The sequence below is a fragment of the Arachis stenosperma genome, chromosome 3 (genome assembly GCF_014773155.1).
Source record: "Arachis stenosperma cultivar V10309 chromosome 3, arast.V10309.gnm1.PFL2, whole genome shotgun sequence".
Classification (NCBI taxonomy): Eukaryota; Viridiplantae; Streptophyta; class Magnoliopsida; order Fabales; family Fabaceae; genus Arachis; species Arachis stenosperma.
In genome coordinates this window covers 42,022,806-42,094,894 of record NC_080379.1, presented here as the reverse complement: position 1 = coordinate 42,094,894, position 72,089 = coordinate 42,022,806, and the positions used below count along the sequence as shown (strand labels likewise).

Genomic DNA, 72,089 nt, shown 5'->3' with positions numbered 1-72,089 from the left:
CTTTTTTTTTTCTTTTTATTTTAGTTTTTATTTTATTTTATTTTATTATTTCGAAACCTCCTCTATAATAATAAAATAAATTCACATCATCTCCCTTTCTCCATTATGGACTTAAGTGGAAATGAACAGTCCAAAAGGACTCTGGGGTCATATGCTAACCCCACTACTGCTTCATATAGGAGTAGTATCTGTATATCCTCCATCGGAGTCAGTAGCTTTGAGTTGAACCCTCAGCTCATTATCATGGTGCAGCAAAGTTGCCAGTATTCCGGTCTTCCACAGGAAGAACCTACAGAGTTTCTGGCACAATTTTTACAAATTGCTGACACATTACATGATAAGAAAGTAGATCAGGATGTCTATAGATTGTTACTGTTTCCATTTGCTGTAAAAGACCAAGATAAGAGGTGGTTAAATAACCAACCTAAGAACAGCATAAAGACATGGAAACAGCTGTCAGAAAAATTTCTGAATCACTATTTTCCTCCAAAACGGATGACACAGCTAAGGCTGAGCATCCAATGCTTCAAACAAGGAGATAATGAATTCCTTTATGATGCCTGGGAGAGATACAGAGAGATGCTAAGAAAATGCCCCTCTGAAATGTTTTTCAGAGTGGGTACAGTTAGACATCTTCTATTATGGGCTTACAAAGAAAGCTCAGATTTCTCTAGACCACTCATCTGGTGGATCTATACACATGAGAAAGACAATTGAAGAAGCTCAAGAGCTCATTGATACAGTTGCCAAAAATCAGCATATGTACCTGAGCAGTGAACCTTCCATCAATGAAGAGGCTAAAACAGTAATTGTTGAACTCAGTCCTACAGAACAAGTTACTGAATTCAATCGGCAACTGGATTTTCTAACAATCAGCTAGCTGAATTCAAGGAGATACTACAAGAAACAAGAATGGCTAATATGAATATGAAAATATAGTTTAAGCAAACAGAACAGCAGTTATGAAAACAAATAACAGAAGAGTGCCAAACAGTTCAATTAAGAAGTGGGAAAACATTAAATACCTCACTTCAAGGCAGCAGAAAGCCAAGAAATGAAAAGAATGCTACTTAAAATCCCTCTGAGGACAGTCAGAGCCCAGAGAGGAATAATTCTAGCGCTCAAACGCCAGAAAATGGGTGGGAAGCTGGCGTTGAATGCCCAACCCATGCTCAGTCCTGGCGTTCAACGCCAGAAACAAGTAAGGAATTGGTGTTGAACGCCCAAAGGAAGCACAGTTCAGGCGTTCAGACACCAGAAACAGGTAAGGAGTTGGCGTCTAACGCCACTCCAACTTCCACCCCTGGCATTCAAACGCCAGTGGGAGATCAGACACATACAAGTGCTGATAGCAACCCCTCTAAAAAGGCTTCTCAACCCACATCTGTAGGCAATAAACCTACAGCAACTAAGGTTGAGGAATACAAAGCCAAAATGCCTTATCCTCAGAAATTTTGCCAAGCAGAATAGGATAAGCAATTTGCCCGCTTTGCAAACTATCTCAAGACTCTTGAAATAAAGATTCTGTTTGTAGAGGCACTTGAGCAAATACCTTCTTATGCTAAGTTCATGAAAGAGATCTTAAGTCATAAGAAGGATTGGAGGGAAACTGAAAACGTTTACCTCACTAAAGAATGCAGTGCAGTCATTCTAAAAAGCTTAGCTGAGAAGCTTAAAGATCCCGGAAGCTTTATGATACCATGCACATTAGAAGGTACTTGTACCAAGCAAGCTCTATGTGATCTTAGGGAAAGTATCAACCTAATACCTGCATCTACTATCAAAAAGCTTGGGTTGACTGATAAAGTCAAACCAACCCGGATATGTCTCCAACTTGCTGATGGTTCCATTAAACACCCATCATGCGTGATTGAAGACATGATTGTCAAGGTTGGGCTATTTGCCTTTCCCACTGACTTTGTGGTGCTGGAAATGGAGGAGCACAAGAGTGCAACTCTCATTCTAGGAAGACCTTTCCTAGCAACTGGCCGAACCCTTATTGACATCCAAAAAGGGAAAGTAACCGTGAGAGTCAATGAGGATGAGTTTAAGTTGAATGTTATCAAAGCTATGCAGCATCCAGACACCCCAAATGACTGAATGAGCATTGATATTATTGACTCTCTGGTAAAAGAGGTCAATATGACTGAGAGTCTCGAATCAGAGCTAGAGGATATCTTTAAAGATGTTCAGCCTGATCTGGAGGAACCAGAGAGAATAATAGAAACTCTGAAAATCCCTCAGGAAGGGGAAAAACCTCCCAAACCCGAGCTCAAACCATTACCACCATCCCTGAAATATGCATTTCTGGGAGAAGGTGATACCTTTCCTGTAATCATAAGCTCTACCTTAGAGCCACAGGAAGAGGAAGCACTAATTCAAGTGCTAAGGACACACAAGACAGCTCTTGGGTGGTCCATCAATGATCTTAAGGGCATTAGCCCAGCCAGATGCATGCACAAGATCCTATTGGAAGGTGACGCTAAGCTAGTGGTTCAACCACAGAGGCGGCTGAATCTAGCCATGAAGGAGTTGGTGCAGAAGGAGGTCACTAAATTACTAGAGGCTGGGATTATCTATCCTATTTCTGATAGACCCTGGGTAAGCCTTGTCCAAGTCGTCCGTAAGAAGGGTGGCATGACAATGGTTCATAATGAAAAAATGAACTGGTTCCTACAAGAACAGTTATAGAGTGGCGTATGTGTATTGATTACAGAAGGCTCAATACAGCTACGAGAAAGGATCATTTTCCTTTACCATTCATAGACCAGATGCTAGAAAAACTAGCAGGTCATGAATACTATTGCTTCCTGGATGGATATTCAGGTTATAATCAAATTGCAGTAGATCCCCAGGATCAAGAGAAAACAGCATTCACATGTCCATCTGGAGTATTTGCATACAGAAGAATGCCATTTGGTCTGTGTAATGCACCTGCAACCTTTCAAAGGTGCATGCTCTCTATTTTCTCTGATATGGTGTAAAAATTTCTGGAAGTCTTCATGGATGACTTTTCAGTGTTTGGAGACTCATTCAGCTCCTGTCTTGACCATCTAGCACTTGTTCTAAAGAGATGCCAAGAGACTAACTTGGTTTTAAACTGGGAGAAATGTCACTTTATGGTGACTGAAGGAATTGTCCTTGGACACAAAATTTCGAACAAGGGAATAGAGGTGGATCAAGCTAAGGTGGAGGTAGTTGAAAAATTACCACCACCTGCTAATGTTAAGGCAATCAGAAGCTTTCTAGGGCATGTAGGATTCTATAGGAGGTTTATAAAAGATTTTTCAAAAATACCAAACCTTTGAGTAATCTGCTAGCTGCTGACACGCCATTTATCTTTGATAAAGAGTGTCTGCAGGCGTTTGAGACTCTGAAAGCTAAGCTGGTCACAGCACCAGTCATCTCTGCACTAGACTGGACATTACCATTTGAACTGATGTGTGATGCCAATGACCATGCCATTGGTGCAGTGTTGGGACAAAGGCATGACAAGCTTTTGCACGTCATTTACTATGCCAGTCATGTTTTAAATGACGCACAGAAGAACTACAAAATCACAGAAAAAGAGTTACTTGTAGTGGTTTACGCCATTGATAAGTTCAGATCTTATTTAGTAGGATCAAAAGTGATTGTGTACACTGACCATGCTGCTCTTAAATATTTACTCACAAAGCAGGATTCAAAACCAAGACTCATCAGATGGGTGTTGCTTCTGCAGGAGTTTGATATAGAAATAAGAGACAGAAAAGGGACAGAGAACCAAGTAGCAGATCACCTGTCCCGAATAGAACCAGTAGAAGGGACGTCCCTCCCTCTTACTGAGATCTCTGAAACCTTTTCGGATGAGCAACGTTTTACCATTCAGGAAGCACCATGGTTTGCAGACATTACAAACTACAAGGCAGTGAGATTCATACCCAAAGAGTACAGTAGGCAGCAAACAAAAAAATTGATCACGGATGCAAAGTACTATCTTTGGGATGAACCATATCTCTTCAAGAGATGTACAGACAGAGTAATCCGTAGATGTGTGCCTAAAGAAGAAGCACAGAAGATCCTCTGGCACTGCCATGGATCACAGTATGGAGGATATTTTGGAAGTGAGCAAACAGCCACAAGAGTCCTCCAATGTGGCTTTTACTGGCCTACTTTCTATAAAGACTCCTGAGTATTTGTACTTAATTGTGACAGTTGCCAAAGATCTGGCAATCTACCTCATAGTTATGCCATGCCTCAACAAGGGATCTTGGAGATTGAGTTGTTTGATGTATAGGGTATTGACTTCATGGGGCCTTTCCCACCATCATACTCAAACACTTATATTCTGGTGGCAGTGGATTATGTATCCAAATGGGTGGAAGCTATTGCAACACCCACTAACGATACTAAGACAGTACTGAAATTCCTCCAGAAACACATCTTCAGCAGATTTGGTATCCATAAAGTACTAATCAGTGATCGGAACACTCATTTCTGCAATAAACAGCTTTACTCTGCTTTGGTTCGATATAGAGTTAGCCACAGGGTAGTTACTCCATATCATCCACAGACAAATTGGCAAGCTGAAGTCTCTAATAAAGAACTTAAAAGAATCCTGGAATGGACTGTGATTAACCATAGAAGGGATTGGGCAAGAAGCTTGGATGATGCTCTATGGGCATACAGAACAGCATTCAAGACACCTATAGTAACTTCTCTATACCATCTTGTGTATGGAAAAGCCTGTCACTTGCTAGTGGAATTGGAACATAAGGCCTATTGGGCAACCAGATTCCTAAACTTTGATGCCAAGTTAGCTGGAGAAAAATGATTGCTCCAGTTAAATGAGCTAGAGGAATTCAGACTCAATGCTTTCGAAAATGCAAAATTTTACAAAGAGATGGCAAAAAGATGGCATGATAAGAAACGGTCATCCAGAGTCTTTGAGCCAGGGTAGAAAGTTCTGCTGTTTAATTCTAGGATCAGATTATTCCCCGAAAAATTGAAATCCCGGTGGAGAGGTCCATATGTGATTACAAGTGTATCACCATATAGATACGTGGAGCTTCAGGATAATGATTCTAACAAAAAAGTTCATTGTTAATGGACAGAGAGTTAAACATTATCTTGAAAGCAATTTTGAGCAAGAATGCTCAAAACTGAGACTTGATTAAAGCTCAGTAATAGTCCAGCTAAAGACAATAAAGAAGCGCTTGCTGGGAAACAACCTAGCCATTTACAAAGCTTATTTGTTAATTAATTAATTTTTACAGGTTTATGTCAATTATCTTTAAGGTAAAATAGCAATTGCTTGAGTTCACAAAAGTTACAGAAGGATTCGCAGGATAAAAGAGCAAAAACAAAGCTCACTGGTGTGAAAAAGCCAGTAAGAGCTGTTTTGGGCATTGAACGCCCAAAAGAAGCATCTACTGGGCGTTGAACGCCAGAAAGAAGCACCTTCTGGGCGTTTAACGCCAGATTTACAGTGTCCTGGGCGTTCAGAAAAACACCCAATGACAAAGGAGTTCCTGGAGTTCAACGCCAGCTAAAAGCAACCGCTGGCCATTGATCGCCCAGGAGAAGCTGCAAATGGGCGTTAAATACCCAAAATATGCAGCGTTTGGGCGTTTAACGCCAGGATTGTGGGGAGGAGGTAAATTCGTTTTTACTTCACAATTTTTTCAGTTTTCATATTTCAATTCATGATTTCTTGCATAAACATGTTACAAACTCTCATTCTTCAATTCCAAAAATTTTAATCCTAATTTCTAAAATCCCTTTTTCAAAAATATCAAATGTATCTTAATTCATAAACACAAAACCTTTTTCAAATCCCATCCAACTTCTTTTCAAATTTTTTTTTCAAAACTCAATTATCTTTTCAAATTAATCCCAAATCTTTTTTCTAAAATTCAGATTTATCTTTTTCAAATATCTTCTATATCTTTTCAATTTTCAATTATATCTTTTTTCTATCATATTTATCTTTTACAAATCATATCTTCTATCTTATCTTTCTTCAAAATTTTTGAAAACCCACCCTCTCCCTTTAAATCCACATTCGGCCTCTCTCCTCTCCCCAACAATTCGAAAACTAGTTCTCCTTCTATCCCTCTCCTTTCTTTTCTTTTGCTTGAGGACAAGCAAACCTCTAAGTTTGGTGTGTTTATCCATGATCATTAAACCACACCCACTAAGATCATGGCTCCTAAAGGAAAATAACCCCCTCCAAGAGGCAAGAAAGAGAGTATTCCAAAACCACTTTGGAATCAAGGGAAGTTCTTAACCAAAGAACATTCAGATCATTACTACAAAATAATGGGTCTAAGGTTAGTGATCCCGGAAGTTAAATTCGATCTGAAAGAAGATGAATATCCGGAGATCCAAGAGCAAATTCAAAACAGGAGCTGGAAAATCCTAGCTAATCCTGAAACAAAGGTGGGAAGAAACATGGTTCAGGAATTCTACGCTAATCTGTGGCAAACAGACAGGAAGAGAATATCTGGAACTGCCCTCTATGACTATCGGACCTTGGTCAGAGGAAAGATTATTCACATCCACTCTGACAAAATCAGGGAGATCTTTAAGCTACCTCAGCTGAAAGATGACCCAGACTCCTTTAATAGGAGAATGATGAGAACAAATAAGGGCTTGGACAAGATTCTAGAGGACATATGCATCCCTGGAACCAGGTGGACCACCAACACCAAGGGCATCCCAAATCAACTCAAGAGAGAAGATCTCAAACCAGTTGACAGAGGCTGGCTGGAAGAGAAGTGGAAGTTCATCAGTTGATTTCGTGTGAACTTTACATAATTGCAAACAAGAACTCCAAAGATGCCAAATTGGCTTATCCTAGCTTAATATCTATGCTATGTAAAGATGCTGGAGTAAAGATGGGAATAACTGAGTATATCTCAGTTGAGCGACCAATCACCAAAATATCAATGGAAAAACAACAAGTGCAGGATGACCCACCCCATCAAGAGGAGAGCACAGGAATTCCTCCAAGAAATCCCTCAATTTGAATACTGGGAGCATCTTGAAGCATCGGTTGCTAAGTTGCAAGAAGCTATGAACCAAATAAAGGAAGAACAGAATAATCAAAATAGCATGCTTTACAAACTACTTGGGGAACAAGAAGAGCAAGGGCGTGACTTGAAGGAACTGAAGCGTCAGAGATTATCTCTTGAAGGACCAAGCACCCCACAGACTAAAGGAACATCCACTTCCCAAAATAAAGGTTGTTGAGTCCTAATCTTAGCTTTACTTTTGTGATAGTTGTTCTTATAGGAATTTACCTTAGAATTTATATAGGAGTAGTAGTAATTAAGTATATCTATTTTGATTTTATTTCCAATTAAGCTATAAGTTATTTTTCTCATCATCATCAAACATGAATAAAATAGTAGATTTTTAGAATAAAGAGGCAATATTTTTTTACGAGTTCTTAATAAGGAAAATTCTAATAATTTATATGTGGTGGCAATACTTTTTGTCTTCTGAATGAATGCTTGAACAGTGCATAATTTTGATATTGAATTTTATAAATGTTAAAATTGTTGGCTCCTGAAAGAATGATGAACAAGAGAAATATTATTGCTGATCTGAAAAATCATAAAACTGATTCTTGAAGCAAGAAAAAGCAGTGAAAAAAAAAGCAAAAGAGGTAGAAAAAGCCAATAGCCCTTTAAACCAAAAGGCAAGGGTGAAAAGGATCCAAGGCTTTGAGCATCAATGGATAGGAGGACCCAAGGAAATATATCCAAGCCTAAGCGGCTAAATCAAGCTGTCCCTAACCATGTGCTTGTGGCATGCAGGTCCAAGTGAAAGGCTTGAGACTGAGTGGTTAAAGTCGTGATCCAAGGCAAAGGAGTGTGCTTAAGAACTCTGGACACCTCTAATTGGGGACTTTAGCAAAGCTAAGTCACAATCTGAAAAGGTTCACCCGGTTATGTGTCTGTGGCATTTATGTATCCGGTGGTAATACTGGAAAACAAAGTGCTTAAGGCCACGGCCAAGACTCATAAAGTAACTGTGTTCAAGAATCAACATACTAAACTAGAAAAATAAATAATATTATCTGAATTCTGAGTTCCTATGGATGCCAATCATTCTGAATTTCAAAGGATAAAGTGAGATGCCAAAATTGTTCGGAAGCAAAAAGCTACTAGTCCCGCTCATCTAATTAGAATCTGAGCTTCACTTGAAACTCTGAGATATTATTTCTTCTTAATTTCTTTTTATCCTATTTTATTTATCTAGTTGCTTGGGGGCAAGCAACAGTTTAAGTTTGGTGTTGTGATGAGCGGATATTTTATACGCTTTTTGGGGGTAATTTCATGTAGATTTTAGTATGTTTTAGTTAGTTTTTAATAGATTTTTATTAGTTTTTAGGCAAAAGTCATATTTCTGGACTTTACTATGAGTTTGTGTGCTTTTCTATAATTTCAGGTATTTTTCTGGCTGAAATTGAGGGAGCTGAACAAAAATCTGATTTAGCCTGAAAAAGAACTGCTGATGCTGTTGGATTCTGACCTCCCTGCACTCGGAATGGATTCTTTTGCGCTACAGGAGTCCAATTGGCACGCTCTCAATTGGGTTGGAAATTAGACATCCAGGGCTTTCCAGCAATATATAATAGTTGATACTTTGCGTGAAGATAGATGACGTAAATTGGTGTTCAACGCCAGTTCCATGTTGTAGTCTGGCGTTCAGCGCCAGAAACAGGTTGCAATTTAGAGTTCAACGCCAGAAACAGGTTACAACCTGGTGTTCAACTCCAGAAACAGCCCAGGCATGTGAGAAGCTTAAGTCTCAGTCCCAGCACACACCATGTGGGCCCCAAAAGTCGATTTCTGCCCTATCCATCTTAGTTTACTCATTTTCTGTAAACCTAGGTTACTAGTTTAGTATAAAAACAACTTTTAGAGACTTATTTTGGATCTCATGACATTTTTAGATCTGAATTATATATCTTGTGATGGCATGAGTCTCTAAACTCCATTGTTGGGGGTGAGGAGCTCTGCAACGTCTCGATGAATTAATGCAATTATTTCTGTTTTCCATTCAAACACGCTTGCTCCTATCTAAGATGTTCATTCGCGCTTCACTATGAAGAAGGTGATGATCCGTGACACTCATTACCTTCCTCAATCCATGAACGTGTGCCTGACAACCACCTCCGTTCTACATTAGATTGAATGAGTATCTCTTAGATTCCTTAATCAGAATTTTTGTGGTATAAGCTAGAACATTTTGGCGGCTACTCTTGAGGATCCAGAAAGTCTAAACCTTATCTGTGGTATTCCGAGTAGGATTCAAGGATTGAATGGCTGTGACGAGCTTCAAACTCGCGATTGCTGGGCGTGATGACAAACGCAAAAGAATCAATGGATTCTATTCCGACATGATCGAGAACCAACAGATGATTAGTCGTGCTATGACAGAGCATTTGGACCATTTTCACTGAGAGGATGGGAAGTAGCCATTGACAAGGTGATGCCCTACATACAACTTGCCATGGAAGGAGCCTTGCATTTATGAAAGTGAGAAAGCATTATGTTGCAGGAATTCAGAGGACAAAGCCTCTCCAAAACTCCAACATATTCTTCATTACTGCATAATAAGTATTTATTTTATGCTCTTTTACTTTTTACAATTAAAACTAAAAATTATTATTGGTATTATATCCTGACTAAGAATAATAAGATAACCATAGCTTGTTTCAAGCCAACAATCTCCGTGGGATTCGACCCTTACTCACTTAAGGTATTACTTGGACGACCCAGTACACTTGCTGGTTAGTTGTGCGAAGCTGTGAGAAATAGTCCATTAATATTGGCATACACAATTTCGTGCACTAATTCATATAACACATTGGGAAGCTAATAGAGTTGTATGTAAATGACATGTTGGTAGAAACACAAAGTGAGGAATCATTACTGTCCGACCTCACCAAAGTGTTTGACACCATAAGAAAGCATGGTATGCGACTTAATCCTGCAAAATGCACCATTGCAGTAGAGGCTGCCAAATTCTTAGGCTTCATGCTCACACAAAGATGAATTGAGGCAAATCCGGAAAAGTGTCAGGCTATACTTAACATGAAAAGCCCGACCTGCGTCAAGGAGGTCCAACAGCTCAACGGAAGACTAGCCGCCCTGTCCAGATTTCTAGCCGGGTTTTCCATAAGATCTCTCCCCTGCTACGCCACGTTAAGGAAGGAAAAGAGGTTTGAATAGACCACAGAATATGAACAAGCCTTTCAAGATTTCAAAAAATTCTTGGGGCAACCACCTATCCTTACCCGACCGCGGGAAGGAGAAACACTCATATTATACCTTGCAGTGGGAAGTTGGGCAATAGCTTCAGCGCTAGTCAGAGAGGACAAGCATGGGCAACAACCCATCTACTTCATCAGCAAAGCTCTACACGAGGCCGAACTAAACTATCAAAAGATAGAAAAGTTCACTTACGCCCTCATTTTAATCTCTTGACACCTTCGCCCATATTTTCAAGCTCACACCATCAAGATTTGGACAAACTAGCCCATGAAGGGCATTCTACAGAAGACCGAGTTAGCCGGAAGAATCCTACAGTGGGTAGTCAAAGTGTCAAACTATCTGACTTCGATCTTCAATATGAAGCTCAGATAGCCATCAAATCAAAGTATCTGGCGGACTTCATTGTCGAGTATACTGACACCTCGGGAACTCCTACGAAATAGAACCTCTACGTAGACGGCTCTTCAAACAATACCGGGAGTGGCGTAGGGGTAATACTAGAAAGCCATCAGGGAACCCAAATCAAACTCTCCTTGAAATTCGAGTTCCCTGCTTCAAATAATCAGGCTGAATATAAGGCATTACTAGCTGGTTTGAGGCTGGCTAAGGAGGTTGGAGTTCAAAAGCTTATCATCTTCAGCGATTCACAAGTAGTCACCTCACAAATAGGGGGAGTTACCAAGCTAAAGACCTTACCATGAAAAAGTACCTGGACAAAACCAGAGAACAGCTCGGACAACTCAGGGAATACGAGGTCCACCATATACCTCGGGAACAGAATGCTTGAGCTGATACACTCTCAAAACTAGCCAGCACCAAACCAGGGGGCAATAAAAGAAGCCTCATCCAGGAAATACTGCAAAGCCCATCAATCGTGGATGAAGAAAAGATCCTAGCCATATCAGGTCAGGATCAAGGGTGGATGACCCACATAATCAACTACCTCCAGTCAGAGGCGCTCCCCACGGATAAGAAGGAGGCAAAGAGGCTAAAGCGAGAAGCACAATACTACACCATAATGTGCGATATCTTATATAGGAGAGGGATCTCAACTCCCCTCCTAAAATGTATACCAACTTCCAAACAAGGGAAGTCCAGGAAGAAGTATACAGCGGCATGTATACCAACTCCTCACCATGTCAAAAGCATGCTAACTTCTACATCGCTCCACCCAAAGAACTCATTGGTGTAACGTCGCCCTGGCCATTTGCAAAATGGGGGCTCGACCTTCTCGGACCCTTCTCCCAGGGGTCGGGACAAGTCAAATTCCTCATTGTAGGAGTAGACTATTTCACAAAATGGATTGAGGCAGAACCCCTAGCCAATGCCAATGCCCAAAGAGTCAGAAATTCTTATACAGAAACATCGTTACGAGGTTTGGAATTCCTCACTCCATCACTATAGACAATGGTACTCAATTCACCGACACAGGTTTTAGAAAATTGGTAGCTGACTTGAAAGTAAAGCACCAATTCACATCTGTAGAACACCCACAAGCCAATAGACAGGCAGAAGCCGCCAACAAAGTTATACTGGCCGGGTTAAAATGGAGACTACAGGACGCAAAGGGAACTTGGGCTGAAGAGCTCCCACAAGTCCTATGGGCATATCAAACAACTCCACACTCCACCACAGAAGAATCACATTTCCGATTATCTTACGGAATGGAGGCAATGATCCCAGTAGAGATCGAAGAAGGATCTCCTAGAATGATCCTCTACAATGAAAAGGTCAACTCCCAAAATCAACAGGAAGAACTCGACCTACTTCCAGAAGTCCGAGAAAGAGCTCGAATTAGAGAAGAAGCCTTAAAACGACGAATGGCCTCAAGATATAATCAGAAAGTAGTCCAGCAAAGTTTTGCCAACAATGATCTCATCCTAATCCAAAATGACATTGGAACAGGTCAATCAGGAGAGGGAAAGCTAGCAGCTAACTGGAAGGGACCTTACCGAGTTATAGAGGTACTGGGAAAAGGCTACTACAAGGTGTCCGACCTCGAGGGGCGAGAACTACCAAGGTCATGGCACACCTGCAACCTAAGAAGGTACTATAGTTAGGAGGTAATAAAGATCTTAGGTCAAGGTGCACTCTTTTTCCTGAAAAGGTTTTTTAATGAGGCACCAAGCCAAGATCTACAGAAATTGCCCAAAGGGTAAATACCCGCATGTACATATTCTTGTCTATATTCCTATTTTTTATTTGAATAAAGTCTTTCAGATTCTCTACAAAGCTTTTTCTTTTTACCAAGACGCATTAATCTGGGTACAAAAATTCATCACCCGATTACAAAGCTACAGGTCGGCAAAGATGAGAACCAAACTCATCACCCGATCACGACAAGGTCGGCAAGATGAGAACCAAACTCATCGCCCGATCACGACAAGGTTGGCAAGATGAAAACCAAATTCATCATCCGATCACGACAAAGTCGGCAAGATGAAAGCGACAAAAACAGATTAATGCAAGAAGTTATAAAAATTAATCCATAGAAAGAGGCCTGACGAGGTCTAAATAAAAATGGATTGCTAAAAATAACTTAGGAAGGACCGACCAGAAGAAGTCGGACCAAACCAATCAAAGTGACAAAAGTTATAAAAAGTAATCCATAGAAAGAGGCCTGACGAGGTCTGAATAAAAATGGATTGCTAAAAATAACTTAGGAAAGACCGATCAGAAGAAGTCGGACTAAACCAATCAAAGCGACAAAAGTTATAAAAAGTAATCCATAGAAAGAGGCCTGACGAGGTCTGAATAAAAATGGATTGCTAAAAATAACTTAAGAAGAACCGACAAGAGAAGTCGGATCAACGGCTCGACAAGAGAAGTCGGACCAACAAAAACGTGCCCTAAAAGGGACACAATTTTGCCCAAAAAGCCACGACTCTGCAACAAGGCTATCAAAATTGTTCAAGACTAACTAAAAAGGTTCTACAAGAAAGCGGACGAAACTAAGGAGCAATCAAGAAGAGGTCGAACAACAAAGTAGTGACACTCTCCACAGATTCACAGAAATTGCAGAGGAGCAATCAAACATATCAAAACATAGATATAATCTAAAAGACTCAAAAAGGCCACCCAAGTGACGGCCTAAGAGTTTAAGGATAGTTTGTTTTTCAAAATCAAGTTGCACAAAAGCAACTAAAATGTCAATGAAGAACCAGTAGCATAAAAGTCACAAAAATAACCAGAGTTCAAAAGCCCACAAACTGGGCTATACAAGTACATCAGAAGTCACGAAGGGTCTGTAACCTCCTTAGGGACAACATCCTGAGTTGAGGAGGGAGGAACGATCTTTAAAGGGGTCGCATCAACGGTCCCATCCTCCCGATTTAGAATTTGGACGTCCGAGTCAGAACCGAGATGGCCGACCTCCGCTGCAGGGGTTAAGAAGTCGTGGTGGCAGAAGCTTTAACTGGCGGCAATGGAGGAGGACCTTCCTCTTTATCATCATCTGGGGCAGGAACGATCTTGCCGTCCTCAACAATGTTGTCTAGACTAAAGAGAATGAGGTCGAGCTCAGGGGCAAGAACTCGGACCTGGGCCTTCAAGTTTCATAGGCATCAGTGACACTACCCACAAGATGGCCCTGGAGCTCAGCATAGTCAGCATGAGCAGACTCCAGCCTCTCCCTGGTCTCCAGCAGCTCGCCCTAAGTACGAACATAGCTCTCTTTATGCTTCTTCGCCATCTCCTCGGCCAGATTCGCAGTAGCCTCAGCAGCGATAGCTCGGGCCTTCTCATTTTCCACGTCCAGTTCCAGTTTTTCCACCTTTGCATCAAGCTCATCCTTTAGCCCTTTAATTCTATCAAACTCTGACTTAGCTTCCTCCATAAAGGCCTTCATCGCATGAACGGGAAAATCTTGGATCGTACGGAAAAAAGCCGCACCCATATGAGCCATCCGAACACTACTACTGGTAGTAAAATCCAGGTGGTGAAGGATGGACACATCGTTCATAGGAAGTCAGCCATAAGGAGCAATTTGGTTATCAACAAACCCCACAGCATCAAAATCAGGGGCATCCAAGTCATAGGGTTCAAGAGTCTTCTGCCTCTTGGGAGGAGGACCGGAAGTAAGAGAAGAGGCAGTGCCAGAAGTCGACTGGGGAGGATCAGAGGAAACCACATGAACTTGGGGAGTAGGGATAGTTGATGAGCGGATAATTTATACGCTTTTTGGCATTGTTTTTAGGTAGTTTTTAGTAAGTTCAAGCTACTTTTAGGGATGTTTTCATTAGTTTTTATGTTAAATTCACATTTCTGGACTTTACTATGAGTTTGTGTGTTTTTCTATGATTTCAGGTAATTTCTGGCTGAAATTGAGGGACCTGAGCAAAACTCTGAAAAGGAGGCAAAGAAAGGACTGCTGATGCTGTTGGAATCTGACCTCCCTACACTCGAAATAAATTTTCTAGAGCTACAGAACTCCAAATGGCGCGCTCTCAACGACGTTGGAAAGTAGACATCCAGGGCTTTCCAGCAATATATAATAGTCTATACTTATTCGGGAATTGACGATGCAAACTTGCGCTCAACGCCAGTTCCATGTTGCTGTCTGGAGTCAAACGCCAGAAACACGTCACGACCCGGAGTTGAACGCCCAAAACACGTTACAACTTGGCGTTCAACTCCAAAAGAAGTCTCAGCTCGTGGATAGACCAAGCTCAGCCCAAACATACACCAAGTGGGCCCCAGAAGTGGATTTATACATCAATTACTTATTCCTGTAAACCCTAGTAGCTAAGTCTATTATAAATAGGATAGTTTACTATTGTATTAGACATCTTGGGACGATTAGTTCTTAGATCATGGGGGCTGGCCATTCGGCCATGCCTGAACCTTTCACTTATGTATTTTCAACGATGGAGTTTCTACACACCATAGATTAAGGGTGTGGAGCTCTGCTGTACCTCAAGTTTTAATGCAATTATTACTATTTCCTATTCAATTCCATTTATTCCTGTTCTAAGATATTCGTTGCACTTCAACTTGATGAATGTGATGATCTGTGACACTCATCATCATTCTCACCTATGAACGCGCGTGATTGACAACCACTTCCGCTCTACCTTAGGCCGAGCGCATATCTCTTGGATTCCTTAATCAGAATCTTCGTGGTATAAGCTAGATTGATGGCGGCATTCATGAGAATCCGGAAAGTCTAAACCTTGTCTGTGGTATTTCGAGTAGGATTCTGGGATTGAATGACTGTGACGAGCTTCAAACTCGTGATTGCTGGGCGTGATGACAAACGCAAAAGAATCAAGGGATTCTATTCCAACATGATCGAGAACCGACAGATGATTAGCCGTGCCGTGACAGAGCATTTGGACCTTTTTCACTGAGAGGATGGGATGTAGCCATTGACAACGGTGATGCCCTACATACAGCTTGCCATGGAAAGGAGTAAGAAGGATTGGATGAAAGTAGCAGGAAAGCAGAGATTCAAAAGGAACACAGCATCTCCATGCACTTATCTGAAATTCCTACCAGTGAATTTACATAAGTATCTATATCCTTTACTAATAAATTAATTATCTCTTTATATTTTCGAAAACCCACTAATCAATTATTATCCGCCTGACTGAGATTTACAAGATGACCATAGCTTGCTTCATACCAACAATCTCTGTGGGATCGACCCTTACTCACGTAAGGTATTACTTGGACGACCCAGTACACTTGCTGGTTAGTTGAACGGAGTTGTGTCCACACATAGCAAAGAGCCATTATAATTATTCCATACAACAACAAAGAGTACAACATTGATGATCACAATTTCGTCCACCAAGTTTTTGGCGCCGTTGCCGGGGATTGTTCGAGTATGGACAACTAACGGTTCATCTTGTTGCTCAGATTAGGTAATTTTCTTTTTGTTTTGTTTTCAAAAAATTTTCAAAAAATTTTTTTTCCTTTTTTTCGAAAATAAATAAATAAAAATACAAAAAAAATTCATAAAATCATAAAAACCAAAAATATTTTGTGTTTCTTGGTTGAGTCTTGAGTCAATTTTTAAGTTTGGTGTCAATTGCATATTCATATTGTTCTTGCATTTTTTTGAAAAATTCATGCATTCATGGTGTTCTTCATGATCTTCAAGTTGTTCTTGGTAAGTCTTCTTGTTTGATCTTGATGATTTCTTGTTTTGTGTCTTTTGTTGTTTTTCATGTGCATCTTTGCATTCATATTTTCTAAGCATTAAAGATTTCTAAGTTTGGTGTCTTGCATGTTTTCTTTGCATCAAAAATATGTTCTTGATGTTCATCATGATCTTCAAAGTGTTCTTGGTGTTCATCTTGACATTCATAGTGTTCTTGCATGCATCTTGTCTTTTGATCCAAAATTTTCATGTTTTGGGTCATTTTTGTGTTTTTCTCTCTCATCATAAAAAAATTCAAAAATAAAAAAAAAATCTTTTCCTTATTTCTCTCCAAAATTTCGAAAATTTGAGTTGACTTAGTCAAAAAAAAATTTAAAATTAGTTATCTCTTGTTAGTCAAGTCAAAATTTCAAATTTAAAAATCTTATCTTTTCAAAATCTTTTTCAAAAATCAATTCTTTTTCATTTTTTTATTTATTTTCGAATTTTTTATTTGAATTTTTCAAAAATATTTTTCTTTATTTTATTTCAAAATTTTCGAAAATTTACTAACAATTAATGTGATTGATTCAAAAATTTGAAGTTTGTTACTTTCTTGTTAAGAAAGTTTCAATCTTTGAATTCTAGAATCATATCAATAGTTTCTTGTTTGTCAAGTAATCAATTTTAATTTTAAAAATTAAATCTTTTCTAACCATATCTTTTTAATCATATCTTTTTATCTTATCTTTTATATCATATCTTTTTCAAAATTTTATCTTTATTTCAAAAGATTTATTTTAAAATATATTTTCTAACTTCCTATCTTCTTATCTTCTTATCTTTTCAAATTTGATCTTAATATCTTTTTCAACTAACTATTTGACTTTTTGTTTGTTTCTTATCTTTTTCAAAACTACCTAACTACTTTTCTCTCTCTAATTTTCGAAAATACTTCTCTCTTTTTCAAAAATTCTTTTTAATTGTTTTAAATTTTTAATTTTAATCATATCTTATCTTTAATTTTCAAAATTACTAACTCCTTTTCAAAAATTAATTTTCGAATTCTCCCTCTCTTTTCTTATTCTATTTAATTATTTATTTACTAACACTTCTCTTCACCTCTCTTCATCCAAAAATCCGAACTCACTCCCCCCCCCTGTGTTTGGATTCTTCACTCTTCCTTCTTCTATTCTCTTCTTCTTTTACTAACATAAAGGAATCTCTATACTGTGACATAGATGATTCCTCTTCTTTTCTTGTTTTCTTCTCTTTCATATGAGCAGGAACAAGGAAAAAGGCACTCTTGTTGAAATTGATCCAGAACCTGAAAGGACTCTGAAGAGGAAACTAAGAGAAGCTAAATTACAACAATCCAGAAACAACCTTTCAGAAATTTTCGAACAAGAGAAGCAGATGGCAGCCGAACCCAACAACAATAATGCAAGGAGAATGCTTGGTGACTTCACAAAACCAACGTCCAAATTTGATGGAAGAAGCATCTCCATTCCTGCCATTGGAGCCAACAATTTTGAGCTTAAACCTCAACTAGTTGCTTTAATGCAACAGAACTGCAAGTTTTATAGACTTCCATCTGAAGATCCTTACCAGTTTTTAACTGAGTTCTTGCAGATTTGTGAGACTGTTAAGACAAATGGAGTAGATCCTAAAGTCTACAGGCTCATGCTTTTCCCTTTTGCTGTAAGAGACAGAGCTAGAACATGGTTGTACTCACAACCTAAAGATAGCCTGGACTCTTGGGATAAGCTGGTCATGGCTTTCTTGGATAAATTCTTTCCTCCTCAAAAGCTGAGCAAGCTTAGAGTGGATGTTCAGACCTTCAAGCAAAAGAATGGTGAATCCCTCTATGAAGCTTGTAAAAGATACAAGCAGCTGACCAAAAGGTGTCCATCTGACATGTTTTTAGAATGGACCATATTAGATATATTCTATTATGGTTTATCTGAGTTTTCGAAAATGTCATTGGACCATTCTGCAGGTGGATCCATTCACCTAAAGAAAACGCCTGCAGAAGCTCAAGAACTTATTGACATGGTTGCAAATAACCAATTCATTACACTTCTGAGAGGAATTTCGTGAATAATGGGACGCCTCAGAGGAAGGGAGTTCTTAAAATTGATGCTCTGAATGCCATATTGGCTCAGAACAAAGTGTTGACTCAGCAAGTTAACATGATTTCTCAAAGTCTGAATGGATGACAAAATGCATCCAACAGTACTAAAGAGGCAGCTTCTGAAGAAGCTTATGATCTTGAGAACCCTGCAATAGCAGAGGTAAATTACATGGGTGAACCTTATGGAAACACCTATAATGCATCATGGAGAAACCACCCAAATTTCTCATGGAAAGATCAACAAAAGCCTCAACAAGGCTTTAATAATGGTGGAAGAAATAGGCTCAGTAATAACAAGCCTTTTCCATTATCTTCTCAGCAACAGACAGAGAATTCTGAACAAAGCTCCTCTAATTTAGCAAACTTAGTCTCTGATCTGTCAAAAGCCACTTTCAGTTTCATGAGTGAAACAAGATCCTCCATCAGAAATCTGGAGGCACAAGTGGGCCAGATGAGTAAGAAAGTCATTGAAACTCCTCCCAGTATTCTCCCAAGCAATACAGAAGAGAATCCAAAAGGAGAGTGCAAGGCCATTAATGTGATCAATATGGCCGAATGCACAAGGGAGGAGAAGGACGAAAATCCTAGTGAGGAAGACCTCCTGGGACGTCCCTCAAGCAAGAAGGAGTTCCCTATTGAGGACCCAAAGGGAACTGAGGCTCATATAGAGACCATAGAGATTCTAATAAATCTCCTTCTGCCATTCATGAGCTCTGAAGACTATTCTTCCTCTGAAGAGGATGAAGATGTCATTGGAGAGCAAGTTGCTCAATATTTCGGAGCTATCATGAAGCTGAATGCCAAGTTGTTTGGTAATGAGACTTGGGAAAGTAAACCTCCCTTGCTCATTAGTGAACTAGATACCTGGATTCAGCAAATTTTACCTCAAAAGAGACAAGATCCTGGCAAGTTCTTAATACCTTGTACCATAGGCACCATGACCTTTGAAAAAAGCTCTATGTGATCTGGGGTCAGGGATAAATCTTATGCCACTATCTGTAATGGAGAAGCTGGGGATCATTGAGGTACAACCTGCCTTGTTCTCATTACAATTGGCAGACAAGTCATTAAGACAAGCTTATGGATTAGTAGAGGACATGTTAGTAAAGGTTGAAGGCCTTTACATCCCTGCTGATTTCATAATCTTAGACACTAGGAATGAAGAGGATGAATGCATCATCCTTGGAAGACCTTTCCTAGCCACAGCAGGAGCTGTGATAGATGTCAACAGAGGTGAATTAGTCCTTCAATTGAATGGGGACTACCTTGTGTTTAAGGCACATGGCCATCCCTCTGTGACAAAAGAGAGAAAGCATGAAGAGCTTCTCTCAATACAGAATCAAACAGAGCCCCCACAGTCAAACTCTAAGTTTGGTGTTGGGAGGCCACAACCAAACACTAAGTTTGGTGTTAAGACCCCATATCCAAACTCTAAGTTTGGTGTTGGGAGTTTTACAACATTGACCTTATCACCTTTGTGGCCCCATGAGAGCCCACTGTCAAGCTAATGACATTAAAAGAGCGCTTGTTGGGAGGCAACCCAATATTTATTTATCTAATTTTTATTTTATTTTATTGTTATTTTGTGTTTTATTAGGTACATGATCATGTGGAGTCACGAAAAAAATATAAAAATTAAAAACAGAATCAAAAACAGCAGAAGAAAAATCACACCCTGGAGGGAGGACATACTGGCGTTCAACGCCAGTAAGGAGCATCTGGCTGGCGTTCAACACCAAAACAGAGCATGAATCTGGCGCTGAACGCCAGAAACAAGCAACATCCTGGCGTTTGAACGCCAAGAATGTGCCTTGAGGAAAGCTGGCACTGAACGCCAGTAATAAGCATGGAACTGGCGTTCAACGCCAGAAACATGCTACACATGGGCGTTGAACGCCCAGAGTGTGCATCATCTCGGCGTTTAAATGCCAGAATGGTGTGCAAAGGCATTTTACATGCCTAATTGGTGCAGGGATGTAAACCCTTGACACCTCAGGATCTGTGGACCCCACAGGATCATCTCAGGATCTGTGGACCCCACAGAATCCCCACCTAACATATTCCCATCTTACCTCCCCATCCTATAAAACTCTTCCCCAAAACACACTTCCCAACAACTTCAATCTCTCTTCCCAATTACCCCCTTCACCACTCACATCCATCCACTCTTCCCCATAAACCCCACCCACCTTCAAAATTCAAAAAACTTTCCCACCCAAACCCACCCTAAATGACCGAAACTACACCCACTCCCCTCCCTATATACCCTTCCATTCTACTTTATTTTCACACAACACAAACCCCCTCTTCTACACCTTGGCTGAATCCATCTCTCCTCACTCTCCTCCATCTTTTCTTCTTTTTCTTCTTCTCCTCTTTCTTCTCTTGCTCGAGGGCGAGCAATATTTTAAGTTTAGTGTGGTAAAAGCATAAGCTTTTTGTTTTTCCATTACCATCAATGGCACCTAAGGCCGGAGAATCCCTTAGAAAAGGAAAAGGGAAGACAAAAGCTTCCACCTCCGAGTCATGGGAGATGGAAAGATTCATCTCCAAAAGCCATCAAGACCACTTCTATGATGTTGTGGCAAAGAAGAAGGTGATCCCTGAGGTCCCTTTCAAGCTCAAGAAAAATGAGTATCCGAAGATTTGACATGAGATCCGAAGAAGAGGTTGGGAAGTCCTAACCAACCCCATGCAACATGTCGGAATCTTAATGGTTCAAGAGTTCTATGCCAATGCATGGATCACTAGGAACCATGATCAAAGTGTGAACCCGAGTCCAAAGAATTATCTCACAATGGTTCGGGGGAAATACTTAGATTTTAGTCCGGAAAATGTGAGGTTAGCATTCCACTTGCCCATGATGCAAGGAGATGAACGCCCCTACACTAGAAGGGTCAACTTTGATCAAAGGTTGGACCAAGTCCTCATGGACATATGTGTGGAAAGAGCTTAATGGAAAAGAGACTCCAAAGGCAAGCCAGCTCAACTGAGAAGACTGGACCTCAAGCCTGTGGCTAGAGGATGGTTGGAGTTCATTCAACGCTCCATCTTTCCCACTAGCAACCGATCTGAAGTTACTGTGGATCGGGCCATCATGATTCATAGCATCATGATTGGAGAGGAAGTAGAAGTTCATGAAGTCATCTCCCATGAATTCTACAAAATAGCCGAAAAGCCCTCCACCATGGCAAGGCTAGCTTTTCCTCATCTTATTTGCCATCTATGTTACTCAGCTGGAGTTATCATAGAAGGAGACATCCTCATTGAAGAGGATAAGCCCATCACCAAGAAGAGGATAGAGCAAGCAAGAGAGACCCCCCATGGATCTCAAGAGATGCATGAGGAAGTTCATCATCAAGAAATCCCTGAGATGCCTCAAGGGATGCACTTTCCTCCCAACAACTATTGGGAACGATTCAACACTTCCCTAGAAGATTTGAGTTACAATGTGAATCAATTAAGGGTGGAACATCAAGAGCACTCCATCATTCTCCAAGAAATAAGAGAAGATCAAAGAGCAATGAGGGAGGAGCAACAAAGGCAAGGCAGGGACATAGAAGAGCTTAAGGACATTGTTGGTCCTTCAAGAAGAAGACGCCACTAAGGTGGATTCATTCCTTGTTCTTATTTCTTTCTGCTTTTCAGTTTTTATGTTGTGTTCATTTATGTTTTGTGTCTCTACTTCATGATCATTAGTGTTTAGTAACTATGTCTTAAAGTTATGAATAATTCCATTAATCCTTCACCTTTCTTAAATGAAAAATGTTTTTAATTCAAAAGAACAAGAAGTACATGAATTTCGAATTTATCCTTGAATTTAGTTTAATTATATTGATGTGGTGACAATACTTTTTGTTTTCTGAATGAATGCTTAAACAGTGCATATTTTTGATCTTGTTGTTTATGAATGTTAAAACTGTTGGCTCTTGAAAGAATGATGAACAAAGAGAAATGTTATTGATGATCTGAAAAATTATAAAACTGATTCTTGAAGCAAGAAAAAGCAGTGAAAAAGCAAAGGCTTGCGGAAAAAAAAAGTGGCGAAAAAAAAGAGAAAGAAAAAGAAAAAGCAAGCAGAAAAAGCCAATAGCCCTTAAAACCAAAAGGCAAGGGTAAAAAGGATCCAAGGCTTTGAGCATCAATGGATAGGAGGGCCCAAGGAAATAAAATCCAGGCCTAAGCGGCTAAATCAAAGTTGTCCCTAACCATGTGCTTGTGGCATGCAAGTCTAAGTGAAAAGCTTGAGACTGAGTGGTTAAAGTCGTGATCCAAAGCAAAAGACTGTGCTTAAGAGCCCTGGACACCTCTAACTGGGGACTCTAGCAAAGCTGAGTCACAATCTGAAAAGGTTCACCCAGTCATGTGTCTGTGGCATTTATGTATCCGGTGGTAATACTGAAAAACAAAGTGATTAGAGCCACGGCCACTCATAAGTAGCTGTGTTCAAGAATCAACATACTTAACTAGGAAAGTCAATAACACTATCCAAAATTCTAAGTTCCTAGAGAAGCCAAGCATTCTAAACTTCAAAGGAAAAAGTGAGATGCCAAAACTGTTCAGAAGCAAAAAGCTACAAGTCCCGCTCATCTAATTAGAATTAATATTCATTGATATTTTGGAACTTATAGTATATTCTCTTCTTTTTATCCTAATTGATTTTCAGTTGCTTGGGGACAAGCAACAATTTAAGTTTGGTGTTGTGATGAGCAGATAATTTATACACTTTTTGGCATTGTTTTTAGGTAGTTTTTAGTAAGTTCAAGCTACTTTTAGGGATGTTTTCATTAGTTTTTATGTTAAATTCACATTTCTGGACTTTACTATGAGTTTGTGTGTTTTTCTGTGATTTCAGGTAATTTCTGGCTGAAATTGAGGGACCTGAGCAAAACTCTGAAAAGGAGGCAAAAAAAGGACTGCTGATGCTGTTGGAATCTGACCTCCCTGCACTCGAAATGGATTTTCTGGAGCTACAAAACTCCAAATGGTGCGCTCTCAATGACGTTGGAAATTATACATCCATGGCTTTCCAGCAATATATAATAGTCCATACTTTATTCGGGAATTGACGACACAAACTGGCGCTCAACGCCAGTTTCATGTTGCTGTCTGGAGTCAAACGCCAGAAACACGTCACGACCCGGAGTTGAACGCCCAAAACACGTTACAACTTGGCGTTCAACTCCAAAAGAAGCCTCAGCTCGTGGATAGACCAAGCTCAGCCCAAACATACACCAAGTGGGCCCCGGAAGTGGATTTATACATCAATTACTTATTCCTGTAAACCCTAGTAGCTAAGTCTAGTATAAATAGGATAGTTTACTATTGTATTAGACATCTTGGGATGATTAGTTCTCAGATCATGGGGGCTGGCCATTCGGCCATGCCTGAACCTTTCACTTATGTATTTTCAACAGTGGAGTTTCTACACACCATAGATTAAGGGTGTGGAGCTCTGCTGTACCTCAAGTTTTAATGCAATTACTACTATTTCCTATTCAATTCCATTTATTCCTGTTCTAAGATATTCGTTGCACTTCAACTTGATGAATGTGATGATCTGTGATACTCATCATCATTCTCACCTATGAACGCGCGTGATTGACAACCACTTCCGTTCTACCTTAGGCCGAGCACATATCTCTTGGATTCCTTAATCAGAATCTTTGTGGTATAAGCTAGATTGATGGCGGCATTCATGAGAATCCGAAAAGTCTAAACTTTGTCTGTGGTATTTCGAGTAGGATTCTGGGATTGAATGACTGTGACGAGCTTCAAACTCGCGATTGCTGGGCGTGATGACAAACGCAAAAGAATCAAGAGATTTTATTCCAACATGATCGAGAACCGACAGATGATTAGTCGTGCCGTGACAGAGCATTTGGACCTTTTTCACTGAGAGGATGGGATGTAGCCATTGACAACGGTGATGCCCTACATACAGCTTTCCATGGAAAGGAGTAAGAAGGATTGGATGAAAGTAGCAGGAAAGCAGAGATTCAAAAGGAACACAGCATCTCCATGCACTTATCTGAAATTCCTACCAGTGAATTTACATAAGTATCTCTATCCTTTACTAATAAATTAATTATCTCTTTATATTTTCGAAAACCCACTAATCAATTATTATCTGCCTGACTGAGATTTACAAGATGACCATAGCTTGCTTCATACCAACAATCTCTGTGGGATCGACCCTTTCTCACGTAAGGTATTACTTGGACGACCCAGTACACTTGCTGGTTAGTTGAACGGAGTTGTGTCCTCACATAGCAAAGAGCCATTATAATTATTCCATACAACAACAAAGAGTACAACATTGATTATCACAATTTCGTCCACCAATAGTCTTCCTCAGTTCAGCAGTGCTCGAGGTCGACTTCTTTGGGGGACCTGAGAGGAACCTTCCCCTGAAGCCTTCGTTGAGATATTTTGGGCGGTGGGTAGCTTTCTTGGCCCGCTTAAAGGCCTTCATAGAGTCAGAGGACTTCACCATCGCTGAAAAAAGAAACCAGCAAAATCAATTTGGGAGTAAAGAAAAGGATAGATAAACAAACAAACAGAACAAAGGCAAAACTACAAAGAAATCGGCAACTAGCCAATTCGGCCCTCAGAAGAGAGGGATCCCCTAGGAACTTCTTCGTGTCAAGATGGGGAGGCTCTCCCCAATTTTCCTCTAACACGTGCACAAGGGCCTGCTCGACCTCATCCAAACTTTCCCACAAATACCTAGTCACTACCACATTCTTTTGCAAGCACAGAGGAAAAGTGGGTTCGTTATTTTCATCCAAAAAGAAAGGCCGAGCTCCTTCAACAGCTCGGACCTTGAAATAATAGTTTTTAAAATCCCTAGAAGACTCGTCATACATGGAGATCACTTTCTTTCCCTGGGCAGGCCGGAAAGAAATCCAGGAAGCCTTCTTCTTTGCTACCCCAGGTCTCGTCAAAACAAAAAGATATAGAAAGAGAGATTGAGAAGGTCAGACATCCAGTTCCTGACACAACAATTGGAAGATCTTTATGAAATCCCATGAGTTCGGATGGAGTTGGGAAGGAGATACATTGCAGGCCCACAACAGTCCGGTTTCAAAGGGGGTAAAGGGAATGGTGATATTCAGTTGACTGAAGAAATAGTCATAAGCATAGAAGAAGGGCCGCTCTCCCTTTGTCAAAGAAGGAAAAATAACCCTCTCCTCGGGGCCGGGAAACACCAGCTCGTAATTTTTCTCTTGGTCCCTATCACTATAAATCCTATGATGCCTCCTAAGTCGCACACAATATTCAGAATCGACTACAGAGACACATCAAAACAATAGAATCCAGCCAGTCAGACATGCCATCCGGGACCTTATAGACATTTCAACAACATTTTTTTGAGAGGATATGGGTCAACTATTCCTACAGAAAGAAAGAAGAAAAATGGGTTACTAACTAAGCAGCTCGGGCAAGTATGGAAATAACTCGACATGCGAACACTATCGAATACAATAGTAAAAAGGGAAACCCCAGGACTCACAGCAAGGTCCAGGGGGCACCCTTTGGAGGCAATAACAAGATGAGAAATCGGAAAGAAGGAAATTAACAGTTGAAAAAACTTAAAACCCTAACACCTCTTCACAAGAAGACATAAAGAAATCAATTCTTCTCTGACTAAAAACAGCAAAGAAAGCCACTATCATCAGACAAATCGCACAGAAATCATCAAAAGATATAACCTTTTTCAGAGATGCAGTTTATCATTTCAAAGGCTACAAAACAAAGTTCAAAGAAAAAGAGCTACGCATAAAGTAGTCATGAAAAAGGGACAGAGACAAGCGACAAACCAAAAAACCCTAAAAATAGCATCAAGGCACGCGTTACAGTAACGATCAAGCACAATGATGAGCGGATAATTTGTATGCTTTTTGGCATTGTTTTTAGTATGTTTTTAGTATCTTTTAGTTAGTTTTTAGTATATTTTTATTAGTTTTTAATTAAAATTCACTTTTCTGGACTTTACTATGAGTTTGTGTGTTTTTCTGTGATTTCAGGTATTTTCTGACTGAAATTGAGGGTCCTGAGCAAAAATCTGATCCAGAGACTGAAAAGGACTGTAGATGCTGTTGGATTCTGACCTCCCTGCACTCGAAGTGGATTTTCTGGAGCTACAGAAGCCCAATTGGCGCGCTCTCAACGGCATTGGAAAGTAGACATCCTGGGCTTTCCAGCAATATATAATAGTCCATACTTTGCCCAAGATTTGATGGCCCAAACCGGCGCTCAAAGTCACCTACAGAAATTCCAGCGTTAAACGCCGGAACTGGCATAAAAATTGGAGTTAAACGCCCAAACTGGCATGAAAGCTGGCGTTTAACTCCAGAAAAGGTCTCTACACGAAATTCCTTCATTGCTCAGCCCAAGCACACACCAAGTGGGCCCGGAAGTGGATTTTTCTGTCATTTACTCATTTCTGTGAACCTTAGGACACTAGTTTACTATTTATAGGATCTTTTGACATTGTATCTGTACCTTATGACCTCATAACATTTCTTACACGTTTCTTTCCACAGTATGAGCCTCTAAACCCCATGGTTGGGGGTGAGGAGCTCTGCTGTGTCTTGATGGATTAATGCAATTACTACTATTTCTTATTCAATCATGCTTGCTTCCATTCTAAGATATCACTTGCTCTTAACCCGGATGAATGTGATGATCCGTGACACTCATCATATTCTCAACTATGAACGTGTGACTGACAACCACCTCCGTTCTATTTTAGATTAAGTAGATATCTCTTGGGTTCTTTAATCGGAATCTTCGTGGTATAAGCTAGAACTGATGGCGGCATTCAAGAGAATCCGGAAGGTCTAAACCTTGTCTGTGGTATTCTGAGTAGGATTCAATGATTGAATGACTGTGACGTGCTTCAATCTCCTGAAGGCGGGGCGTTAGTGACAGACGCAAAAGAATCACTGGATTCTATTCCGGCTTGATTGAGAACCGACAGATGAATTCCGCTATGCTGTGACAGAGCATATGCAATCGCTTTCACTGAGAGGATGGGAGGTAGCCACTGACAACGGTGAAACCCTACACACAGCTTGCCATGGAAGGAGACTTGCGTGTTTGAAGAAGAAGACAGTAGGAAAGCAGAGATTCAAAGGATGGAGCATCTCCAAACCTCAACCTATTCTCCATTACTGCAAAACAAGTACCTCTTTCATGTTCCTTTGCTTTTTACAATCAATCCTGATAATTTCTGATATCCTGACTAAGATTTACAAGATAACCATAGCTTGCTTCAAGCCGACAATCTCCGTGGGATCGACCCTTGCTCACGCAAGGTATTACTTGGACGACCCAGTGCACTTGCTGGTTAGTTGTGCGGGATTGCAAAAGTGTTATTGCAATTTCGTGCACCAAGTTTTTGGCGCCGTTGCCGGGAATTGTTCGAGTTTGGACAACTGACGGCTTATCTTGTTGCTTAGATTAGGACTGTTTTATTTTTGTTGGTTTAGAGTCTTTTAGTTGAGTCTAGTTTCATATTTTAAGTTTGGTGTCTTTTGCATGCTTTTATTTTTCTCTTGATTTTCGTTTTTGTATGTTCTTAGTCCCTTTTTGATTCATAAAAATTCTAAGTTTGGTGTCCTCTTTGTGTTTTTCCTTTAAAATTTTCGAAAAATTAGTGTTTGATTTCTAAAAATTTTAAGTTTGGTGTCTTTTTGTGTTTTTCTCTTTCCTCCTTTTAAAAAATCAAATCTCTTTCATAAAAATTTTTCAATCATATCTTTTTAATTGCTGTTTTCAAAATTTTTTTTTTACTAATTGATTCAGTTCTCAATTTACATTGATCTTATTTTATTTTCAATTTTCGAATTTTTATTTTATTTTTCTCTTATTTTATTTTATTTTATTTTGATTTTTTCGGTTATTTCAAAAAAAAAATAAAAATAAACAAAATTTATCTCTTTACAATCATTATCATTTCCCTTTTGTCCATCATGGACTTAAGTGGAATTAATCAGTCCAAAAGGACTCTGGGGTCATATGCTAACCCCATTACAGCTGCATATGGGAGTAGCATCTGTATACCTCCCATCAAAGCAAGCAGCTTTGAGCTAAATCCTCAACTCATTATCATAGTGCAGCAAAATTGCCAGTATTCCGGTCTTCCACAGGAAGAACCTACTGAGTTTCTGGCACAGTTCTTGCAAATTGCTGACACAGTACATGATAAAGAGGTGGATCAGGATGTCTACAGACTATTACTATTTCCATTTGCTGTAAAAGATCAAGCTAAAAGATGGTTGAACAACCAACCTACAGCAAGCATAAAGACATGGAAACAGTTGTCAGAAAAATTCCTGAATCATTTTTACCCTCCAAAGAGGATGACACAGCTAAGGCTGGACATCCAAGGCTTTAAACAAGAGGATAATGAATCCCTTTATAATGCCTGGGAGAGGTATAGAGGTATGCTAAGGAAATGTCCCTCTGAAATGTTTTCAGAGTGGGTCCAGTTAGACATTTTCTACTATGGGCTTACAGAAAAAGCTCAGATATCTTTAGACCACTCAGCTGGTGGATCTATACACATGAGAAAGACAATTGAAGAAGCTCAAGAGCTTATAGACACTGTTGCTAGAAACCAATACTTGTATTCTAACAATGAGTTCGTTCCAAAGGAGGAAGTCATGGCATTAGTCACTGATCCTAATCCTCAAGAACAGATGAATGAGCTTAATCAACAATTGCTCCTGATGACAGAACAGTTAGCAGAATTCAAAGAGATGCTCCATGAAACTAAAGTTGCTAATAAGAGCATAGAACTACAGTTGAATCAAGCAAAACAGCAAATATCTAAACAAATAACAGAGGAGTGTCAAGCAGTTCAATTAAGGAGTGGAAAGACCTTGAATAACAATGTTCAAAAGAGCAAAAAGCCAAACAAGGAACAATTGACAGAGGACAATCAAACCACTGTTCAAAATCCCTCTGAGGACAGTAAGAGCCCAGAGAGGAATATTGGCGTTCAAACGCCAGAAAGGGAAGGAAAACTGGCATTAAACGCCCATTCCTTGCCCAGTTCTGGCGTTCAAACGCCAGAAAAGGGGGAAAAGTTGGCGTTAAACGCCCATTTTCCACCCAATCCTGGCGTCCAAACGCCAAGGGAAAATCAGACACCTGAGAGTGCTGACAGTAATCCCTCTAACAAGGCTTCTTCAACCACTTCTGTAAGGAATAAACCTGCAGCATCTAAGGTTGAAGAATATCAAGCCAAGATGCCTTATCCTCAGAAACTCCGCAAAGCGGAACAGGATAAGCAATTTGCCCGCTTTGCAGACTATTTAAGGACTCTTGAAATAAAGATTCCTTTTGCAGAGGCACTTGAGCAAATACCTTCTTATGCTAAGTTCATGAAGGAAATCTTAAGTCATAAGAAGGATTGGAGAGAAACTGAAAAAGTGTTTCTCACTGAAGAATGCAGTGCAGTCATTCTAAAAAGCTTACCAGAAAAGCTTCAAGATCCTGGAAGCTTTCTGATACCATGCACATTAGAAGGCAATTGCACCAAGACAGCTTTATGTGATCTTGGAGCAAGCATCAATCTAATACCTGCATCCACTATCAGAAAGCTTGGGTTGATTGGAGAAGTCAAACCAACTAGGATATGCCTCCAACTTGCTGATGGCTCCATTAAACACCCATCAGGCATAATAGAGGACATGATTGTCAAGGTGGGGCCATTTGCCTTTCCAACTGACTTTGTGGTGCTGGAAATGGAGGAGCACAAGAGTGCAACTCTCATTCTAGGAAGACCTTTCCTAGCAACTGGACGAACTCTCATTGATGTACAAAAGGGGGAAGTAACCTTGAGAGTCAATGAGGATGAGTTCAAGTTAAATGCTGTAAAAGCTATGCAGCATCCAGACACACCAGAGGACTGCATGGGCGCTGACATTATTGACTCTCTGGTAGAAGAGATCAATATGACTGAAAGCCTAGAATCAGAGCTTGAGGACATCTTCAAAGATGCTCAACCTGATCAAGAAGAACTAGAGGAAGTAAAGGAATTTTCGAAAATTCCTCAAGAGGAGGATAAACCTCCCAAACCTGAACTCAAACCTCTACCACCATCTCTGAAATATGCATTTCTAGGAGAGGGTGACACCTTTCCAGTGATTATAAGCTCTGCTTTAAATCTACAGGAAGAGGAAGCACTGATTAAAGTGCTAAGGACACACAAGACAGCTCTTGGGTGGTCCATAAGTGATCTCAAGGGTATTAGCCCAGCTAGATGCATGCACAAGATCCTGTTGGAGGATAATGCCAAACCAGTGGTTCAACCACAGAGGAGGCTAAATCCTGCCATGAAGGAGGTGGTGCAGAAAGAGGTCACTAAGTTACTAGAGGCTGGGATTATTTATCCTATTTCTGATAGCCCTTGGGTGAGCCCTGTCCAAGTTGTTCCCAAAAAGGGAGGCATGACAGTGGTTCATAATGAAAAAAATGAACTGGTTCCTACAAGAACAGTTACAGGATGGCGCATGTGTATTGATTACAGAAGACTCAATACAGCCACCAGAAAGGATCATTTTCCTTTACCATTCATAGACCAAATGCTAGAAAGACTAGCTGGTCATGATTACTACTGCTTTTTGGATGGCTATTCAGGCTACAACCAAATTGCAGTAGATCCTCAGGACCAAGAGAAAACAGCATTCACCTGCCCTTCTGGCGTGTTTGCCTATAGGAGGATGCCTTTTGGTCTGTGCAATGCACCTGCAACCTTTCAGAGGTGCATGCTCTCTATCTTCTCAGATATGGTAGAGAAATTTCTGGAAGTCTTCATGGATGACTTCTCAGTATATGGAGACTCATTCAACTCCTGTCTTAACCACCTATCACTTGTCCTGAAAAGATGCCAAGAGACTAACCTAGTTTTAAACTGGGAGAAATGTCACTTTATGGTGACTGAAGGAATTGTCCTTGGGCACAAAATTTCAAGCAGGGGAATAGAGGTGGATAAGGCAAAGGTAGAGGTAATTGAAAATTACCACCACCTGCCAATGTTAAGGCAATCAGAAGCTTTCTGGGGCATGCAGGATTCTACAGAAGGTTTATTAAGGATTTTTCGAAAATTGCTAAACCTCTGAGTAACCTGTTAGCTGCTGACACACCATTTGTGTTTGACACACAGTGTCTGCAGGCATTTGAGACCCTGAAAGCTAAGCTGGTCACAGCACCAGTCATCTCTGCACCAGATTGGGCATTACCATTTGAATTAATGTGTGATGCCAGTGATCATGCCATTGGTGCAGTGTTGGGACAGAGGCATAACAAGCTTTTGCACGTCATTTATTATGCTAGCCGTGTTCTAAATGATGCACAGAAGAATTACACAACCACAGAAAAAGAATTACTTGCAGTGGTCTATGCCATTGACAAGTTTAGATCCTACCTAGTGGGATCAAAGGTGATTGTGTACACTGACCATGCTGCTCTTAAATACTTACTCACAAAGCAGGATTCAAAACCCAGGCTTATAAGATGGGTGTTGCTTCTGCAAGAGTTTGATATAGAAATAAGAGACAGAAAAGGGACAGAGAACCAAGTGGCTGATCATCTGTCCCGGATAGACCCAGTAGCTGGGACGTCCCTCCCTTCTACTGAGATCTCTGAGACTTTCCCAGATGAGCAACTCTTTGCCATTCAGGAAGCTCCATGGTTTGCAGATATTGCAAACTATAAAGTTGTGAGGTTCATACCCAAGGAGTACAGTTATGTGCAGAGAAAGAAGCTAATTTCAGATGCCAAGTACTACCTTTGGGATGAACCATATCTCTTTAAGAGATGTGCTGACGGAGTGATCCGCAGGTGTGTACCCAGAGAAGAAGCACAAAGGATCCTATGGCACTGCCATGGATCACAGTATGGGGGACATTTTGGAAGTGAGCGAACAGCCACTAAAGTTCTCCAGTGCGGCTTCTACTGGCCTACTCTCTATAAAGATTCCTGAGAGTTTGTGCGTAACTGTGACAGTTGCCAAAGAGCTGGTAACCTGCCTCACGGATATGCCATGCCTCAACAAGGGATATTAGAGATAGAATTGTTTGATGTATGGGGAATTGATTTCATGGGACCATTCCCACCATCATACTCAAACACTTATATTCTGGTGGCAGTGGACTATGTATCTAAGTGGGTAGAAGCAATTGCTACACCCATTAATGATACCAGAACCGTACTGAAATTCCTCCAGAAAAACATTTTCAGCAGGTTTGGCGTCCCCAGAGTGCTAATCAGTGACGGGGGCACTCATTTCTGCAATAAACAGCTATACTCTGCTATGGTTAGATATGGAATTAGCCATAAAGTGGCAACTCCGTATCACCCACAGACGAATGGGCAAGCAGAAGTCTCCAACAGAGAGCTAAAAAGAATCCTAGAACGGACTGTGATAGCCCGAAGAAAGGATTGGGCAAAGAGCTTGGATGATGCTCTGTGGGCATACAGAACAGCATTCAAGACTCCTATAGGCACCTCTCCATACCAACTGGTGTATGGGAAGGCCTGTCATTTGCCTGTGGAACTGGAACATAAAGCCTACTGGGCAACCAGATTCCTAAACATGGATGCACAGTTAGCTGGTGAGAAAAGACTGCTCCAGCTAAATGAGCTAGAGGAGTTCAGACTCAATGCCTTTGAAAATGCAAAAATTTATAAGGAAAAGGCAAAGAAATGGCATGACAAGAAGTTGTCAACCAGAGTCTTTGAGCCAGGACAAAAGGTTCTACTCTTCAACTCTAGGCTCAAACTGTTTCCAGGAAAACTCAAATCCCGGAGGAGGGGTCCGTATGTGATTACAGGAGTCTCACCATATGGATATGTTGAGCTTCAGGATACTGATTCTGACAGAAAGTTCATTGTAAATGGACAGAGAATCAAGCACTATCTTGAAGGAAATTTTGAGCAGGAATGCTCAAAACTGAGGCTTGAGTGATTCTCAGTAAAAGTCCAGCTAAAGACAGTAAAGAAGCGCTTGCTGGGAGGCAACCCAGTCATTAGAAAGTTGTATGAATTGTTCTTACAAAGGCAAGTATCAAAAATGAAGGAATTCACAGAGTTACAGAAGGATTCAGCTCAAAAAGCAGAGAAAATAAGCTTACTGGCGAAAAAACGCCAGTAAGGGGCATTTTGGGCGTTAAACGCCAGAATGGGCACCATTCTGGGCGTTTAACGCCAGTAATGGTACCATTTTGGGCGTTAAACGCCAGAATGGGCACCATTCTGGGCGTTTAACGCCAGGTGTGCAGCGTCCTAGGCGTTTTGGAAAAACGCCCAGTGACAAAGGATTTCTGGCGTTTAACGCCAGCCAGGGCACCTGGCTGGGCGTTAAACGCCCAAAAGGGGTAGCAAATGGGCGTTAAACGCCAGAATGGGTGCCATTCTGGGCGTTTAACGCCAGAAAGGTGGGGGGACCACATTTTTGTTTTCAACTCAATTTTTTTCAAACTTTCCTCTTTTTAACCATACTCTTCTACATAAATGCACTTCAACCTTTCATCATTCACTTTCAAATCTTCACAAATCAAAACCATTCTTCAAATCTATTTCAAATTAATCCCAAATCTTCTTCAAAAACTCACCCTTTTCTCAATTTCTCTCCATATCTTCTCAAATTTTCTTTCAAATTCTTATTTTTTCGAAATCCCTTCTCCCTCCCCTTATAAATTCACGTTTGGAACCCCCTTTACCCACACCATTCGAATTTCCTCTTTCTCTTCTTTTGCTTGAGGACAAGCAAACCTCTAAGTTTGGTGTGCTTTTCCGTGATCACTAAGCCAAGATTCATCAATATCATGGCTCCTAAGGGAAAACAAACCAATTTAAGAGGCAAGAAAGAGAATAATCCAAAGAATCTTTGGAATCAAGAGAAGTTCTTAACTAAAGAACATGAGGACCATTATCATAAAATAATGGGTCTGAGGTCAGTGATCCCGGAAGTTAAATTTGATCTGAAAGAAGATGAATATCCGGGGATCCAAGAGCAAATTCGAAACAGAGGATGGGAAGTTCTAACCAATCCTGAGACAAAGGTTGGAAGGAACATGGTTCAGGAATTCTACTCAAATCTGTGGCTAACAGATAAGCAGAGAATGACTGGAACCGCTTACCATACCTACAGAACTATGGTCAGAGGGAAAGTTATGTACTTCCATCTGGACAAAATAAGAGAAATCTTTAAATTGCCTCAACTGCAAGATGATCCTGACTCCTTCAATAGGAGGATGGTGAGAGTAGATAAAGGGTTGGATCAAGTTCTAGAGGACATATGCCTCCCTGGGACTAAGTGGATAACCAATTCTAAGGGTGTCCCAAACCAACTCAAGAGGGGAGACCTCAAGCCAATTGCAAGAGGTTGGCTAGACTTTATTGGGCGTTCCATATTGCCCACTAGCAACCGTTCTGAGGTCACCATCAAGAGGGCAGTGATGATTCATTGCATTATGCTTGGAAAAGAAGTGGAGGTCCATCATGTGATTGCTTGTGAGATTTACACAATTGCAAATAAAAATTCCACTGAAGCCAAACTGGCTTACCCAAGCTTGATTTCCTTGCTCTGTAAAGAGGCTGGGGTAAAGATGGGAGTAGATGAGTTCATACCCATTGAACACCCAATCACCAAGAAGTCAATGGAAGAACAGCAGAATCAGAACTGCATGCTCTGCAAATTGCTGAAGGAACAAGAGAAGCAGGGGCGTGAAATCCAAGAGATGAAGCGCCAAAAGCTCTCCTCTCAAGCTGAGGGAGCATCCACTTCTCAAAATCAAGGTTGTTGAGTCCTAACTCTGTGAAAACCTCTATCATTAGGAGCCTAATTTTTTTCGTTTTTCTTGTTTTGTTTTCTATTTTTTTATTTTAGTCTCATCTTATATCTATATTTGAGTCTTGTTCTTAGTTCATAATTAATAAAATTTATGCCTTAAAGTTATGAATGTCCTATGAATCCATCACCTCTCTTAAATGAAAAATGCTTTAATCACAAAAGAACAAGAAGTACAGGATTTCGAATTTTATCCTTGAAACTAGTTGAATTAGCTTGATGTGGTGACAATACTTTTTGTTTTCTGAATGAATGCTTGAACAGTGCATATGTCTTTTGAATTTGTTGTTTTAAGAATGTTAAAATTGTTGGCTCTTGAAAGAATGAGGAGAAAGAGAACTGTTATTGAGGATCTGAAAAATCATCAAAATGATTCTTGAAGCAAGAAAAAGCAGTGAATACAAAAAAAAATTTCGAAAAAAAAAAAAGAGAGGAGAAGAAAAGAAAAAGAAAGAAATAAAGTGGTGATCCAAAGCAATAAGAGTGTGCTTAAGAACCCTGGACACCTCTAATTGGGGACTTTAGCAAAGCTAAGTCACAATCTAAAAAGGTTCACCCAATTATGTGTCTGTGGCATGTATGTATCCGGTGGTAATACTGGAAGACAGAGTGCTTTGGGCCACAGCCAAGACTCATACACTAGCTATGTTCAAGAATCATCATTCTTAACTAGGAGAATCAATAACACTATCTGAGTTCTGAGTTCTCATAGATGCCAATCATTCTGAACTTCAAAGGATAGAGTGAGATGCCAAAACTGTTCGGAGGCAAAAAGCTACTAGTCCCGCTCATCTAATTGGAGCTATGTTTCTTTGATATTTTGGAGTCTATAGTATATTCTCTTCTTTTTATCCTATTTTGATTTTCAGTTGCTTGGGGACAAGCAACAATTTAAGTTTGGTGTTGTGATGAGCGGATAATTTGTATGCTTTTTGGCATTGTTTTTAGTATGTTTTTAGTATCTTTTAGTTAGTTTTTAGTATATTTTTATTAGTTTTTAATTAAAATTCACTTTTCTGGACTTTACTATGAGTTTGTGTGTTTTTCTGTGATTTCAGGTATTTTCTGACTGAAATTGAGGGTCCTAAGCAAAAATCTGATCCAGAGACTGAAAAGGACTGCAGATGCTGTTGGATTCTGACCTCCCTGCACTCGAAGTGGATTTTCTGGAGCTACAAAAGCCCAATTGGCGCGCTCTCAACGGCATTGGAAAGTAGACATCCTGGGCTTTCCAGAAATATATAATAGTCCATACTTTGCCCAAGATTTGATGGCTCAAACCGGCGCTCAAAGTCACCTACAGAAATTCCAGCGTTAAACGCCGGAACTGGCATAAAAATTGGAGTTAAACGCCCAAACTGGCATGAAAGCTGGCGTTTAACTCCAGAAAAGGTCTCTACACGAAATTCCTTCATTGCTCAGCCCAAGCACACACCAAGTGGGCCCGGAAGTGGATTTTTCTGTCATTTACTCATTTCTGTGAACCTTAGGACACTAGTTTACTATTTATAGGATCTTTTGACATTGTATCTGTATCTTATGACCTCATAACATTTCTTACACGTTTCTTTCCACAGTATGAGCCTCTAAACCCCATGGTTGGGGGTGAGGAGCTCTGCTGTGTCTTGATGGATTAATGCAATTACTACTGTTTCTTATTCAATCATGCTTGCTTCCATTCTAAGATATCACTTGCTCTTAACCCGGATGAATGTGATGATCCGTGACACTCATCATATTCTCAACTATGAACGTGTGACTGACAACCACCTCCGTTCTATTTTAGATTAAGTAGATATCTCTTGGGTTCTTTAATCGGAATCTTCGTGGTATAAGCTAGAACTGATGGCGGCATTCAAGAGAATCCGGAAGGTCTAAACCTTGTCTGTGGTATTCTGAGTAGGATTCAATGATTGAATGACTGTGACGTGCTTCAATCTCCTGAAGGCGGGGCGTTAGTGGCAGACGCAAAAGAATCACTGGATTCTATTCCGGCCTGATTGAGAACCGACAGATGAATTCCGCTATGCTGTGACAGAGCATATGCAATCGCTTTCACTGAGAGGATGGGAGGTAGCCACTGACAACGGTGAAACCCTACACACAGCTTGCCATGGAAGGAGACTTGCGTGTTTCAAGAAGAAGACAGTAGGAAAGCAGAGATTCAGAGGATGGAGCATCTCCAAACCTCAACCTATTCTCCATTACTGCAAAACAAGTACCTCTTTCATGTTCCTTTGCTTTTTACAATCAATCCTGATAATTTCTGATATCCTGACTAAGATTTACAAGATAACCATAGCTTGCTTCAAGCCGACAATCTCCGTGGGATCGACCCTTGCTCACGCAAGGTATTACTTGGACGACCCAGTGCACTTGCTGGTTAGTTGTGCGGGATTGCAAAAGTGTTATTGCAATTTCGTGCACCACACAACGACGCAGAAGATTCAAACTTTCCAACACGAATCCAAACAAGATTAAAACTTTTAAGCCCAACAACGCAAGCATGAAAGAATGGAAAATAAAAGAGAAAAAGAAAAACCAACCTGCAGAGGAGAAGGGACGATAACTGATTAGAGACTAAAGCCACGACCGAAACGACACCAAAAATCGCTTTTTGAAAAGGAAGGCACAAAGATCCAAGAACAAAAGGGGTTGCAGCGAACAAAGAGAAAGAGAAAATAAAAGAGGAGGCTTTGAAATTCAAAATGAGATACAAAGAGGGAAACAAAGGAAACGGCAAGGAGTTAATGAGTCTTTGGCCTTCGCATGTTTCTAAGAAGAGCAAAACGTGCACTGTAGTTAAATAGGAAACATTCCGCATTCAAAGTCATTAATAAGGAGTCTCTACAACGAGATCGACAAAAAATGCTCGAGCTCGACTTCTCCGAAGGGGATCAAAAGTCTAAAAAGACACAACCCCAAAAGAAAGACCGCGCTCAAGCAGAGGCACTTTTCATACCATGGGTCGAGCTATGCGACCTGGGGTGATTGAAGGCGAAACGACCGACCTCCTCAGGTCAGGCTCCCCGACCTCTTCTAAAAAGAGTTTGGCCAAATCGACTAAAAGGCCCAACCAGGCCCAAACAAAGGGACACAACCCAAATCTAAAGGCAGCTAAGGCCTAGAAAGATAAAAGACGAATCCCCTTAAAGATAAGATAGCTTCACTCAAAGATAAGATAAGATAACTATCTTATCTCCAGAAAGGTCACTCCACACTATTATAAATACACTGGAGCACCTAGGTATAACTCATACTCTGATTCTACTAAAAACCTGCCTAAAGCACGTGCTAATTTAAGCATCGGAGTCTCTTGCAAGAACAACCACCCTCCGGTGACGAAGGATCAACAACACCACCAAGTCCAACAAGTCGACACATCAGCTCTGGCCACCACCGCAGATCTCGTCCGAGATCGACCTACAGTTTCAGGTAATGCTCAGAACAGAATGTGACATTCATGGTCTTCTCAACTGTCTTAAAGTTCTTGTTATAAACTCTATAAGCTTTGTTATTTGTGGAATAACCAAGAAAGATATCTTCATGTGTTCTTGGATCAAATTTTTCAAATTTTCTTTGATATTAAGTATAAAACACTTGCAACCAAACACATGAAAGTAGTTGAGATTAGGAGGATGTTCTTTCCAAAGTTCATAAGGGGTTTTCTTCAAAACCTTTCTTATGAGTGTTCGATTTAAAACATAACAAGTTGTACTTACAGCCTCAGTCCATAAGAATTTGGGAACCTTATATTCACACAACATAGCTCTTGCCATTTCTTATAAACTTCTATTTCTTCTTTCCACAACACCATTTTGTTATGGTATTCTTGAACAAGAAAAGTTGCGGGATATGCCATGTTCATCACAAAAGGATTCAAAATGTTGGTTTTCAAATTACTTTCCATAATCACTCCTAATTAAAATAATTTTTGAACTCTTTTTTTTTTTGAATCTTCTTGCTGAATTTTTCAAAAACAGAAAATGCTTCATGCTTATGAGCTAGAAAATACACCCAACCAAACCTAATGTAGTCATCCACAATAACCATTCTATAACTTTTTCCTCCAAGACTTTGAGTCCTAATTGGTCCAAAATGATCAAAATGCAACACTTCTAATGGTTTCTTAGGAGAGACATCTTCCTTGGGTTTAAAAGAGGTTTTTGTTTGTTTACTCATTTGACAAGCATCACAAGTGATGTCTTTATCAAACTTAATGTTAAAAAGACATCTCAATAAGCCTCTTTTAACAAGCTTAGAGATTTGGAACATGCTAGCATGCCCTAATCTCTTATGCCACATCTATTTTTTAGATTCCATTGAAGAGAAACATATAACATTTTGAACCTTAAGATCATCTAGTGTGAGACTATAAACATTGTCATTTCTTTTTGCAATAAATAAAATAGCCCCTATTTTTTCATTAATGACCCTACAATCTAATTTCCTAAAGGTTACTGCATCTCTAAGGTCACACAATTGACTTATGCTCAATAGATTATGCTTTAACCCATCTATTAAAAAGACACTATCAATGTAAGTAGAAAAATCTTTGCCAACCTTACTAATGGCAATTATTTTACCTTTATTATTATCTCCGAAAGTGACAAACCCTCCATCATACTTGTTGAGTTTGATGAAGAATATCCCCTTTCCGATCATATGCCTTGAACATCCATTATCAAGATACCACATGTCCGATTTATTCTTCGATGTAAGACAAACCTGCATGTTCTTCAAGTAATCTTAGGTATCCAAATCTGTTTGGATCCTCTTATGTAAAATCTTCTTAGTTGTTCAAGTGCATTGTAATCGTGAATAAATTTATACAATTTGTTATTATTACCAAAAGATTTTAGAAATATGAAGCATTGTTGAGGAACATGACCATTTCTATTACATTTATAACAATGTTCCTCCTTTGCTAAATTTTGAGGCTTGCTTGAAATTTTTGACTTAGCAATATTGGAAGAAGAAACTTCAAATTTTATAAATATTGGTTTGAAAACAGATTTGCTTTCCTCTTTGAATCCAAGTCCAGATTTTTCAAAGTTGGATTTTTGACAAGCAAGTAATTTGTCAAGATTTTGCGAACCTTGAACAAATTTTGCTAAGTCTTCATTAAGATTGTTAATTTTCTCATTCAGCCTTTCATTTTTAGCAATTAAATTAGTAGAGACTGAGACTAAATACTTGAGTTTGAATTTATTTAATTTAGCTCTGAAAGCATTGTTTTCTTCTTTTAAAGAATTTTCATCACAAGCTTCAGTTGCCTTTACTTTTTCCAATAAAAAATTATTTTTAACTCACAATGCTTTATTATCTTTCTTGCATTTAACATATTTATCAAAGAATTTCTTAGAGTTCACAGTAAAATCTTTGATAATGTAGTGCAATTCATTAATAGATAAATTAGAGAGATCAACCTCTTGATTTGATTTACTATATATATGATGTGTAGTAGTAAATCAAATCAACTAGATTCGATTTATGTTTAAATGTAGTACTTCATGAAATTTGATAAATATTAATTCGATTTACTACTAAAATATGTAAATTGAATTCAGTAAATTTGATTTACATAAATATATGTATGAAGATATTTACGTAATATTTTTTGTTTTGGGTGATTCACATAAATGTGGGTTGCTTATGGTTTATATAAGTGTTTTGCCTAAATAATTATGACAGTCCAATTTCTTTTGGAAGAAATGAATTTGAAAGAATAGGAGATAAAAATAGTGTTACAAAATAGATGTGTGGTTGAGTGGATTAAAGGTAAGAATGAGACTGATTGGGAGCAAAGATTCTTGAAGAATAAAGTGATATCTAATAAGAGATGTTCAAGAACTTGACTTTGGAATATAAAACTATGAAGGAATTCAAAATGAAAAGACATTGGGAGATTATGGTTAAGAGCAATTTGGCCAAATAGGTGCAATGGATCTTGTAGCAACAAGAATTATAGAGTTCGGCGATGATTTTGAACATGAGAAGAAACTTATTATCAGCATTGAATTATGGAGTCTAAAGTTGTTATTTGTTATTGTTATTATTGTGCAATTTCTATGAAATTTTTGTGATATTTTAGTTGTACTGTTGGATTTTAGTTCATCTTTGATGGTAATGTCGAAAGAGATGGATTGAAAATCCATGTAAACTTTTACTCTCCTTTTAGGTTGAGTGGAAAACTAACGATCTGGAAAAAAAAAAGAATACATAATCCTCGGAGTCTCAAGTATAAAAAAATATTAATAAGTTAATTATCATTGAGTTTGTACTTACCAATTGCCATTGCTGATGGTGACAATCTCTTGAAATAAAATAAAACACATTAAACTATAAGTTAATTATCATTGAGTTTGTACTTACCAATTGCTATTGCTGATGGTGACAATTTCTCGAAATAAAATAAAACACATTAAATTGTTTCATTGTATGCAATATCTTGAAATACTTTAGGAGTCCAATAAAAAAAATAAATTGAAATCACTATAGTTAACTATAAACCTATTAACTCGTACATGAAAAAAAAATATTATCATTGAATCCAAAAATTGACAAATTTAATGTAAGAAACAATTTTATCATTCACCATACTAAATAATTAAATTCAGATTAGATAGGAACTAAATAATTAAATTCAGTTTAGATAGGAACCGCGCGAACACAGGTCTCCACTACCACAAATTATGACGTAGGCTCTACCACTTAGGTAAACCATAGGCTAATACCCTTCCAAAGTGCAATGAAAGTCACCAACTTAGGTCATGGGTCTTCTTGTTCGCCCATTGACCCCGTCCAGGTAAGTATCCTTAAATTGTTATAGTGTTTTGCTTTTTATAGCGTCTTGTAGACTTCTCACACTCCTCTTTATTCGATGTGGGACTTCAATGCCAGACATATTTCCTCATGCTCTCGATGTGAGACTTGGAATATTTCATTTAATGAACTCAATAAATAGTTGGTTATTAGTCTTTAGTTGAAGTGATTCTTAGTAATAGAATGTGAAAAAGAAAACTTCACATTCCGAGAATGACAACATATTTAGAAGCCAGAAAACAAGAGGAACAAATTACAAAAACAAAGTAGATGAAGAATCAAGAGAACTATTTTTATCAAAACTTATCAAGTGATAGCATACTTATTATTTTAGATGTTCATATTTGTAGTAGGAGAAAAAAGAATTAGAATATGTTGAATCTTGCATTGATCAAATCAAATACTTAAAAAATATATATATTAAAATTAATTATTAAAAATAATCACTAAAAAAATAGTAACCAATCTATCCTTGTATAAATATTTTCTATCTGTTTAAGTTGGATTGAAAAATATTATGATATAAAATATAATTATTTATCTATCTTATTCTATTAATTTAATTTTTTTTTAAAATAGTATCATGAAACAGATATTAGCTACTAATGAGAACTTTGTTGTTTGTGTAACTAGCTAAGAACATTACTCTAAAACCTGCTTTCCAACGCTCTCTGTGATGACACGGTTGGTGCCAATTTTACTCTCCAGCATGCTTATCCTTAGTCCTTTGCCATGCTAAAGATGTCTCCACGGTCCACAAAAACCGCGGAGACATTGGTGGCTGCAGCAGACTACATGACGAAAGCCGGGCCACCTTTTCGGGTTTGACCCAATGCCTGGTTTTCCGTTGCTTGCATGAGTGCCACGTCTTACGCCATGATTGGTTCGGATGTCAAGTTCCCTGAGACATTGAAAATGTCACCGTACTTGATCGGATCTTTGTGCTCTTGTCCTTTTTCTTGTGGTCTCCGAGGTGTTTATCGTTTTCTTTGCTCATGCACTCACATGCAACGTGCTTATTATCATCTCATGCATGTATGCATTCTCATATACAATTTATGATAATCAAATACATGCACTTTCACATGCAGTTTATGATCACCATAGTTCACATGCCTTCACTTCTATCCACATGCATGCAATTGTCACTCTTACCCTGCACATACACATGCATCGATCATTCTTATCATTTACACTTTTTCAACTTTTCAAGCATTAGTCATCATACTTTTTCAACTTTTCATGCATAAGTCATTCATGCATGTGTCCTGCAACAACATAACCAAAGCCACCACCCACCCCATCTTATCCTTATCACTTCACTTCCTTACATATTTTGTTCTTAGCCTTTCTATATGCACACCACACGATCTTCACTCTCAATTCCTACCATACAATTCACCATCCCACCTCACTATAAATACAAGTCATTTCCATTCACTTATCACTCAGTCTTACTCCTTACTATCCTTTACACACTCGTAACCCTTTCTTTTCATTTGCTTTCATCCTTTTTGCTTGGGAACAAGCAAATCCTTTAAGTTTGGTATTATAATTTATAAGTACCATCATTTTTCACATAATGGCCCCTAAGCATGCAGCATCTTCATCCAAGAAAAGAAAAGGAAAGGCACAAGCTATCTCTGAATATGATGAGGAAAGGTTTCGATCCAAGTTCCATGAAAATCATTATGGGGTTGGATGGTTAATAAGATAGTGATCTCGAAAGTGTGATTTCAATTTCAGGTTGATGAACACAAACAGATTCTGGGAGAAATAAAAAGAAGAAAGTGGAACATCCTATACTACCTACTTAGGAAAGTAGAACTTACACTAGTGCAAGAGTTCTATGCCAATGCAGTTTTGGAAGAAAATGAAGAGCCTTTTTACATGAGCTATGTAATAGGGTGAACCATTGACTTCAGCCTCGATAATATCCAAAGAGTTTTTTGCTTTAAAGCTCCTTTTTCCTCCTCTGAGATGTCATATGAAGTAAGACTAAGTACCTACCCAAGGTAAATGATGGCCTTTGAAACATTTGCATACAAGATATTGAGTGGAAGCTTGATGCTGATGGGAATTCAAACCATTTAAGAAGAAGTGAGCTCACTCTAGTGGCAAGGGGATGGTTCAGATTCATCTGAAGATCGATCATCCCCTCATCCAATAATTTTGAGGTCACAGTTGAAAGAGCCATACTCGTCCAGACAGTTTATTAGATATAATAAAATATAATTAATTTATATTTAAAGTATAATTATTATACTGTATACCTAATTATCTTATTTAAATTATAATTAAGGATTATTTCACATAATACTGATAGTGTAAAAAAATAATATAAAATAAAATATTAAACTTAATCATAATTTTTGTGGCAGTTACATGTTTAATTAATCCTAAATAAACTCCAAATTAAAGAATTAACATATTTTATTTTTTTAAGCATTACATTTTATTACAACTTAATATAAAAAAATAATAAATAAAGGAATATTGATTTGATTGCAATATCAAAATAAAATCATTTGAAAAGTTTATACGATTTTTTTATCAAAATAAAAGTTTATATCAAAATATAATTTTTTTTCATTGTTTTACTCCTTCAGGAACTGATACGGGTGTAATAGCAATTTTTTCTCACACGCATTTCAACGTAAACTACGATAGAGTGTAGCGGTTTGTGTTAATACTCTAATCTACCATACCCTCTTGCGATTTCCATAATAATATGTTACAAATACGTTTACAGTTTGCAAAAATTATATTATGGTAATTTTGATCTTCAAATATTTTAATTAAGTAAATCGTCCTTAAAAAATGTCTATTTATCATCACAAAATTCTTTTGTTTATCATAAATAAATTTTGTGTTTGTTTTTTTATGTTTTCCTTCAAAGATTTGTTTGTTTTCCTTCAAAATGTGTTTATTGCCATAAAATTTGTGTTTATCGGAAAAAAATGTGTTTGCTTTCTATGTTGATGAGCAGATATTTTATACCCTTTTTGGCATCATTTTCATATAGTTTTTAGTGTGTTTTATTTAGTTTTTATTAAATTTTTATAGGTTTTAGTATTAAATTCATATCTTTGGATTCTACTATGAGTTTTTGTATTTTTATGTAATTTCAGGTATTTTCTGGCTGAAATTGAGGAGTTGGAGCAGAAGTCTGATTTAGAGACAGAGAAAGCACTACAGATGCTGTTTGGGTCTGACCTCCTTGCATTCGAAAGAGATTTTCGGCACTACAAAAAAACTTGGTAATTACGGCGGTTTTTTTGGGTTATTACGGCGGTTTTTAAAAAACCGCCACAATTTCTATGGTTAAACGGCGGTTTTTTAACATGTTAAAACGGCGGTTCAAAACCGCCGTTATTTCCGGATAAAACGGCGTTTTCTTGGTTGGTTAAAATGGCGGTTCAAAACCGCCGTTATTTCCGGATAAAATGGCAGTTCAAACCGCCGTTATTTCTGGATAAAATGACATTTTTTTAGTTGGTTAAAATAGCAGTTCAAACTGCCGTTATTTCCAGATAAAACGGCATTTTTTAATTGGTTAATACGACGTTTAAAACCGACATTTTTACCGAATTAAAATGACATTTCATATTTTTTAAAATGGCATTCATGAACTACTTTTACTAAATAAAAATGACATCTTTTATCGTTTAAAAAGGCATTTTTAACTATTATTTTTACATTAAACATAATTTTTTGTTTAAAATTTCACAATAACAAAAAATCATAACCCATAAACAAAATATTACACAACTCATAAATAAAGTATCAAATATAATATATAATTTTTTAGTATTAGAAATCAAAAGTAATAACTTCTATACAGCAAATCATATCCACTAATTATTACTTTGAGAAGTATTAGCATAGGCATGCTAGAAAAAAAAAGCTCAAAGGATATGAGCTGTGAGCTAAAAAGTTGATTTCTGGCATCATAACATTTCTGATAGCATTGGCATGAGCTTGAAAAAGTAACCCACCAAAATTCCTAGTCTCCAAAGAACTTTCTTTAACTTTCCACTGCTTTTAAGCCTCTTCAAATTCTTTTCGTCCCAAATCAGTAGAGCAGAAGTAATAATTAGTATGAGGAAAGGAAAATAAGACTTTACCTGCAAAACAAAAATGAATGATGGAACCAACCTTTCATTATTTTCTACTTACATCAAGTCATATATATATGGCCCTCCTCAAGAGAAAAAGAAAGGAAAAGAAAACAAGTTCAAAAGATCAAACAAAGACATTAGGTATAAATGAGAAGGTGGTGACGAAAAAGGATAAAAGTACAAAACTAATATCAAGAAACAAATCAATTTAAGAGAATAAAATATTAGGTATAAGGCCAAAAAATTGTTTTATACCTCGCTACACACCCACATGCTTTGGCCTTTAAACATGGATAAGCATAGCCCAGTTTTTCCATGTGCCAAAAATTAATTTAATTATGAAGAATGAGGAAGCAAGCATCAAACTCCTAATCCTTGATAAAGGAATCACAATTTTACCTGTCTCTCTGTTCCAAGAAATCCAGGCATTAGAAAATCAAAAAGGGACCACAAGTCCATGATGTTATTCTGCACACAAAAAAAAAGAGGTAGTGTGTTTATTTAATTAGTCATGATATGTTTACCTTTAATGAGAACAGAAAATCACCACACCAACCTGTATTGGAGTCCCACTCAATATCAAGTGGTGTTGGGCTTTTAACTGCTTTACAGCAAGTGTAACTTTGGACTTAGCATTCTTGATTATATGCCCTTCATCTAAAATGCAGTAATTCCACAGAAGCTGTCCCAAATAATCGATGTCTTTACGGACAACATCATATAAAATTCCATAAGCTTGAAACGTTTCAAAAAGCTCTAGAATAAGACCCAGAAACATACCATAACATAATAGTCACCTTACCTGCCCTTGTAATGTACTTGAGGCACACCATGACTACCACCAAGAATTCTGCACAAGCAGAGGGAAAAGATTGAAAAGAAGCAAGGTACACAAACCGAGCCAAGAGAAAATACAGAGGTCAAAACTAGCACTCACTTGTACACTTGCCACTCGTATGGTTGTCCATAATTACATCCTTTACTACTTCTATGCTCAAATTTTAACGCAACCTGGGAACAAAAGTTTAACGTATGGTGGTCCAGTTCTCTCATTCAAATTTCCACCAGAAAGATGTCGACCAACATATACTTGACCAAATCCACCCTTTCCAAGTTTTCTTTCTAATTTATACAAAGGGGAACCAGTAACCACCTACTTGAATCTATGCCAGTGACAAAAAGATTAGTACACAGGTATCAATTAAACAGAAATATGGTAGGTTCCCTCTAGAAGCACACCATTCCCTAGCTTTCTTCTCAGTCACCTGCAACAAGTTGAATGAGATTTCAACTTCAAAACTATGCATATTAATCTCAAAGGCCCAAACTCTTTTTAATACCTTTCTACTGTTCCCACCATCTACATCAACCTTGTTCCCAAGTAACACAAAGGGAAATGCTTCATGATCATTCAAATCTACCTGAGGCCAAACACCAAAACATATAAGATATAATCTTCATGTATTGCTCATTTAGAAAGGTGCTAAATAGTACACACCTGCTTAATGAACTCATCATGCCAATTGTTTAGTGTGTCAAATGTGTTGTGTGCATTTACATCATACACCAAAACACAACAATCTACACCTCTATAAAATGCAGCACCTAAACTATTGAACCTTTCTTGTCCTGTTGTATCCCAAATCTGCCAAAAGAGTCTCATTTATTATTTTGACCAAAATAAGAATGTATTAGTTAAAAGTAAAGTTATCAGATAACTTAAAATTACTTACATGTAAAGTGACGAGTCATCTACTTGTAGCTCCTTTGTAAAGTAGATTACATAATTGGTTTAGGTAGAAAACCTGAAAATTTGATCCTCACGAAGATACTGCTTGAGCGATTTTGTTAAAGCAGCTGAAGATTCTGAATCTTGACCAAAAGGCTTCTCAACAATGACTCTTGTCCAACCATTACCAGAAGATGCTGATGAACTGGCACATTTTACAGCATCTATGAATATGTTTGGAGGAATTGATAGATAGAACAGGCGATTAGAAGCTTTCCCATTCTACAAGCAAAAACCAGATGGCTAAATTAAGATCAGAAAGAAAAGCTTAGAAGAGCATACATAGAATGAAAAGAAAAGGATAAGTTCATGCATCCTTCATATGTTGATCTTGAGTTCTTGACACAAATTAAAATGATGCGCCATAATTAAAATTACCTCATGTTCCTTAAGCTTCTTGTCCAGTGCTGCAAAGTTTTCCTGAGAGTCATACTGACCAGAATGGTAGAAGCATCTCTTAAGAAATTCATCCATCTTTTCACCGCAGTTCTCTCTGAAAATCAATAGAATAAGTTTTCATACATTAAACATGTTTCTTAAGCATGACAAATAAGGAAATCCCAATGGAAAATTTATTCTCCATTATGAACTAGTTGACAACTGAAGATGATCATAATCACACTGCAATGGGAAAAACATTAGTTGATAACATAAAGTAAACTTTTAAATAACCAAAATAACCTCTTAAGAAGATCATATTTATCACCTGGATAACCGGAGAATCAGGTTCCAGTTCTGTCATAAAAGCATTGATAAGGGCAGAATTTAGTTGAAGCATTTCATCGAGCAGGTTGTGTGCTAGTAAAATAAAAATGAATTTTAATGCAAACAAAATTTAAAGCTTTCAACAAAACAATCCACCACATCCACCACATAGTAAGATATAAAGCATGAGCTTTCATATTAAGAATCAATGAAAAATTGAAAATTACAAGCAACATTAGAAGTACCAAATTATATCAAATCAAATGAAATAAAAGAAAAAGAACATAATCATTATCAGAAGTGAACGGTTGAATAGCAAAATTGAACATTTATAATGTAAGAATGGAAACAAATCAATAATCATGGATTCACTTTTTCTTTTCTTTTTTTGGAAGAATTAAAGCAAATTTGATATGGATAGACAAGAATACTCACAGTTAGTGTTGCCATAAATGAACCAAAGAATAACAAATTAAGAAGAAAATTGATGCTTCACTCACCAGGGCTTTCTCCCATAAATTTTCTGCCAACTTCATGAACAAATAGAACAAATTATCAAGAATTTAAAGAATGTACTTTACAATTTACATCTGAAAAGAATTCGATTGTTAACCACCAATTTAGAAGCACGATAGAAGCTGATATACAAAAGTACCAATTTAGATACATTAACCATCACACACACATAAAAACAAACACATGGTGCTCAAAACACAATAAGCTACAATTCCTGTCTCTCAAAACCCTAACAATCATACAATTAAGATGTCATGCTTAACCTTAATTATTAATCAAATTGAACCAGCAACACAAGAACAAATAGTAATTAATTATATTGTTATACCGCAAAAATAAAATAAAAAATTAAGGAAGGGACAAGAGAAAGGATGAGAGAGATCTATAGTACTTATAGAAAAACAGAGGAAGCAGGGGAGAGTTGTGCTTGTTCTGTTTGTGATGGCTTGGATTTACAGATCTTCAATAGAGAGATGTCATCGAAGAAGACGCTGAGGGAGGCGCTGAGGATTTTGGCAAAGAAGGCGCAGAGCTAGGATGGAAAGGAGAGGAAGTTGGAGGTGACATCACCGGAGGAGATTACCATGGGAAGAGATGTGGCCAAAGGAGGTCGTCGCCTGAGGAGATGTCACCGGAGAAGATCCGGGATCTGAAAGGAGATCCGCTATCGTCGTACAATGGGGAAGCAAGGTGTGTGGCTTGGAACCTTTGATTCTGTTGAAGAGGAAGCGATGGTGGAGGGTGAAAGTGGCGGTAGCGATGGATTGAGCACGAGGACGAGGGAGAGATAGAAGGGAGATTGAGCGAGCCATCGTGTGTATAGGTACAGTGTTTCAGTTAGGGATTGCACTTTTTCCTTTTATATATGTGGGATAATGGCGGTTCAAAACCGCCATAATCACCAGAACTGCCATTAAATACACAGTCAATTACGACAACAACCAAAAACGCCATAACGTTTGGATATTACGGCAGTTCTTTAAAACCGCCGTAATATAAATGCCATTTTAAAACTCTTTTTTTGTAGTGCGGGAGCTACAGAAGTTCAAATGGAGCGCTCTTAATGGATATGAAAATCTGACTTCTAGAGCTTTTCAGCAATATATAATAGTTCATACTTTGCTTCGGATTAGAAGGCCCAAAACTGGCGTCCAATGTCAGCTTCTTGCCCCCTTCCAGGCGTCCAGCGCCCAAAGAGCAGAGCCCAGCGTCCAAACGCTCAGAGAGGACCCCTAGCTGGCGTTCCACATCCAAAAGACCTCATAGCACGTGGATCTCATCAAAGCTCAGCCCAAACACTCATTAAGTGGGTCCCAAAAGTTGATTTTAGCACTAAATAGACTGTTTTACCTTTACTAGTCATGTATTTAGTATTTAAAGTGTATTTTACATAATCATTCAAAACAACATACTAGAGGACAGCCATTATTTCGAGTTTTACTTTGTATTTTACATCAGTATGAGATTCTAAACCTCCTAGGTTGAGGGGAGGAGCCCTGCTAAGTCCTATGAATTAATAAAAGTATTACTGTTTCTTCTTCGATCCGTATTTGATTTACTTCTAAGATGTATCTCCGATCTTCATCGTGGTGGATAGGATGATTAGACAATTAGCTCTGTTCATCACATTAAGATTAACGTGCCTGACAAACACCCACGTCTACTTGGGTTCGTGTGAATACGCGTGGCCGGAAAGCACGAACCAACAGCTATGTTTATACATCTCTCATACGACCAATCCATGACTTCGTTGGGGACTTCTCGAGACACCAGTTCATCCGATTTTCGGGGGGGTTAGGGTCTCCGTGGTATAGGCTAGAATCCATAGATGCAGCATTCTCTGATCCAGAAGATTCGACCTTATCTGTGGCATTTTGAGCAGGATCGCCAAGAGAATGAACTGCTAGAGCTTCACCCTCCATCAGATTGAATGACCACTGGCAATGGCGTTTGATCTTTGATCTGGAACAGAGGAGATCAATGACCACGGACAATGGCTTTGATCACATACAGCCTGCCATAGAAGAAGATCATTCACAAGCAAGGAAGACAATAATACCAGAGTTAATTCAAAAAGGTAATACAACTCCAATCCTTAAACCTATCCCTATTAGTATTTTCTACCTCTTTTGTTTTATCCCTTTCATACATTACTCTTACAACTCCATATATGACATAAAATCAACAACCTTCTTATCTGTCTGACTAAGATCTGCAAGATAACCATAACTTGCTTTAAACCAAAATCCACGTGAGATCGACCTTGGCTGACTTAGGTATTACTTGGACGACCCAGTGCACTTGTTGGTACAACAGTACGAAGGTGTGGGGATTCCTGCTACCATGTATGTTTCTTCTTAAAACAATTGTTTTGTTTATCTTAAAAAAATTTATTTTTTCTCGTTATAAAATTTTGTACTATCATCAATAAATTTCTGTGTTTGTTTCTTATGTTTTTCTTAAGAAAATTTCATGTTTATCTAAACAGATTCTATTTAGCGTCCCAAGTTTTTAAAAAAAATTCTTTTTTTTTCTTTCTTATGTATTTTCTTCTTTTTTTTTTGTCTCCCTTCTTTTTTCTACATCTGTTTCATAAAATTTTTAAAAATATCTTTATAGTAATACAAATAGGGAGCCCATATACTAACGCCACTCGTACGTTGATTTTGAGAGTTTATTTGTTTAGGTTGTCATTTTTAAATTTTAAATTATTTGTTTGGGTTGTTTTATTTAGTTTGTTATTTTTTAAATTTTAAATTATTTTATTTAGATTATTGTTTTTTAAATTTCAGATTGTTGTACTTAAGTTGTTATTTTTTAAATTTTAAATTATTTTACTTAGATTGTTATTTTTTAAATTTTAACACTATTTTTTAAAATTTTGTTAATTCTTTTTAATACTATTTTTAATAGATAATTTGGCTCGATGAAGACGTGAATTTTCTACTAATATTTTTTATATTATTTTTAATTTATATTATTTATATTTTAAATTTGTTTGTTTATCCCCATTTAATCGTTCTTTCATTTTTTTTATCAATTTTAGGGAGAAAAAATATACGCCTCAAATAAGAGGGCTCTTGTATCTCGATTCTTGAATTTGCTAAAAGAAGGAATATCTTACCAAATAAGATACTTTGGTGTTGGACTCAATGAGGGTGATGAGCGGATATTTTATACGCTTTTTGGGGGCAATTTCATGTAGATTTTAGCATGTTTTAATTAGTTTTTAGTTAAATATTATTAGTTTTTAGGCAAAAATCATATTTCTGGACTTTACTATGAGTGTGTATATTTTTTTTGTGATTTCAGGTATTTTCTGGCTGAAATTGAGGGAGCTGAGCAAAAATCTGACTTAGGCTGAAAAAGGACTGCTGATGCTGTTGGATCCTAACCTCCCTGCACTCGAAATGGATTTTCTGGAGCTACAAGAGTCCAATTGGCGCGCTCTCAACGGCGTTGGAAAGTAGACATCCAGAGCTTTCCAGCAATATATAATAGTCCATACTTTGCGCGAAGATAGACGACGTAACTTGGCGTTGAACGCCAAGTACATGCTGCTGTCTGGAGTTAAACGCCAGAAACACGTCATGATCCGGAGTTGAACGCCCAAAACACGTCATAACTTGGAGTTCAACTCCAAGAAAAGCCTCTACTCGTGGATAGCTTTAGTCTCAGCCCCAGCACATACCAAGTGGGCCCCAGAAGTGGATTTCTGCACCAATTATCTTAGTTTACTCATATTCTGTAAACCTAGGTTACTAGTTTATTATTTAAACAACTTTTAGAGAATTATTTTGTACCTCATGACATTTTCAGATCTGAATTACATACTTTTTGACGGTATGAGTATCTAAACTCCATTGTTGGGGGTGAGGAGCTCTGCAGCGTCTCGATGAATTAATACAATTACTTTGTTTTCCATTCAAACACGCTTGTTCTTATCTAAGATGTTCATTCGCACTTAATTATGGAGAAGGTGATGATCCGTGACACTCATCACCTTCCTCAATCCATGAACGTGTGCCTGACAACCACCTCCGTTCTACATCAGATTGAATGAGTATCTCTTAGATTCCTTAATCAGAATCTTCGTGGTATAAGCCGGATTGATGGCGGCATTCATGAGAGTCCGGAAAGTCTAAACCTTGTCCGTGGTATTCCGAGTAGGATTCTGGGATTGAATGACTGTGACGAGCTTCAAACTCCTGAAGGCTGGGCGTTAGTGACAGACGCAAAAGAATCAATGGATTCTATTCCAACCTGATTGAGAACCGACAGATGATTAGCCGTGCTGTGACAGAGCATAGGAACGTTTTCACTGAGAGGATGGGAAGTAGCCATTGACAACGGTGACACCCTACATAGAGCTTGCCATGGAAGGGATCTTGCGTGTGGAAAGAGGATTTCAAGGAAAAGTAGAAATTCAAAGGACAAAGCATCTCCAAAACTCCAACATGTTTCTCATTACTGCACACCAAGTAACAATTTGATTTTCTTTTATTTTTCTAATAATTTTAAACACTTTGACTTCTTACAATTAAATCCAATTAATCTTATTGGCCTCCTGACTAAGATTAATAAAATAAATATAGCTTGCTTCAAACCAATAATCTCCGTGGGATCGACCCTTACTCACGTAAGGTATTACTTGGACGACCCAGTGCACTTGCTGGTTAGTTGTGCGGATCACAAGTTCGTGCACCAAGTTTTTGGCGCCGTTGCCGGGGATTATTCGAGTTTGAACAACTAAAGGTTTATTCTATTTCTTAGATTAGGAATAATTTATTTTTTTATTGTTATTGTTATAGAGTCATCAAATTCTGGTAGGATAGTTTCTTTTCAAAAATTTCCTTTAAAAAAAATATATTATTTTTCTCTATTAATTGTTAATTTTTCGTGAGTCTAGTGTCTTGTTCAAAGTTTGGTGTTAATTGCATATTTTATATTTTTCTTTAAATTTTCGAAATTGTGTTCTTTGTTCTTCATTGATCTTCAAGTTGTTCTTGTTTATCTTTCTTGTTGATCTTGAGTTTTTCTTGCTTTGTGTCTTTTCTTGTTTCACTTGTGTTCTTTTTAAAAGCATTAATTGGAATATTCAGAACAAGTGTTACATTTACTCCCAATTGGCTAGAGTATTGGTTTATATTCTTGATGATTGGGCACCAGTTCTTTTGAAAATCTTTTTCAAAAATAATTTTTCTTGATTTAATCTTGCGCCAAACTCTAAGTTTGGTGTTTTCTTGTTAATTTTAATATAATTTTCAAAAAATTGTCTTGGTTTTCTAAAAATTTTAAGTTTGGTGTTCTTTCTTTTGTTCTTGGTGTTCTTGTGAATCTTCAAGGTGTTCTTGAGTCTTTCCTGTGTTTTGATCTTAAAATTTTTAAGTTTGGTGTTCCTTGGTGTTTTCCCTCCAAAATTTTCGAAAAATAAGGAACATTGGATCTAAAAATTTTAAATCTTGTGTCTTTTGCATATTTTTCTCTTTCATCATAAAATTCAAAATTCAAAAAAATATATATTTTCTAACTAATTTTGGAACTACATTTTTCGAAAATATCATATAAAAATTCAATTTTCAATTTCAAAATATTTCCAATTTCTTTTATTTATTTCGTTTTTATTTTATTTTATAAAAATTAATTTTTATAAAATAAATAATATCAACATATATATTATCTCTTTTATTCCATCATGGAAGCAAGTAGGAATGAACAGTCCAGGAGGACTCTGGGGTCATATGCTAACCCCACTACTGCTTCATATGGGAGTAGTATCTGTATACCCTCCATTGGAGTTAGTAGCTTTGAGTTGAATCCTCAGCTCATTATCATGGTGCAGCAAAACTGTCAGTATTCTGGTCTTCCATATGAAGAACCTACAGAGTTTCTGGCACAATTTTTGCAAATTGCTGACACAGTACATGATAAGGAAGTGGATCAGGATGTCTACAGATTATTACTGTTTCCATTTGCTGTAAAAGATCAAGCTAAGAGGTGGTTAAATAACCAGCCTAAGAACAGCATAAAAACATGGAAGCAGCTGTCAGAAAAATTCCTGAATCACTATTTCCCTCCAAAACGGATGACACAGCTAAGGCTAAGCATCCAAGGCTTCAAACAAGGAGATAATGAATCTCTTTATGATGCCTGGGAGAGATACAGAGAGATGCTAAGAAAATGCCCCTCTGAAATGTTTTCAGAATGGGTGCAATTAGACATCTTCTACTATGGGCTTACAGAAAAAGCTCAGATTTCTCTAGACCACTCAGCTGGTGGATCTATACATATGAGGAAAATAATTGAAGAAGCTCAAGAGCTTATTGATACAGTTGCTAGAAATCAACATCTGTACCTAAGCAGTGAATCTTCCATGAAAGAAGAAGCTAAAACAGTAACTGCTGAGCTCAGTCCGGTGGATCAGGCTAATGAATTCAATCAGCAATTAGACTTTCTAACTCAGCAGCTAGCCGAATTCAAGGAAATATTACAGGAAACAAGAATGGCTAACAGGAATATAGAAGTACAATTAAAGCAGACAGAAAAGCAACTGTCAAAACAAATAGCAGAAGAATGTCAAGCAGTTCAATTAAGAAGTGGGAAAACATTAAATACCTCACTTCAAAGTAGCAGGAAACAAAGAAATGAACAAATGGCTAATCAAAATTCCTCTGAGGACAGTCAGAGCCCAGAAAGGAATAAAGCTGGCGCTGAACGCCCAGACCATGCTCATTCCTGGCGTTCTACGCCAGAAACAAGCATGAATCCGGTGTTGAACGCCCAAAGGGAGCATGGTTCTGGCGTTCAAACGCCAGTAACAAACAATGAGGTGGCGTCTAACGCCACTCCAGCTTCCACCCCTGGCATTCAAATGCCAGTGGGGGATCAGTCACATACAAGTGCTGATGACAACCCTTCTAAAAAGGCTTCCCAACCCACTTCTGTAGGTAATAAACCTGCAGCAACTAAGGTTGAGGAATACAAAGCCAAAATGCCTTATCCTCAAAAACTCCACCAAGCGGAACAGGATAAGCAATTTGCCCGCTTTGCAGACTATCTCAGGACTCTTGAAATAAAGATTCCGTTTGCAGAAGCACTTGAGCAAATACCATCTTATGCTAAGTTCATGAAAGAGATCTTAAGTCATAAGAAGGATTGGAGGGAAAGTGAAAAAGTTTACCTCACTGAAGAATGCAGTGCAGTCATTCTGAAAAGCTTACCTGAGAAGCTTAAAGATCCTGGGAGCTTTATGATACCATGCACATTAGAGGGCACTTGCACCAAGCAAGCTTTATGTGATCTTGGGGCAAGTATCAACCTAATACCTGCATCTACTATCAGAAAGCTTGGTTTAACTGAAGAAATCAAACCAACCAGGATATGTCTTCAACTTGCTGATAGCTCCATTAAATACCCATCAAGCGTGATTGAGGACATGATTGTCAATGTTGGGCCATTTGCCTTTCCTACTGACTTTATGGTGCTGGAAATGGAGGAGCATGACAAACCCCAATTTGACGGTTTATCTTGTATTGAATTTAGGGGATTTTATCACCTTTTACCCACATTTATTCAATGAAATAGCATGGTTTTGTATATTCTCCTTTAATTGTGCTTAAGAGTGAAAACATGCTTTTTAGGTCTTAAAATAGCTAAATTTAATTCTCCTTGATTCCATTAGATGCCTTGATATGTTTGCTAAGTGATTTCAGATTTAGAAGGCAAAGATTGGATCAAGGGAATGAAGAAAGAAGCATGAAAAGTTGGAGAACTCATGAAGAAATGAAAGAACCGGAAAGCTGTCAAGCCGACCTCTTCGCACTTAATCGACCATAACTTGAGCTACAGAAGTCCAAATGATGCGGTTCCAGTTGGGTTAGAAAGCTAACATCCGGGGCTTCGAAACGATATAAGATTTGCCATAGTTGTTACACGTGTGGTGGCGTGCACGCGCATAGCACGCGCACGCGCCGTTGCTGCCACCTGGTTCACTTAATGCAACATGTGGCCAGCGATTTTAGAAGCCTTGTGGGCCCAATCCAACTCATTTCTGATGCTATTTAAGCCAAGGATTGAAGAGGAATCAGAGAAACTTTTAACCATTAGTTTAGGATTAGTTTAGAAGTAGTTTCTAGAGAGAGAAGCTCTCACTTCTCTCTAGAATTAGGATTAGGATTAGTTCTTAGATCTAGGTTTAATCTTTGCTTTCTTCTACTTCTACCCCTCAATTCTTTGTTGCTACATTCATCTTCTTCTACTCTTTTGTTGTAATTTCCTTTATGTTGTTCTTACATTTTGTTGTAGATCTAGTATTGTTCCTTCTACATTCTTTCAATTCAATAAGAGGTAATTCATAATAATTGTTCTTCTTTGCTTTTCTATTGTTGATCTCTTGCCTTTGTAGTTAGATCTCTCTTTAATTCTTGCAATTTATGTTGTTTACTTTTATTGCCTTTTATGTGTTTGATGAAATGTCTCTTATAGCTATTAGTTAGATTTTGTTTCTCTTGGCCTAGGTAGAGTAATTAGTGATACTTGAGTTATCTAATTCCTTTGTTGATTGGTAATTGGAGAGATTGCTAATTGGTTTGGAGTGCACTAAAGCTAGTCTTTCCTTGGGAGTTGGCTAGGACTTGTGGCTCAAGTCAATTCATCCACTTGACTTTCCTTTATCTAGTAAGGGTTAACTAAGTGGTAGCAATGAACAATTCTCATCACAATTGAGAAGGATAACTAGGATAGGACTTCTAATTTTCATACCGTGCCAAGAGTCTTTTATAGTTGTTAGTTTATTTTTATTGCCATTTACTTTCATGCCTCTTATCAAAACCCCAAAACAACTCAAACCAATAACAACACACTTTATTGTAATTCCTAGGGAGAACGACCCGAGGTTTGAATACTTCGGTTTATAAATTTTAGTGGTTTGTTTTAGTGACAAACAACTTTTTGTATGAAAGGATTATTGCTTGGTTTAGAAACTATACTTCGACGAGATTTTATTTGAGAAATTCTAAACCGTCAAAAAACCCAATCGTCAAAATGGCGCCGTTGCCGGGGAATTGCAATGGTGTTATGTTATTGGTTATTGTATATATGTGAATAGTGTGAATATGTTTGCTTTTGTTAGCTCTTACTAGTTTTAGGATTTAATTTTCTTGCTTCTTATTTGATTTTGTTTTCATTTTCCTCTTGCTATCATGAATTCTCATTTTGGCTATGAGTGTGATTACAACTATGTTGTAGGTAATGAGAATTTCAATGAGAATGTGTATCAAGGATGGGACAATCAAAGGTGGGATGAGCCATATGCATATGATCAATCTTCTTGGCAACAACCTCCACCAATGAACTATGAAGAAGAGCCATTCCATGATGCATACCAATCAAATGGCTATGGTGAATCTCCTTGTGACTTTCAAGAACCACCACCATATGCCTATGATTCATATCCTCAATATGAGCCTCAACCACACTCACAAGCCTATTTTCACCAACCACCCTCATATGACCCTAATCCATATCCATCCTACCAACAACCATATGAGCCATATGAACCACACATAGAGCTACCACCACCCCAACATCAACATTTTCAAGAGCCATCCCCTCTATATTATTACCAAGATGAACCACCTCCAATATACAAAAATTTTCAACCACAAGATGAATACTACTTTCCACCACAACCTCCCATGGAAGAATACTCATATCCATTGATCCAAGAGCCACATGATCCTAATCACATTATCCAAGAGGAACAAGAGTCAAGGGATCATCTCAAGGAAGCATTGGATCAATTTCAAGCAACCATGGAGTGTGTTGTGCAACAAGTGGAAAGAATGGAAAATATTGAACCACCACAACTCTACCGAGAAGAACCACCTTCCTACTATGAACCCTTCCCCTAAAATGATGACTCCTTCCAACCACCCCAATCTCTAATGGATGAAACCCTTGGTGTTCTTGTTCAAGGGCAAGAAGAGATGAAAAGGAATGTGCAAAATTTTATGGCCGCCTTGGATGCGGTAACAAATCAATTAGCCTCCCAATGCTTGAACACTCAAGGAACTCCCATGGCTACATGTGGAGAATCGAATGAAGAACATAGCATGAAGGAGAGATTGGAAACTCCGGTGGGAAATGAGGGAAGTTGCTTTGTATTGGAACAATTGAAGGAAGCTTTAATTGTTGAAAACAAGGAAGAAGTGGTAGAAGACTTAGGAGATGCGGAGCCTCCATGGGAACATAGAGTTGAAGAAAATCCCTCCAAGATGATTGAAATTGATGCTAGAGAGGAAAGTGCACACCTTCCAAGGCACACTCCATATGAAGACTTGGATGGGATAGAGCAAGAATTACGTTCCCATGGCAATGAAGAGCAAGCATCAAGTCCTAGTGGTGGAGAATCCTTTGAACTTGAAGAACCTTCTCCCAGTGCATTTGAAAATATTGTGGAGGTAAACTTCTTTCACCCTCCCAATTATAGTTTGATTAAGGGAAATGGCTTAGATAGTATTAATGAACAAAGGATTGAATTAGAGAAATCTTGTGAAGAGGTGGAAGTCTTTAGAAATAGAAGGATGGGAGTGGAATACGCTTTGTCAAGATCTTTGGAAGCATCTTTGCCTAGGTTGCCATCTACACCTTCATTTGAGTGGGTGAAATTCATTTCTATTAGTTTTATTATCCCACTTGAATATGGTTTGCTTGAAACGGATGGCCAACTTAGGGAAGTTTGCGGGATGAAGCGTAAGCGGAAAAAGTTTTGTGGTGGGCGTTGCAAATCAAGGCTCATTATGGTTGATGCATCAAACATGAGATATAAAGGATGGAGTAGTGCTCAAATAGATGGGTCTAGAAGGATTGTTGGGCACTTCATAGAGAATTCACCTTACTCACCACCCGGTTGGACTAATAATGATGATCAACCTCAAGACGGGTGTGAAAACAAAGTATGGGACCCCGGATCACAAGAAGAGGATCAACTTTGGGAGCCCCAAGCTTGTGAAGAACTCCATCAACACTTGGCTCAATCCATAAGAAATCTTGGGGCACAATGGAGAACCAAGCATGGGTGGGAGTTCCAAGATGAATACAAGCACAAGCCACCTTGATAAGAAGCTCCCCATAAGTCCAACTTAAGGACAATAAATAAAAGTGCTAGGTGGGAGACACCCCACCATGGTAAACTCTTTCCATACTCTTTTAGTTTATTAATAAGTGAATTGAGTTGCCATTATAGGTAGATTCTCATTTTCATTTTTATCTTTTGTAAATATTGGTAGAATTAGTTTAATTTCTTGTTTTTATTGTTTTATTGAGTTTAGTTAGTAATATAGTATGTTGAATAAGGTTCTAGGGTGTTTTGGTAGCTGTTTGGAGGTTTGGAATGCTTGGATTGGTGCAAAAACATAGCAAAATTTTTTTGAAAAACAGAACACCATCCACGCGTTCGCGCACATGACGCGTACGCGCACCTGAGCATTTTTCGACCATCCACGCGGACGCGCACTGTACGCGTACGCGTGGATGCAAAATTTCACCTCCGGCCAAAAACCCGAGAGTTAGGCCTGCACTGTGCGAACATTGGGCCTAAGGCACAAGTCTATGCACGCGTGCGCGCACCTGGCGCGTACGCGCAAATGATCTCAAATTCACAATGCACGCGCACGCACACTGTGCGCGCGCGCGTCGATTGCACAATCTGCACCCCCGGTACTCTTACCCGAGAGTTGTGCCAGACTTGGGCCGACATTATGCCTCCGGCCTAACTCGACACACGCGTGCGCGCACCTGGCGCGTACGCGTCCTTCGACCAATATACCCATCGACGCATAAACGTGCATGACGCGCACGCGTCGGTAAAAAAAAAAAAAGTTTTTTTTCTCCCCTTCCATTTTCTTTTGCTTATCACATTCGCATACTTCTACTCTTCCCATTTTTATTTAGTTTTTGTAGCATGTTTTCGTTTTTTTTTAAGTCATTTTAATAATGGTGTTGGATTCTTACACTCAATTGTTGAGAAATTCTTGCATTATTTTGGTGCCTCTTGACTTGTTTGATATTGTTGGGTGATGAAACTTTTAAATCAATGCTTCATCTTGTATGACTCTTAAGTCTTTGTGCATTGATATGACCTCATATTGTCTTTCATGACCCACTTCTTCTTATGTGAACTTGATGTGCCATATGCTCTTCATGCTTTAACCTTACTCTTGCATCAAGTATCATTGATATGCCATTTTCTCTTATTGTTTCCTCCTCTACATGTTGTAGCTACCATGTAGTAGAGGACCATACTCTTATTTGGCATTAGCCCCCGCCTATGTTCTAATTGCCTTGATATCTTTGTTATAGGCTTAATTTTCTTTCTTTCTTTCCTTTTGGGTTGGCCACCAATACGGAAGGAAAGGAAAGTTTCTAAATGGGGCAACAAACAAGTCATCCGCACAACCTTTTGAAGGAGCTCATCAATTGTAGCAACCCATCCACCTTGCTCTCCTTTGCGTGCACCGAGGACGGTGCAAACTTTTAAGTGTGGGGAGGTCGTCTGACCGTTCGGCGATCTTGGGTGACAAGTTTCTAATCCCAACACTTCTGCATTTCATTTTAGGTTTTTAGGATTCTTATTGCATATATATACACAATAAGCTTAGTTAAAATAATGAAATTTTTCAAGATTTCTATCTATAGGGCACCAATTGATTTGAGTGAAAACTCTTCATAGAACTTGCCTGAATTATATATATCTTGTGGATCATGTTTTTGAGCTAAGAACACAAGCAAGTGAGATTTGAGCCTAATTGCGTGGTTACATCTTATAACCATTTATTTTCCTTCTTGTGTGCATTATTCTCTTCCTATGAATGTAATCTTTGATTTGTTTGATTCTTTATGTCCATTATTTTGTGTATTCATGCATTTATATGATTGAGGCCATCATTTCATTAGCTCACTTACCCAAATAGCCTACCTTTTACTCTCCATTGTAACCAATTTTGAGCCTACGCTTAACCCACTTGTTCTTAATTTAGCACATTACAAGCCTTAAAGAGAAAAACAATAAATGTCCTTATTTGGATATTTGATTAGCTTAGGCTAGTGTGTGTGAGTATCATTTAAGTGTGGAAACATTGGGACATTGGGTGAATAAAAAGGTAGTTTTATATTTTTATTGAAATTATTGGAAATTGGGTACATGCTCATGTATTGATAAAATGTATAGACCTTATGCATTGATGTTCTTGTATATAATTTGAAAGAAAGAAAAGAATGAGAAAAAAAAACAAAGGAAAAAGGAAAGAAAAAAAAGAAAAAAAATAATAATAATACGGAAAAGAAAAAAATAGAAAAAAGAAAGAAAAAAAAGAAAAATAATAAAAAGGGGACAAAATGCCCCAAAGCGAAGCTCAATAAAATCAATGCATAAGTGTTGTGAAATGAAAAGAAAATGCATGAGTATGTGAAAAAGTGAGGAATGGGTAGTTAGATTAGTACTTAATTGTATAGGTCATTATATAGGTTAGGTGGGAAAGTTTAAGCTAATCAAAGATTCAAATCCTAGTCCACTGGCCATATATGACCCTACCTTAACCCTAACCCCATTACAACCTAAAGAAAAGACCTCATGATAAATGTATGCATGCATGAAATATATGTTGATTGATAGAAGAAGAACAAATCTTAGAAAGCATGATTAGGGGAGAATTGAGAGAATCAACCCTAAACACTTGAGCGAATAGAGTGCAAACACATCCGGTGAGGGTTCGATGCTCAATTACATGCTTCCACCTACAATCATCACTTTTCATGCAAGTTTGTAAAAATATTTAATAACTCAATTCGATTGAGGATTAGACTTGCTAGTCCTTAGCCCTTGTGCATATATGCTTCTTGGGAATTGATTTATTTTGACCAAGCAATTGCATTCATGTAGATAGTTGCATATAGGTAGATTGCATTTAGTTAGTTTTCATTGAATAAATGTTGATGCCCTTTGCTTTCTCTTGGCTTAAGCATGAGGACATGCTTGGTTTAAGTGTGGGGAGGTTGACAAACCCCAATTTGAAGGTTTATCTTGTATTGAATTTAGGGGATTTTATCACCTTTTACCCACATTTATTCAATGAAATAGCATGGTTTTGTATATTCTCCTTTAATTGTGCTTAAGAGTGAAAACATGCTTTTTAGGTCTTAAAATAGCTAAATTTAATTCTCCTTGATTCCATTAGATGCCTTGATATATTTGCTAAGTGATTTCAGATTTAGAAGGCAAGGATTGGATCAAGGGAATGAAGAAAGAAGCATGAAAAGTTGGAGAACTCATGAAGAAATGAAAGAACCGGAAAGCTATCAAGCCGACCTCTTCGCACTTAATCGACCATAACTTGAGCTACAGAGGTCCAAATGATGCGGTTCCAGTTGGGTTAGAAAGCTAACATCCGGGGCTTCGAAACGATATAAGATTTGCCATAGTTGCTACACGTATGGTGGCGTGCACGCGCATAGCACGCGCACGCGCCGTTGCTGCCACCTGGTTCACTTAATGCAACATGTGGCCAGCGATTTTAGAAGCCTTGTGGGCTCAATCCAACTCATTTCTGATGCTATTTAAGCCAAGGATTGAAGAGGAATCAGAGAAACTTTTAACCATTAGTTTAGGATTAGTTTAGAAGTAGTTTCTAGAGAGAGAAGCTCTCACTTCTCTCTAGAATTAGGATTAGGATTAGTTCTTAGATCTAGGTTTAATCTTTGCTTTCTTCTACTTCTACCTCTCAATTCTTTGTTGCTACATTCATCTTCTTCTACTCTTTTGTTGTAATTTCCTTTATGTTGTTCTTACATTTTGTTGTAGATCTAGTATTGTTCCTTCTACATTCTTTCAATTCAATAAGAGGTAATTCATAATAATTGTTCTTCTTTGCTTTTCTATTGTTGATCTCTTGCCTTTGTAGTTAGATCTCTCTTTAATTCTTGCAATTTATGTTGTTTACTTTTATTGCCTTTTATGTGTTTGATGAAATGTCTCTTATAGCTATTAGTTAGATTTTGTTTCTCTTGGCCTAGGTAGAGTAATTAGTGATACTTGAGTTATCTAATTCCTTTGTTGATTGGTAATTGGAGAGATTGCTAATTGGTTTGGAGTGCACTAAAGCTAGTCTTTCCTTAGGAGTTGGCTAGGACTTGTGGCTCAAGTCAATTCATCCACTTGACTTTCCTTTATCTAGTAAGGGTTAACTAAGTGGTAGCAATGAACAATTCTCATCACAATTGAGAAGGATAACTAGGATAGGACTTCTAATTTTCATACCGTGCCAAGAGCCTTTTATAGTTGTTAGTTTATTTTTATTGCCATTTACTTTCATGCCTCTTATCAAAACCCCAAAACAACTCAAACCAATAACAACACACTTTATTGTAATTCCTAGGGAGAACGACCCGAGGTTTGAATACTTCGGTTTATAAATTTTAGGGGTTTGTTTTAGTGACAAACAACTTTTTGTATGAAAGGATTATTGCTTGGTTTAGAAACTATACTTCGACGAGATTTTATTTGAGAAATTCTAAACCGTCAAAAAACCCAATCGTCAGAGCACAAGAGTGCAACTCTCATTCTAGGAAGACCTTTCCTAGCTACTGGCCGAACCCTCATTGACGTCCAAAAAGGGGAAGTAACCTTGAGAGTCAATGAGGAAGAGTTCAAGTTGAATGTTGTCAAAGCCATGCAACATCCAGACACCCCAAATGACTGCATGAGTATTGATATTATTGACTCTCTGGTAAGAGAGGTCAATATGGCTGAGAGTCTCGAATCAGAGCTAGAGGACATCTTTAAAGATGTTCAGCCTGACTTGGAGGAATCAGAGAGAATAGTAGAACCTCTGAAAGTCCCTCAGGAAGAGGAGAAACCCCCAAAACCCGAGCTCAAACCATTACCACCATCCCTAAAATATGCATTTTTGGGAGAAGGTGATACCTTTCCTGTAATTATAAGCTCTACCTTAGAGCCACAGGAAGAGGAAGCACTAATTCAAGTGCTAAGGACACACAAGACAGCTCTTGGGTGGTCCATCAGTGATCTTAAGGGCATTAACCCAGCCAGATGCATGCACAAGATCCTATTGGAGGGTGACACCAAGCATGTGGTCCAACCACAAAGGCGGCTGAACCCAGCCATGAAAGAAGTAGTACAGAAAGAGGTCACTAAGCTACTAGAGGCTGGGATTATTTATCCTATTTCTGATAGTCCCTGGGTGAGTCCTGTCCAAGTTGTCCCTAAGAAAGGTGGCATGACAGTGGTTCATAATGAAAAAAATGAACTGGTTCCTACAAGAACAGTTACTGGGTGGCGTATGTGTATTGATTACAGAAGGCTCAATACAGCTACCAGAAAGGATCATTTTCCTTTACCATTCATAGACCAGATGCTGGAAAGACTGGCAGGTCATGAATACTACTGCTTCCTGGATGGATATTCAGGTTATAATCAAATTGCAGTAGATCCAAAAGATCAAGAGAAAACGGCATTCACATGTCCATCTGGAGTATTTGCATACAGAAGGATGCCATTTGGCCTGTGCAATGCACCTGCAACCTTTCAGAGGTGCATGCTCTCGATTTTCTCTGATATGGTGGAAAATTTTCTGGAAGTCTTCATGGATGACTTTTCAGTGTTTGGAGACTCATTCAGCTCCTGCCTTAACCATTTAACACTTGTTCTAAAGAGATGCCAAGAGACTAACCTGGTTTTAAACTGGGAGAAGTGTCACTTTATGGTGACTGAAGGAATTGTCCTTGGGCACAAAATCTCGAACAAGGGGATAGAGGTGGATCAAGCTAAGGTAGAGGTAATTGAAAAATTACCACCACCTGCCAATGTTAAGGCAATCAGAAGCTTTCTGGGGCATGCAGGATTCTACAGGAGGTTTATAAAGAATTTTTCGAAAATCGCCAAACCTCTGAGCAACCTGCTAGCTGCTGACACGCCATTTATCTTTGATAAAGAGTGTCTGCAAGCATTTGAGACTCTGAAAGCTAAATTGGTTACAGCACCAATCATCTCTGCACCAGACTGGACATTACCATTTGAATTAATGTGTGATGTCAGTGACCATGCTATTGGTACAGTGTTGGGACAAAGGCATGACAAGCTTTTGCACGTCATTTACTATGCCAGCTGTGTTTTAAATGACGCACAGAAGAATTACACAACCACAGAAAAAGAGCTACTTGCAGTGGTTTACGCCATTGACAAATTCAGATCCTATTTAGTAGGATCAAAAGTGATTGTGTATACTGATCATGCTGCTCTTAAATATCTACTCACAAAGCAGGATTCAAAACCCAGACTTATAAGATGGGTGTTGCTTCTGCAAGAGTTTGATATAGAAATAAGAGACAGAAAAGGAACAGAAAATCAAGTAGCAGATCACCTGTCCCGAATAGAACCAGTAGAAGGGGCGTCCCTCCCTCTCACTGAGATCTCTGAAACCTTTCCGGATGAGCAACTCTTTGCCATCCAGGAAGTGCCATGGTTTGCAGACATTGCAAACTACAAGGCAGTGAGATTCATACCCAAAGAGTATAGTAGACAGCAAACAAAGAAGCTGATCACGGATGCAAAGTATTATCTTTGGGATGAGCCATATCTCTTTAAGAGATGTGCAGACGGAGTAATCCGTAGATGTGTGCCTAAGGAAGGAGCACAGAAGATCCTATGGCACTGCCATGGATCACAGTATGGAGGACATTTTGGAAGTGAGCGAACAGCCACAAGAGTCCTCCAATGTGGCTTCTACTGGCCTACTCTCTATAAAGACTCCCGAGTGTTTGTACTTAATTGTGATAGTTGCCAAAGATCTGGCAATCTACCTCACAGTTATGCCATGCCTCAACAAGGGATCTTGGAGATTGAGTTGTTTGATGTATGGGGCATTGACTTCATGGGACCTTTCCCACCATCATACTCAAACACTTATATTCTGTGGCAGTGGATATGTATCCAAATGGGTGGAGGCTATTGCAACACCCACCAATGACACTAAAACAGTGTTAAAATTCCTCCAGAAACACATCTTCAGCAGATTTGGTATCCCTAGAGTATGAATCAGTGATGGGGGCACTCATTTCTGCAATAAACAGCTTTACTCTGCTCTGGTTCGCTATGGAGTTAGCCATAGGGTAGCTACTCCATATCACCCACAAACTAATGGGCAAGCTGAAGTCTCAAATAGAGAACTCAAAAGAATCCTGGAACGGACTGTAATTAACCGTAGAAGGGATTGGGCAAGAAGCTTGGATGATGCTCTGTGGGCATACAGAACAGCATTCAAGACCCCTATAGGGACCTCTCCATACCAGCTTGTGTATGGAAAGGCATGTCACTTGCCAGTGGAACTGGAACACAAGGCCTATTGGGCAACCAGATTCCTAAACCTTGATGCCAAGTTAGCTGGAGAAAAACGATTGCTCCAGTTAAATGAGCTAGAGGAATTTAGACTCAATGCTTTCGAGAATGTAAAGATTTACAAAGAGAAAGCGAAAAGATGGCATGATAAGAAATTGTCATTCAGAGTCTTTGAGCCGGGGCAGAAAGTTCTGCTATTTAATTCTAGGCTCAAATTATTCCCCGGGAAATTAAAATCCCGGTGGAGAGGTCCATATGTAATCACAAACGTATCACCATATGGATACATAGAGCTTCAGGATAATGACTCTAACAAAAAGTTCATTGTTAATGGACAAAGAGTTAAACATTATCTTGAAGGCAATTTCGAGCAAGAATGCTCAAAACTGAGACTTAATTAAAGCTCAGTAATAGTCCAGCTAATGACATTAAAGAAGCGCTTGCTGGGAGGCAACCCAGCCAATCACAAAATTTAATTTTATTTGTTTCTGTTGATTTTTACAGGCATAGGTCAAAATATCTTCAAGGTAAAAAAGCAATTGATTGGATTCACAGAGTTAAAGGGGAATTTGGAAGTTCACTGGCGAAAAAAGGCCAGTAAGAAACTTTTTGGGCGTTGAACGCCCAAAAGAAGCACCCACTGGGCGTTCAACGCCAGTAAGGGTAGCCATCTGGGCGTTAAACGCCAGAAAGGAGCATCTTCTGGGCGTTAAACGCCAGAAAGAAGCACCTTCTGGGCGTTTAACGCCAGATTGACAGCATCCTGGGCGTTCAGAAAAACGCCCAGTGACAAAGGACTTCCTGGCGTTCAACGCCAGAAAGATGCATCAGCTGGGCGTTGAACGCCCAGGAGAAGCAACATTTGGGCGTTAAACGCCCAAAACATGCAGCATTTGGGCGTTTAACGCCAGGATGGTGGGGAGGAGGTAAAATTCATCTTTCTTTACAAATTTTCTAAATTTTTATGTTTCAAGTCATAATTTCTTGCATCAACATGTTTCAAAATGTCATCCTTCAAATCAAATTGGTTTTCTAAGAACCATAATTTCTAAAATCCCTTTTTCAAAAATTTCAAATATATCTTAATCCATAAAGACAAATTATTTTTCAATCCAATCCAACTCTTTTAAAGTTTGTTTTCAAAACTCAATTATCTTTTTAAAATCTTTTTCAAAATTAAAAATTCAAATCTATCTTTTTAATTATTATTCATATCTTTCTCTTTTTAAACTATATCTTTTTCTTATCATATCTATCTTTTATAAATCATATCCTCTATCTTATCTTTTTCTTATTTTCGGAAATTCCCACCCCCTCCCTATATATTGAATTCGGCGCCCCTCTCATCATCACCATGCCACACTTGCTCTCCTTCTATCCCTCTTCTTTCTTCTCTTTTGCTTGAGGACAAGCAAAACTCTAAGTTTGGTGTGTTTATCCGTGATCACAAAAACATACTCATTAGATCATGGCTCCTAAAGGAAAACAACCCACCCAAGAGGCAAGAAAGAGAATACTCCAAAGCCACTTTGGAATCAAGGGAAGTTCTTAACTAAAGAACATTCAGACCATTACTACAAATAATGAGTCCAGATCAGTGATCCCGGAAGTCAAATTTGATCTGAAGAAGATGAATATCCGGAGATCCAAGAGCAAATTCGAAACAGGAACTGGGAAATTCTGGCCAATCCTGAAACGAAAGTGGGAAGGAACATGGTTCAGGAGTTCGATGCTAATCTATGGCAGACAGACAGGCAAAGAATAATTGGAGCTGCTCTCTATGACCATCGGACCTTAGTCAGAGGAAAGATTGTTCATACCCATCCTGACAAGATCAGGGAGATATTTAAGCTTCCTCAACTGAAAGATGACCCAGACTCCTTTAATAGGAGAATGATGAGGGTAAATAAAGGTCTAGACAAGATTCTAAAGGATATATGCATCCCTGAAGTCAGGTGGACCACCAGCACCACTGGCACCCCAATTCAACTCAAAAGAGAAGATCTAAAACCAGTAGCCAGAGGCTGGCTGGATTTCATTGGGCGTTCTATATTACCCACCAGCAACCGTTCTGAAGTTACCATTAAAAGAGCAGTAATGATTCACTGCATCATGTTGGGAAAAGAAGTAGAAGTCCATCAACTGATCTCATGTGAGCTATACAAAATAGCAAACAGAAATTCCAAGGACGCCAGATTGGCCTATCCAAGCTTAATTTCTATGCTCTGCAAAGATGCCGGGGTGAAGATGGGAATAACAGAGTATACCCCAGTTGAGAGGCCAATCACTGGAATATCAATGGTCAGACAACAGCAACAAGATGATTCAGCCAAGAGGAGAGCACAGGAAGCCCTCCCAGAACTGCCTCAATTCGAATATTGGGGACATCTTGAGGCTTCTATTTCCAAATTGCAAGAAGCTATGGACCAAATAAAGGAAGAATAGAACAATCAAAGTAGCATGCTTTGCAAACTGCTTAAGGAACAGGAAGAGCAAGGGCATGATCTAAGGGAGCTGAAGCGCCAAAAATTAATCCTTGAAAAGTACCCCACAGATTAGAGGAACATATACTCCTTAAAACAACAGGTTGTTGAGTTCCAATTTTTCTGCTTTAACTTAGTGATAGTGTTATTATAGAAATTTACCTTAGGAGATATATAGTAGTAGTAATTAGTATATCTATTTTGATTTTATTTCCAATTAAGCTATAATTTATTTTTTTCATCATCATCAGGCATGAATAAAGTAGTAGATTTTTTAGAATAAAGAAGTAATCTATATTTTTCGAGTTCTTAATAATAAAAATTATAATTAATTACATGTGGTGGCAATACTTTTTATTTTCTGAATGAATGCTTGAACAGTGCATAAATTTTATCTTGAATTTTATGAATATTGGCTCCTGAAAGAATGAGGAACACGAAAAATATTATTGATGATCTGAAAAATCATGAAATTGATTCTTGAAGCAAGAAAAAGCAGTCCAAAAAAAAAATTTGAATCAAAAGGAATAAGAGCCAAACAGCCCTTAAAACCAAAAGGCAAGGGTAAAAAGGATCCAAGGCTTTGAGCATCAGTGGATAGGAGGGCCCAAGGAAATAAAATCCAGGCCTAAGCGGCTAAATCAAGCTGTCCCTAACCATGTGCTTGTGTCATGAAGGTCCAAGTAAAAAGCTTGAGACTGAGTGGTTAAAGTCGTGATCCAAGGCAAATAGAGTGTGCTTAAGAGCTCTGGACACCTCTGACTGGGGACTCTAGCAAAGCTGAGTCACAATCTGAAAGGGTTCACCCAGTTATGTGTCTGTGGCATTTATGTATCTGGTGGTAATACTGGAAAACAAAGTGCTTAGGGCCACGGCCAAGACTCATAAAATAACTGTGTTCAAGAATCAACATACTACACTAGGAGAATCAATAATACTATCTGAATTCTGAGTTCCTATGGATGCCAATCATTCTGAATTTCAAAGGATAAAGGGAGATGCCAAAACTGTTCAGAAACAAAAAGCTACAAGCCCCGCTCATCTGAATAAGAATCTGAGCTCCATTTAAAACTCTTAGATATTATTACTTCTTAAATTCTTTCATTCTATTTTATTTATCTAGTTGCTTGGGGACAAGCAACAGTTTAAGTTTGGTATTGTGATGAGCGGATATTTTATACGCTTTTTGGGGGCAATTTCATGTAGATTTTAGCATGTTTTAATTAGTTTTTAGTTAAATATTATTAGTTTTTAGGAAAAAATCATATTTCTGGACTTTACTATGAGTGTGTGTATTTTTTTTTTGTGATTTCAGGTATTTTCTGGCTGAAATTGAGGGAGCTGAGCAAAAATCTGACTTAGGCTGAAAAAGGACTGCTGATGCTGTTGGATCCTGACCTCCCTGCACTCGAAATGGATTTTCTGGAGCTACAAGAGTCCAATTGGCGCGCTCTCAACGGCGTTGGAAAGTAGACATCCAGGGCTTTCCAGCAATATATAATAGTTCATACTTTGCGCGAATATAGACGACGTAACTTGGCGTTGAACGCCAAGTACATGCTGCTGTCTGGAGTTAAACGCCAGAAACACGTCATGATCCGGAGTTGAACGCCCAAAACACGTCATAACTTGGAGTTCAACTCCAAGAAAAGCCTCTACTCGTGGATAGCTTTAGTCTCAGCCCCAGCACACACCAAGTGAGCCCCAGAAGTGGATTTCTGCACCAATTATCTTAGTTTACTCATATTCTGTAAACCTAGGTTACTAGTTTATTATTTAAACAACTTTTAGAGAATTATTTTGTACCTCATGACATTTTCAGATCTGAATTACATACTTTTTGACGGCATGAGTCTCTAAACTCCATTGTTGGGGGTGAGGAGCTCTGCA

At 38.4% G+C, this 72,089-nt stretch overlaps 3 protein-coding genes and 1 non-coding gene across 6 annotated transcripts; all 4 read right to left on the bottom strand.

Annotated features, from left to right (window-relative positions):
• Positions 1-42,006: 42,006 nt before the first annotated feature.
• On the bottom strand, positions 42,007-42,167 carry LOC130972039 (U1 spliceosomal RNA). The gene has a single exon (XR_009083241.1). It is a non-coding gene; the product is annotated as a U1 spliceosomal RNA (small nuclear RNA).
• Positions 42,168-45,952: 3,785 nt separating this feature from the next.
• LOC130970328 (TATA-binding protein-associated factor BTAF1-like) lies at positions 45,953-47,430 on the bottom strand. The gene is made up of 5 exons (XM_057896382.1): positions 47,235-47,430; positions 47,100-47,147; positions 46,854-46,999; positions 46,697-46,765; positions 45,953-46,303 (listed from the first exon to the last, which is right to left on the bottom strand). The coding sequence occupies exons 1-5, from the start codon at positions 47,263-47,265 to the stop codon at positions 46,127-46,129; spliced, it is 471 nt and encodes a 156-aa protein (XP_057752365.1). The 5' UTR covers positions 47,266-47,430; the 3' UTR covers positions 45,953-46,126.
• Positions 47,431-47,460: 30 nt separating this feature from the next.
• On the bottom strand, positions 47,461-47,960 carry LOC130965978 (ras-related protein Rab7-like). Its single transcript, XM_057890728.1, has 3 exons — positions 47,796-47,960; positions 47,638-47,718; positions 47,461-47,562 (listed from the first exon to the last, which is right to left on the bottom strand). The coding sequence occupies exons 1-3, from the start codon at positions 47,958-47,960 to the stop codon at positions 47,461-47,463; spliced, it is 348 nt and encodes a 115-aa protein (XP_057746711.1).
• On the bottom strand, positions 47,640-50,125 carry LOC130970329 (glucose-6-phosphate 1-dehydrogenase 3, chloroplastic-like). 3 transcript variants are annotated; one of them, XM_057896386.1, is made up of 7 exons: positions 49,699-50,125; positions 49,227-49,321; positions 48,793-48,821; positions 48,465-48,579; positions 48,031-48,308; positions 47,796-47,942; positions 47,640-47,718 (listed from the first exon to the last, which is right to left on the bottom strand). In XM_057896386.1, exons 2-5 carry the CDS (start codon positions 49,239-49,241, stop codon positions 48,090-48,092), a joined length of 378 nt encoding a protein of 125 aa, XP_057752369.1. In that variant the 5' UTR covers positions 49,242-49,321; positions 49,699-50,125; the 3' UTR covers positions 47,640-47,718; positions 47,796-47,942; positions 48,031-48,089. The 3 variants fall into 3 exon arrangements, with proteins under 3 accessions (XP_057752369.1, XP_057752368.1, XP_057752367.1); XM_057896385.1 differs by having other exon boundaries at positions 49,227-50,125; XM_057896384.1 differs by having other exon boundaries at positions 49,292-50,125.
• Positions 50,126-72,089: the final 21,964 nt, after the last annotated feature.

Excerpts from the sequence above, each read along its gene's own strand:
- LOC130970328 (XM_057896382.1), bottom strand. The coding sequence starts at position 47,265 with ATGGACAACCATACGAGTGGCAAGTGTACAA. Across the intron at positions 47,148-47,234 it reads TACGAGTGGCAAGTGTACAA|AATTCTTGGTGGTAGTCATG; the intron begins GTGAGTGCTAGT and ends CTGCTTGTGCAG. Across the intron at positions 46,766-46,853 it reads TGAGTGGGACTCCAATACAG|AATAACATCATGGACTTGTG; the intron begins GTTGGTGTGGTG and ends TTTTGTGTGCAG.
- LOC130965978 (XM_057890728.1), bottom strand. The coding sequence starts at position 47,960 with ATGAGACTCTTTTGGCAGATTTGGGATACAACAGGACAAGAAAGGTTC. Across the intron at positions 47,719-47,795 it reads ATGATGAGTTCATTAAGCAG|GTAGATTTGAATGATCATGA; the intron begins GTGTGTACTATT and ends GTTTGGCCTCAG. Across the intron at positions 47,563-47,637 it reads ATGGTGGGAACAGTAGAAAG|GTGACTGAGAAGAAAGCTAG; the intron begins GTATTAAAAAGA and ends AACTTGTTGCAG.
- LOC130970329 (XM_057896384.1), bottom strand. The coding sequence starts at position 49,327 with ATGAAGTTGGCAGAAAATTTATGGGAGAAAGCCCTG. Across the intron at positions 48,822-49,291 it reads ATTTATGGGAGAAAGCCCTG|AACTGGAACCTGATTCTCCG; the intron begins GTGAGTGAAGCA and ends CTTTTATGACAG. Across the intron at positions 48,580-48,792 it reads CTGATTCTCCGGTTATCCAG|AGAGAACTGCGGTGAAAAGA; the intron begins GTGATAAATATG and ends ATTGATTTTCAG.